Below are 69,879 nucleotides of genomic sequence, written 5' to 3' on the forward strand. Positions count from 1 at the left end.
ATGAGAGGGTATGCCGGGATTTTTGGGGAACTGGGGGCACAAAGCTTACGGAGAAGCATTTTAAAACAAGCAATTAGGAGGAGGGTGACCAGGCACAGTACCACACCTGCGAGGAGGAGACGCACAAGGCCACCCCCCAGTCCTTCCAGGTCGGGCAACCAACTTCAAAGGGAATCGAAACCTGTGGGTTCCCTTTCCTGGGCCTTTCACTGCTCAAAAGCCTGTTCGGCTGACAGGACGTGCTTATTAATGTCCTGTGAGTTTTCCGGGACATAAGTACAACATTCACTTCCAATAAGGGCACACACCCGGCCCTGGGAGGCTAAAACATAATCTAAGGCCTGTCTGTTTTGCAGGGACAGCAACCGGAGCTGGTAAAGTTCTGAGTTAAGGTTTTTTTTTATGGCCAAGGTTTCATTGGCGAACTTGGTGAGAAACACAGAGAGCTTACGATAAAATTGGGTTAGCCGTCCCACCCCATAGGATGGGAGGAGGATCATACTCAACCTGTCTCCTTTTGTAATGGGCTCTGGGGTGGCATACAAAGAGCTACGCTGTCTGGGGCGGCCAGGGGGCAGTTTAGGGAGGACACGAAGGGGAGGGGCAAGATATCCTAGAGAGGGGGGAGGGATAGCTCAGTGGTTTGAGCACTGGGCTGCTAAACCCAGGGTTGTGAGCTCAATCCTTGAGGGGGCCACTTGGGGATCTGGGGCAAAATCAGTACTTGGTCCTGCTAGTGAAGGCAGGGGGCTGGACTCCATGACCTTTCAAGGTCCCTTCCAGTTCTAGGAGATGGGATATCTCCATTAATTTATTATTTTATAGCAGCTTCCATACCACCGATGCAGTAGCCACTTATAGGCAGAGATTCCGCAAATGTAAAAGGAGTGGCCATTTCCTACCAAGCCATTATAACCGCTGCGCCACCTGTTTGTTTTTTTGTCATTAAACGTTGCGAACCGGGCAGTAGAGTTGGATCTGCCATTAACATAGACAGGGATGGAGGCGCTACTGTCAGGGGATAAATAATACTGACAGGTGCTATTCCCAGCGGACGAGGTGTGATTGCTGGACTTGAACTGTCTATAGCACACCAACCCGGGGGCCACTGACCGCAGCCTAATATGGGAAGGGATCTGCGTTGAGTTGGCCTGCGGCTTCCAGGGCTCGTCCCTCAATGCATACTGGGATTCAATGGTACAGTTTTGCGACAAGCGGGTACCCAAGGTATTTCTTCCCCTACCGAACCATCCCCAACAGATATCTGACCAATTTTGGGAAACTGCTCTCCAGGGTAACCCTGCTGCGTGGTGTGGGACTTGGGAGCATACCCAGCAGTTAGAGAGCTTAAACTCTTGGGCAAAGCAAACCTTCAAGGACACATATGTGTTTGTTTCCAAGTTAGTAGGGATTCCTTTCCATCCGCATGTGGTCGGGGGGAAACGGGAGGTAATGAAAGGAGTGTCCCTATGGCAAAGAGCACCACTGTGGCAGACCCTGGACCTGGACTCATGCTGGGCAGGTGACCCTAAGGCCTAACAATTACAATTCCCCAAATACCCACAAAATAACAATTACCAATAGCAGGCAGACTAAAAGCAAAAGGGACCAGGCCACCAGGTTAGGCCGGCCCTGTGAAAATAAACACAGCCAACGCTCAGAGTTCTCGCGGGGAGGGTGCAGCGGCTGTCCAAAGAGGCTACAGGGCATTCCCCACAGACCTTATTGTCTTTTGAATAACAGTTTAAGTCCCAGCTCGTCGCTGGCAGTCTTTTCTGCAGGCTGGACGGTCCACCGTTCGGGAGCGGGCCCTGCTTTTAGATGAGAGTGATGGATCCAGTTTTTGTGTCCTTCGACCTTTGCTGCTGTGTGGGAGACCAGCAGGATGGTGTGGGGTCCCTTCCACTTCTCTTGGAGAGGCTCGTCCTTCCAGGTCCGAACGAGTACGAAGTCACCTGGCTGCAAGGAGTGGATCGGGGCATCCAGCGGGAGAGGCTGCAAATCTTTGGTATACCTGTGGCGAGAACAAAGAACAGCAGACAGAGAGCACATATACTGAGATAAGAAACCCCAGCTTACCTCCCACTCCCCTGCCAGAACCGGTGTACCATTCATAGGCCATGCCCTTCCAAACATAATCTCGAAGGGACTGAGCCCTAACCTGCCCTTTGGGAGAGCGCGAATGCGGAGCAAAACAAGCGGTAGAGCATCAGGCCACTTAAGGGAAGCCTCTTGGCAGACCTTTGAGAGGTGCCGCTTAAGTGTCTGATTTGTGCATTCCACTACCCCACTGGCCTGCGGTCGCCATGGAGTGTGGAGCTTCCAGGGGATTTGCAGGGCATCCGATATCTTTTGGACTACTTGAGATGTGAAGTGTGTGAAGAGTGGCTGGTGGCCCTGACACTCCTAGTCGAGAGTTGTTTTTTTGGCAGACTAGACATTCAGCCTGCACCTGGGAGGCCAGGGGTCTAAGTCCAGAGGTTAGAAAATATTTATTCATAAGCTGGGTAAGAGCCTCTCTTCCTGCGTGGGTGGACTGATGTAGTTTCTGTAGTACTGGCCGTATTAGATTCCTTGGTAGGAGGATTTTTCCTTCCGTGGAGTGGAGCCATCCCTCCTTTTCCTGGAGCCTAAGTGTGTCGGCCAGGTTCCTCTCTTCGTGAGAGTACTGAGGGGTCGGAGCTCCCCCACTGATGGGATGAGGGCATGCATATGGGCATCTTCAGCTTCCTGCGGTTCCAGGGTAGCAGCTCGCTTGGCCTCTCTGTCCACCCTGGCATTACCCTTAGCCACATCTTGATCTTCCCTTTGATGAGCCTTGCAGTGCACCACTGCTACCGCTGAGGGGAGCTGTACCGCTTCTAAAAGCCGGAGAATTTGAGGCCCATGTTTAACCGGAGAGCCTTGGGCTGTCAACATTCCTCTTTGCTTCCACAGACCGGCATGAGCGTGTAGTACTCCAAAGGCATATCTGGAATCAGTAAAAATGTTAACTCTTTTTCCTCTTGACAGTTCAAGTGCATGGGTTAAGGCTACCAATTCAGCCAGTTGGGCTGATTTCCCAGCAGGTAAACCCTCTGCTTCCACGGTTTCGTGGAGAGATACAATAGCATAGCCCGCCCTCCTTTGCCCGTTTACAACTGTGCTACTGCCGTCTGAATACCACTCAGAATCTGCAGTTGGGAGGGGTTGATCTTTTAAGTCTGGGCGGCTGGAGTATTGGACATCTATGATCTCCAAACAGTCGTGTTCCTGCTCCTCTGTCTCCGGTAACAGGGTGGCTGGGTTAAGGGAGGGACAGGTCTGTTGGGTAACTTCAGGATTTTCTACAAGTTTTGCCTGATACCGAGCAACCCGAGCCTGTGTAAGCCAGAGACCGCCCTTAGTATCCAGCAGGGCTTGAACCATATGGGGAATATACACTTGCACAATTCCCCCCAGTGTCAATTTCTCAGCTTCCCCAAGCACTAGGGCAGTTGCTGCGACTGCCCTCAAGCATGCCGGCCACCCCTTGGCAACTTGATCCAGTTGTTTAGAGAAATATGCCACGGGACGTTTCCAGGTGCCTAATACCTGAGTAAGCACTCCCAGGGCCACCCCTTTCCTCTCATGCACATACAGTTGAAATGGCTTAGTGGGGTCCGGCAGACCCAGGGCTGGGACTTCCATCAGTTTCCTTTTTAAGATTTTAAATGCCCTGTCCGCTTCTGGGGACCAGTGAAAGGGGTCATGATCTGCTCGCTTAACACATTCATACAAGGGTTTAGCCCACAGTCCCTACTCTGGGATCCATATTCTGCAAAAACCTGCCATGCCCAGAAATGCTCGGAGTCGTTTACGGTTGCTAGGGATAGGAATTTGACAGATAGCCTCCTTTCTTTTGTTTGAAAGCTGACGTTCCCCCTGCCTTAGGTGAAATCCCAGATACCAAACTTCTGAAAGCGCAATTTGAGCTTTGCTTTGAGCTACCCTGTATCCTCGGAGTCCAACAAAGTTCAGGAGACTCACAGTAGCTCTGAGACAGGGGATTAGAACCACAGCAGCAATTAGCAAGTCATTTACATATTGCAGGAGGAGGACCCTGTCCTCGTTGTTCCACTCCTCCAAGTCTCTAGCCAGGGCCTGGCCGAACAGAGTGGGGGAATTTTTAAATCCCTGGGCCAGCACTGTCCAGCAAAGCTGCTTTTGAACCCTTCTGTTGTCCTCCCACTCGAAGGAGAAAATCTCCTGAGATTGGGGGTCGACCGGAATCGTGAAGAAAGCATCCTTCAAATATAGGACAGAAAAATGGGTGTACTGCCCCCTATAGAGGCCAACAGCGTATACGGGTTTGGAACAAGGGGGTGCAGAGTCTTAACCCGCTCATTAACCGCCCTCAGGTCCTGGACCAGCCGGTATGTGCCATTGGGCTTTCGTACAGGCAAGATGGGAGTGTTCCAGGCTGACTGGCATTCTCGAAGGACCCCGCACTTTAGGAACTGGTCTATAGTCTCCTGCAGTCCCTCTCTGGCTTCCCTCTTGATCGGATACTGTTTGATTCGCACTGGGCTTTTTCCTGGGAGAAGCTGAATATGAACAGGGGGTTGACGGGCTGCCTTTCCTGGGACCCCTGATGCCCAGACAAGGGAATACACCTGGTCCTCCCACTCACTCCATTCTGGGGCTTGCATGGCTGAGGGTTCAATTGCAAGTGTCATTATCCAGGCATTCTCTGGGGGTAAGGTGAGGGTTATTTCATCTTGGGTGAAATGCAGGGTGGCACCTAAGCGACAAAGCAGGTCCCGTCCCAGTAGAGGCGTTGGACAATCGGGGAGGTAAACCAGTCTGTGAGATAGAGTTCTGTTTCCCAAAGCACATTCTGCTGGGGCATACACTGGGCACTTGGTTCCTTTCCCTGTGGCACCCACCACAGTGAGGGACACTGCCACAGGCAGCTGAAGGGGTTGGTTTATGGCGGTTTGTGCAGCTCCAGAGTCTATTAAAAAGTCTATGTCCGAATCTCCCACCCGCATGTTGACTCGGGGTTCCGGGGGCAGGACAGTCCGTCTCCCCTGACACCCCTATTCTTGGTCCTCCGCTGCCATCATAGGGGTACCTTCCCTTTCGGGGCAATCATTTTTCCAATGTCCCTCCTTTCGGCATCTGGCACACTGGTTGTGACCCAGACGCCTTTCCTGTGAGCCAGGGCGCCCACGTCCACGTCCTCATTCCCCAGCCCCTTCCACCTTCCTGGAATCTTCCCCTGCCACCAGCCTGTACTGCTGCAACCATCATTTTCCCTTGCCTCTTTTCCTTTTCTCCCTCCCTAAGGCTGTAAGCCCTGTTTGCAGTTTCCAGAATCTGTGCCATGGTCACGCCTATTAAATCCTCCTTTTTCTGTAGTTTCCTTTTAATATCAGGGGCCGCACGGCTGGTAAAGATACCCTTTATGATTGCCTCAGTTTCCCGTTCAGCGGGGTCTGCAGTAGTAGTTTGCCTGATGGTATCCCGAATACGCTGCAGAAAAGCAACCGGACTCTCTTGTGGTTCTTGTACTAGCTCATAAGGCTTAGCCCAATTGTTATGTCGGACAGCCGAGTTTCAGAGGCCATGTAAAAGCAGCTCCTTGTAGGAGGTGAGACGGGTTTGGCCCACAGGGTCATTAGGGTTCCACCCGGGATCTGCTAGGGGGACCATGTCCGCGGGCACCGGGACATGATTTGGATTCAGATCATGTCTCCGCTGTGTCTCCTCCCTTGCTTTAGACACAACCTGATTACGCTCCACCTTAGACAGCAGGGTCCGCATAAGGACATTACAATCATCCCAGTCAGGTTTACAGCTAGCCAGGCACCCTTCAAAGACCGAGATAAACTTGCTTGGGTTCATAGAGAATTCCCCTGCCTGTGCCTTAAAGGCTGCTAGGTCCACCGGGTTAAAAGGCACGTGCACATAGACCTGCATAGTAGTGGCCGGGCGTTTTTGTGATCCTGGGCGGGCCACCACGGTCTCAGTAACTAATGGATAGAATCCCACCGAGGGGCAATCTCTGGAGCCCGAGGCACCCTGTCTTTATATGGTGGGGGTGTTGGAGCCGAAGGGGACACCGACTCTGCCATCACAACCGGGGGAGGGTTCTGGGGACTAACAGTAGTTACTACCGAACCTGTCGGAGTCAAATTACACTTTTGCAAAAGATCTGACCTATCTTTTAACAACATAAACAACTGTACATACATATGTTCATTCCATTTACCCGTACGCTGACAAAACAGAAGCAATTGAAGGATCGTATTATAATTAAGTGATCCCTCCGGTGGCCACCTTTCCTGGTCCTCTAGCTGATATTGAGGCCAGTCTACTGTACAGAATCTTTTCAGTTTACTTTTAATCAACGGATCTGATCCAAACACTTTCCAGTTCACCAGAATGCATTCTAAGGGCGTACACCTTGCCCTGCCTGCAGTACTTTGTCCCTGCCCCATATTCTAGGGAGACTCTGCGCGTCCCCAGGTCTAAACAGGTAAAGTCCCCACTGGACTGTTCCTACCTTATCCACAGGACCGGTTCCCACCGTCGCCCGCAGCTGCTTCTCCACTGCTCGAGCGCATTGCACCGTTGTGCCCTCCGGGGTCGACCAAACCACGTCTCCGCCGAGGCCCCCGGTAAAGTCACCGGTGCGCGCTGGGCGTCGGGCGTCGCCGTAATCCGTCGACCTCCGAGAGGGGTCCGGGCAAGGCTAAATTTCAGCCTCGAGCCCATGTTGGGTGCCAAGACTGTTGCCGGCACAGAGTGCCTGAGGACAGCAACAGCGGGGTTCGTTGCCCGGTGTGCTTCGCGCCAATAAACACACCAGGGGGAGAAGCAAACAAAGTTTATTTGAGATCTCAAAGCGGGTGCTAGGAGACTGACATGTCTCAGATAAAGCACACCAACAGAAACAGTTTTTTTTCTTTTATACATTTTGCAGTTAAGCCTCACCCTCCCATCCCCCTCTAGCCCTCCCTTCCCCCCCCCCCCGCATTCCTCCGTTTACCCATCCCATCCCTGGTAATAGTTACTAAGCAAATAGCAACTATTTAAGCAGTTAGATTAATAACATTTAAGCAGTTAGATTATTTTGGCAGCTATAAGTTTAGCTTGTTAGTAACACTTCTTGAATTCAAGTATCAGAGGGGTAGCCGTGTTAGTCTGAATCTGTAAAAAGCAACAGAGGGTCCTGTGGCACCTTTGAGACTAACAGAAGTATTGGGAGCATAAGCTTTCGTGGGTAAGAACCTCACTTCGATAGATGCAAGACTTGCATCTGAAGAAGTGAGGTTCTTACCCACGAAAGTTTATGCTCCCAATACTTCTGTTAGTCTCAAAGGTGCCACAGGACCCTCTGTTACTTCTTGAATTATTATCTTGTATTATTATTATCTTGAATTATTATCTTGTCCCTTTTCTTTGATTCATTATCTCCCCTTTCAGCCAGAGGTATGCAGGCCTCATTATTACCGCTTGGTACCGGTAAGGGGGGTTACCACTGATAGCTGGCTGCTTACGCATTCCAATTGCACCTGGCTTTTGACGTCTAAACTTTTTAGAGTTACCTAGGGTGATGCCCAGTGACGTCAACAGGTGGGTCCCTTTAAGATGTTCAGGTTGTGTATTTCCAGGGTGAGAACTGGGGCTGACAGGGCCAGCAGGCCGGTGAGGAGCAGGAGACGAGGGCACCGGGCAGCTGCAAAAGGGAAGAGCTGGTGAGAAGCTGGGAACACAAATCCGCCCTTCAGGAGCCGCGACTCCCAGTTCCCTCTGCCAGGACAGTGCCCCCTGGAGCAGCCAGCTAAGAGCACACTCCGCGGCTCCGCGCTCACAGCAGCCCAGAGGGGAGGAGAGCTGGGGAGCCAGGCGGGGTGATTGGGAATGTGGGGGCAAGGTGGTGACCGGGGTAAGGGGAATTATGGGAGAGAAGAGCATTGGGGGAGGAGTGTCTGGAGGACTGGACCAGGGTTGTGGGGGAAGCTGTGGTTCTGGGGAGCCCCGTGCATGGTTGCTTGAAGCTGCAGCCTCTGTTCCCTGGCACAGCCCTATGGGAAGCCCTAGTTGCCTTGCTGTGGAGACAGTCACTGTTGCCCAGCCGAGATTCCCAGCTCAGGCCAGTCCCACAGTCAGGCTCCCCCGTCCATCCCCCTACATACAGACATCCTCCCCCCAGATTTCCAGAGCCCTGCTTAGCCCTGCCTGCCCCCACCCCTGCTCCACCCGTGGCCTGTCTCCCAGGGCCCAGCCCACGCCCCGTGCTGCCCAGCCAGCGTCCCTGGCTCACTGTGGCTCTGCAGGGCGCAGTGGGATCAGATAATGCTGCTGAAGAGGGAAGATGAACATGCCCCTTTTCTGTTGTCAGCTTGCGTGTAACCTCACGGCCTGGGAATGGGACTGGCATCAGTGCCAGGTGCGGCTCAGGAACAAAGAACAGGGATTTCACTGGCCAGACCACTGTCTAACGTCCCAGGACCCCATCCCCGCGTGTGCTCTGAGGGGAGTGTGAGAAGCTGCCCGTGGCGACAGGCAGGGGCCGGCCGGGAGCCCTGTATTGGGAGGGAACTGGGAGATTTCAAACCAGAGCATTTTCAAATGTTTCCTATGAAAGGATTGATCGGCACAAGCTGAATGATGGTGTCACACGGAGCAGCTCCACGGTGATGCCGAGGGAGGGGGCACTGATCCCCTCAGAGAACTGGGCCCTGCTGACGGATGTAGAGATGAAGAGCCAGGCCCTGTGCCAGGTGGCATGGGAGCACCAGGGGCCTCTTTCCTCCCCTCCCCCTGGCTGTGCAGGAGCGGGGCAGGGTTCCAGGACTCAGCCCAGGTGATCTGTGTGTCGTGCCGGTTCCGCTGGAGAACCATCCAGCCCTCGCTGGTGCTGTTCAGCTCTCAGTAGACCTCATATTGATGGAGTCCTGTGGGCTGGATGACGAAGACGCCACTGACCCTGTTCCAGGTTATCTCGCTGCAGTCCTTGGGCCAGGCTGTGGGCAAAACGAAACAAGTTGTCAAGAACAAAACCTCATGGAACAAAACCCCGCTCAGAGTTACAATCACAGTGGAGTTTCCATAAAATCTTTCCTTGGCCTCCTTCCCAACTCCTCCACCGAGGAATAGCAGCTGCATCTTGGCCAGATCAGGCTGCGCTGAGGAGTCCTGGAGGTGAGCTCTGGTCTGTAGCCTCGCCCAGACTGATGTCCCCATAGCTGTGCCGGAGGGAATTCTCACCGCTGGCACTCTGCTCCCAGATCTCTGCAGTGTGTGTGTGTGTCACCCCCTGTGAGGGGTGACAACGCAAGCGGGACACACTTACCACTTACCCTGGGCTACCCGCATGTCACTGGCTCTGCTGCGCCGGAGGCTCCCTTTCCCCTGATCTGTGTGGGGAGGAGAGAGCCGAGTGACGTGAGGGCTTTACAGAGGATATTCCCAGCTCCACAGCTGGGCGTATTCTCAGCACATTCGCCTCCCTGTCCCTCCGCTGGCCCAGCTGTAGGCCTCAGTTATCCGCTGGGCACTGGGGCACCTCTCCCTGCTGGATTGCTCCAAACTCTGACACCCGCGGGGAGGCAGGAATTCACCCAGAATCCCTCCAGAGCAGAGACCCACCCTGGTACCCTCCTCAGCCTGGCCACAGCCCCGCATCACTGCCAAGAACCATCAGCATGAGGGGGCCGGGCACCAATCCCAGAGGCCTGATAGGCTCTGCCTGCATCGGGCACCAACAGGCTCCTTCCCTCTGGGCCAGGGCCCGTTCGCACATGCGCAGGGCGGCTCCCTGGGCCCAGCTCCCAGCCCTGAGCTCAGGCTCCCCTGGGCCCTGCTGTGTCCTGCAGGGACAGCACATGTCTCTCCGACAGCCCCTTCTCAAAGGGTGGGAGAAGGGCTGGCAGCAGGCAGGAGAGGCAGGATTTCCTGCCAGCTCTCCAGCCAGCCAGGGCTCTGAGGGACGGGGCGGGAGGCCAGCTTCTCCTGTGTGCCCATCCCCAGCCAATCAGGGCTATGGAGGCAGGGCCAGACCTCAAAGCACTGCTCCTGATCCATCCAGTGCGGGTGTCATGACTTCGACTAACCCAGACTCCCCTTAGCTGCTCTACCTGGCTCCTGGCCGCTCCCCTCCAGTCTGGCCCAAATGCAGCCACGAACCTCACCGCCCGCTCCCGTGGCTCTGCCCACACCACCCAGAGGCCGATTAAGGCTTATTGGGGTGCTGGGTACAAAGAACATTTGGTCTCCCCAGCTCCCCTCACCATGGGGTCCTGCCCCTTGGTCCTCCTCTTCCCCCCAAGGCTCCACTCCCAGGCCTGGCTTGAAGCTGGCCTGTGGTAAGAGCTGCCCAGGGACCCGAAGTCACAGTGGGGAGGCCCGGACTCTCCACCTACCCTGGGCGGCATTCCCTGGGGGTGGGGATACAGACTCTGGCTGCTCTCGGGCTCCCTGGCCCCCCACCCTGGGATGGTGGAGGGTCCAGGGCTCCCCACAACTGGCCCCGGCTCCCTGGGTGCCTCTTACCACAGCCAGGCTCCAGCTTCCAGCCTGGCAGGAGACAGAGCCACAGGGGACGAGGACAAGCGGGGCCACAGTTCTGGAGCCAGTGGCACCCTCACTTCTGCACAGGTTCCGGCGCTCCTGCAGGGGCCCCCAAATTGGCTGGCGCCCCTGGGCACGGGCCCTGTGGGCCTGTGCATTAATCTCCCATTGGTTCTGCCACCCTTTACTCATACGGATAACAGCACTTCAGCACTCCTGCACTCAACACTATCGTGAACTGTACCACAGCACCCAAAACGGATCCCTTTGGCAAAACAGCTCCATCGGCTCATTACCTAGGCACAGTAGCGTGTCTGTGCAAATACGGCCTGTTCCTGAACTCTTCCCCCCAGCTCACGGCTAGATGTTAGGGGAGAGCTCATTCACCCCCTGCTTACGTTGCCTAGGGTTACCATATTTCAGCAATCAAAAAAGAGGACGGGAGGAGCCCTGCCCCCGTCCTGTCCTAGCCCCGCCCCTGCTCCTTCCACTCCCTCCCACTTCCTGCCCCCTCAGAACCCCCAACCCTCCCCCCCACTCCTTATCTCCTGGGACCCCTGCCCCTAACTGCCCCCAGGACTCCACCCCCTTCCTAAGCCTCCCTGCCTCTTGTCCCCTGACTGCCCCCTCCTGAGACCTTCCTCACATCCTAACTGGCTCCCTAGGACCCTACCCCCTACCTGTGCCCTGACTGCCCCAACCCTTATCCACACCCCCACCCACTGACAGCCCCCCCCCAGAACTCCTGACCCATCCAAACCCCTCTGCTCCCTGTCCGCTGACTGCCCCCTCCTGGGACCCCTGCTCCTAACTGCCCTCCAGAACCCCCATCCCCTACCTAAGCCTCCCTGTTCCTTATCCCCTGTCACGGAGTATTGGGGGACTCAGGGCCCTGCACCCCCGGCTTCCTGCGATTCACCATGACTCTCAGCCAGCCAGTAAAGCAGAAGGTTTATTTGGATGACAGGAATACAGTCCAAGACAGGTCTTGCAGGCACAGACAACAGGGCCCCCCTCAGTTAGGTCCAGCTTGGGGTCCCAGGGCATCCCAGCCCACCCCCCTTTGGGGGGTCAGAGCCATCTCTGCCTCCCAGCCATCTCTCCAGCCTCCTTCCAGCCTGCTTCCAGCACTCTGCTTTCAGCCCCCCTCCCACAGCCTTTGTTCAGTTTCCCGGGCTAAGGAGTCGCCTCGCCTTCAACCCCTTCCTGGGTTCTCATGTTACACACTCAGGTATGCGCCCTCGGGCAGATCCCATCCTGCAATGCAGACTATCCCAGCACACTCCCCTGTCAGCATTCACAGACCACAGTGAGAACAGGCCCAGTTCGTCACATCTCTCCCCCCTTCGAGACCGAACTGAGCGGGGTCACTTTAGCCAGTGACCTGGGGAAGTTCGAACCTACCCCCGTTCCCATGGATGCCCCCGCATCCCTCCCATTCCTTGGTGAGAATTACACCAGGCCCCTCCAGTTTCACGCTCCCCCTTAGGTTGGGGGTGCTTGATGGCACTCGCCGTTCGCATGTGGGAAGGTTTATGCGGCCTGCGCCCTTTTCCCACCCCAATACCTCTGGGGCTCCAACTGGGCTGTGGTCTTCTCCCAGCGCTCCAGTCTGGAGGTCTGTGCTTTGGGCTCTCTTGGTTTAGAGCCGCCCTTTTTACCTTGGCCACCCTCCGAAAAGGCTCCTCTATGCTGGGCAAGGGTCCTAAAGCTGTTTTCCCCTTGTCCCAGGCCTTCCTCCCCCTCTGACAGGGGTCACAGGATCCGCAGTACTGTCGGACAGTAACAAAGACCCCAGGCCAGTAAAAGCTCCGTAGCAGCCTCTGCTGGGTACGCCAGGTTCCCTGGTGCCCTGAGAGGGGAATGTCATGGGCCCGGCACAGCAGCTGGCGGCGATACTTCTGGGGTACCACCAGCTGCCTCCTGATCCCCCCTGACTCCATTTTCCCTGGGGGAGCCCATTCTCGGTACAGGAACCCCTTCTCCCACAGGAACCTTTTCCGGCCACCTCGTCCCATGGTCTGTACCGCATTGAGGTCGGCCAGGTCCCTTATCTTCCGCAAGGAGGGATCTCTCTGTAACTCGGCCTGGAACTCAGCAGCTGGGACGGGGATGGCCACCTGCTCTTTCTCGCCCGCTGGGTCCGAAGCTGCAGCCTCCCTGAGCCGCGTCCCTGGGCGTTCCCTCCCCACCAGGTTAGGGTCCTGCGCCTCAGGCAAGGCACCCCCCCCAAGGCCAGGGCGCAGTGCCCCTCGCCGGCTCTGACCGCGGGTCACAACTAAGGCGGTCTGGGGGCTGCTGGGCCAGTCCTCTAGGTCCCCCCCCATCAACACCTCAGTGGGCAAATGGTGGTGCACTCCCACGTCCTTGGGGCCCTCCTTGGCCCCCCATTTCAGGTGTACCCTCGCTACGGGAACCTTGAATGGGGTCCCGCCCACCCCGGTCAGGGTCAGGCAGGAAGGTGTTGGGCACCACCCGATCTGGGGCCACCACCTCGGGCCGGGCCAGTGTCACCTCTGCGCCCGTGTCCCAGTAACCATAAACTTCCTTCCCATCCACCTCCAGGGGAACAAGGCACTCGCTCCGCAGGGACAGCCCCGCGCCAACCCTGTAAACGGAGAACTTTGAATCCGGAGCATCTGGCCCCCCAGAGAAACTGGCCTGGGGCTCTCCTCCCTCCTTAGCACGTGGTACTCTGCCAGCCCCCCTTCCCTGGGAATGCTGCCTCTCGCCGGGCTGGGTCTCTACCCAGTCAACCCTCTGTGGGTTCGGCCTGCTCAGTCTGTCCCTGAGCCTGGGGCACTGGGCCCGTATGTGGCCCTTTTGGCCACAGTGGTAGCAGCCCATGTCCCATGGGTCCCCTTGAGTGGGTCGGATGGTCCTGATGCCGGATGTTCCCCTCTGATGGGGTTTTTCTGTATTTTCCCACGGGGAGGTCCCATGGTGACTCTCTCTCTGCGTTGTGGTGGGATTGCTCCTTTGGGACTCCTCCCTTTTATCTCCTGACCGGCTCTTTACGAACTCATCGGCCAGCCGGCCTGCCTGTCGCGGGTTCTCTGGCTTTCTGTCCACCAACCACAGCCTCAGGTCAGATGGGCACCGCTCATACAGTTGCTCCAGTACCAGCAGTTTGACCAGGTCCTCCTTCGTCTGGGCCCCATCAGCCCACTTGCTGGCGTATCTTTCCATGCTGACGGCTAGTTGCAGATATGAGATCTCAGGGGTTTTATCTTGACTCCGGAACCTTTCCCGGTACATCTCAGGAGTCAGCCCAAACTCACGTAGCAGGGCCTTTTTGAATAGTTCGTAGTCCCCTTTCTCTGCCTCTCCCAGTTGGCGGTACAATGCCACGGCTTTGGGGTCCAGTAAGGGGGTAAGGACCCGGAGTCTGTCCGCGGGATCAACCCGGTGCAGCTCGCAGGCCGTCTCAGAGGCCTCCAGGAAGTCATCCATGTCCTCACCCTCCTTGTATGGGGCCAGGATGCACTTATCAAAGCTCCGTGCAGTCCTGGGTCCCCCCTCACTCACCGCAGCCGGGGGTTCGCTGCCCCTCAGTCTCGCCAGTTCCAGTTCATGCTGACGCTGTCTCTCATTCTCCTGTCTCTGTCTCTCATTCTCCTCCCGTTCATGCTGTCTCTGTCTCTCTTCACGCTGATGCTGTCTCTCATTCTCCTCCCGTTCATGCTGTCTCTGTCTCTCTTTCTCCTCCCGTTCATGCTGTCACTGTTGTTCACAATCCTCCAGCTCTCTCAGTTTTAGCTCTTTCTCCCATTCCAGCCAATTCCGCTCCACGGATACCGAATGTCGCCGGGAGGATCCTCTGCTGGCCGGCGAGCGCCGGGAGGGTCCCCTGCTGGCCGGGGGGGTCACGGCGCCTTCGGTATTTGCTGGGCTCCTCCCCCCCCTTCCCCTAGGCATAGGAAGGAGGGGTCTCGGGAAGCCCTCAGCAGCCGGCTGACCACTCCCAGCTGGGACAGACACTGGAGCCTGCGCTGCATTTGCCAGGCTGCTTCCCTGAGACACAGGGATCAGTTCATTCGCGCGATCTTCCTCCTCCAGCCGGGCAATGAGCTGTGCTTTGGTGAGCCTCCCAATGCGCAGCCGCCTCTGCTTGCACAGCTCCACCAGGTCGCTCTTAAGCCGCTTGGCATACATCTTCCTGCTGGCCACTCACCGGCCTGTGTGCTCACAGCTCCCCACAGTTCCCAGGGGGCCCCCTAGTGTGCCAGCCCTTCTCGAGGTCACCACCTCTCTGCCAGGGTCGAGCTGCAGACTCCTCCGCCCCTGGGACCACTCGCTGCGATCCCCCCGGGGGACCCTGTTACTGCAAAAGTCCTTCTCGCTGGTCACACACTCCCGGGGTAATAACCGTCTCTCTCCCACTCTTCAGCCGGCCTGGTCCCCGTCAATCCCCCTTCGTTTTACTGCTCCCCAGTCACTTACTGCAGGAAGCGCCGTCCACGGGGTGCAGTAGATCCCACCGCTGCCACCAGTTGTCACGGAGTATTGGGGAACTCAGGGCCCTGCACCCCCGGCTTCCTGCGATTCACCATGACTCTCAGCCAGCCAGTAAAGCAGAAGGTTTATTTGGATGACAGGAATACAGTCCAAGACAGGTCTTGCAGGCACAGACAACAGGGCCCCCCTCAGTTAGGTCCAGCTTGGGGTCCCAGGGCATGCCAGCCCACCCCCCTTTGGGGGGTCAGAGCCATCTCTGCCTCCCAGCCATCTCTCCAGCCTCCTTCCAGCCTGCTTCCAGCACTCTGCTTTCAGCCCCACTCCCACAGCCTTTGTTCAGTTTCCCGGGCTAAGGAGTCGCCTCGCCTTCAACCCCTTCCTGGGTTCTCATGTTACACACTCAGGTATGCGCCCTCGGGCGCCCTCGGGCAGATCCCATCCTGCAATGCAGACTATCCCAGCACACTCCCCTGTCAGCATTCACAGACCACAGTGAGAACAGGCCCAGTTCGTCACATCCCCTAACTGCCCCTTCCTAAGACTCCCCCAAACTGCCCCCCAGGACCCTACCCCCTACCTGTACTCTGACTGCCCAAAACCTTATCCACCCCCCCCAGAAACCCTCCCGAACTCCCAACCCCCCCCCCGCTCCTTGTCCCCTGACTGCCCCCTCCTGGGACCCCTGCTCCTAACTGCCCCCCAGGACTCCACCCCCTACCTAAGCCTCCCTGCCTCTTGTCCCCTGACTGCCCCCTCCTGAGACCCTCCCCCCATCCTAACTGGCCCCCTAGGACCACACCCCCTACCTGTACCCTGACTGCCCCAACCCTTATCCACACCCCCACCCCCAGACAGACCCCTGGGACTCCCACGCCCCATCCAACCACTCCCCAACCCCTGACAGCCCCCCCCCAGAACTCCCAACCCATCTAAACCCCTCTGCTCCCTGTCCGCTGACTGCTCCGATCCCTCTCCCCACCCCTGCCCCATAGGCAGCCCCGCCCCCAGAACCCCCAAACACCCCCCCACTCCTTGTTCACTGACTGCCCCCTCCTGGGACCCCTGCTCCTAACTGCCCTCCAGAACCCCACCCCCTACCTAAGACTCCCTGTTCCTTGTCCCCTAACTGCCCCCTCCTGAGACCCCCCCACCTGTACTCTGACTGCCCAAAACCTTACACCCCCAACCCCCAGACAGCCCCCCCCTGAACTCCTGACCCATCCAACCCTCCCCCTGCTCCCTGTCTCTTGACTACCCCCCCCCCAGAACCTCCCTGCCGCTTCTCTGGCCCCCGGCCCCCTTACTGTGCTGCAGAGCAGCGCGCTCGGCAGCGGGGGAGGGGAGCAGGCTCGGAGCTCCAGACTGCTGGAGGCCGAGGCGAACGGCCGGCCGGTGATCTGCGAATGCAGCGGGGGGGAGGGAGGGAGAGAGAGGAGGGGAGTGGTCTCAAGTTGCAGGGGAGAGGAGGGGGAAGTGGAGGAAGGGCTTTGGCTGCCAGAGCCCGTGCGAGTGGCACCATCCGGCCGGCTGCCCTGTAAGCTGCGCACGCTCTGCATGGGGGGGGAAATCCGGACATTTACAAATTCCCCCCGGACGCTATTTTTAACTCAAAAAAGCCGGACATGTCGGGGGGAATCCGGACGAATGGTAACCCTTACGTTGCCGACAAGGGGCTTTAATAACACCTAAAGACTGTTAAGCCAGGGATTTCCCCTTCCAAAAAGACCCTTTACGCCAAAAGAAGGAAAAGTGACCTGGAGCGGGGCAGTAACCCTGCTCCGAGGAGAAGAGGTTAAAGGCAGTTGAGGTCGGCTGCTTGAAGAGGCAGCCACAGCTTTGGCCCTGCTAGAAGGGCTAAGGGAGGAGCTGGCTCAGTCTCACTCCAGCTGGGAGTGGGAAGGGCCTGGCTGCCGGGGAGCACAGGGGACCTGAAGCAGAGCAGGGCTGGGGATGGGCAAGAGGAGCTGGGGGGCTCCAGCTTGGCAATTCCCCAGGCTGAGGCTTGGTAAGGCCCAGGGTGGTACTGGGGCTGCAGAGGTGCCGCCTGGGCATAGGCAGAAGCAGCTGATCCAACCCCCTTGCCAGCGATGAGTGGCCATGACAGATGCAGTCTGCCCCAGAGAAAGGGGGCTCGATGACGACTGGCAGGAGCCACTGAGGCAAGGTGGGCATGGGGGAGGGGGTTCCCCTGGGAAGGGAGACCCAGAGTGTGGGGGCACTGCTTTGGGACAGCACCCCAAGGTAAGGGGCACTGGGGTCTGTGAGGGACATGGGGGCTGGAAGCAGGAGAGACACTGGCCAGCAGGAGGCGCTCCTAGTGCTGGAATTGAGCTAATTCCTGGATGACCAGCAGGAGGCGCCGCGCCAGTGAGTCAGCGATCTGCTACGTGGCCAAATAAACTAGTTCCTTTGAAGCAGTAAAACAAGAGTTCTGTGATTAAACCCCTTAGAAAGGCACAGCGGGGCGGGAGCCTGGAGGGACGAGGGGAGGGTAGTGCACGGAAGGAGGGGTCGTGTGGGCATCAATGCAGAACGTCTAGTTAACGGCCCCTAAATGCACTTTCTGCACAGAACTACTGCAGCTTCCCAAGCCCCAAACTGCACAAAGTCTGGAAACGGACAATTCAGGGATTCAGCCAGTTCCCCCCGGTCACATCACCGGGGTCACTCCACAGGCTTAGCCTGGCTGCTCTGCCCCCGGGCCAGGCTGCCCTTTGGTCTGTGAACAGCCCTGGAAACGGGGTGGGATGCACGGCTGGACAAGGGACGTTTTTAGGAAGCTCTGCAGTGCAGGTTGCAGAGCAATGGGAGTTGAGGCAAGGAAACTAGTTGGACGTGTTGTCAGTTTCAGGGGATAAAGTTGAGTGGCCAGTTTCAGACTGCTGGAGTGGAAGGTCCTAGACCAGTGGGGCGGTGCTGGGTTCCTTTCATTGTCCGTCTCCAGACTTCCTGACGTTCAGTGTCCAAAGGCCTCATTGTTTTGTCCAGAAAATGTAGTCATTGCTTTGGACGGTAGAGGGCCCCACTGACACACGTTCAGCATTAACTCTTCTTACGGGTTGTGGGGAGGGATTGCTGAACAGTTTGCATTCCCTTCTCTAGAGAGCAAACAAAGCAATTCCCAGCCCGGAGCAGAGCAGATCCATTCTCCTGTGTCTCTCTTGTGCTGTGTGTACACGAGCAAACGGCCTGTTCCTCTCTCATGCTGCCCCCTCTCCTGCCGTATTTGCCATTGCAACAAAGTTGACTTTTTCCCACAGAAAATTTTGCTTTCCCCGAAACCACATAGGAATATTGGCTGTATACTTGCTTGATTTTAACTAGCCTAGTAGAGCATTTGGTCAGCTTCCTGAGAAAAGTGCAAATTAGGTGCCCAATCAAAAACCACTTCAGCCAACAATGAACTTGAAGATGCCAATCCACATCAGAGCCTTCCCAGGATTGTGGCTTGGCTGGTAAAAACTGACTCATGCACGGACATGTCACTTGCCCATGTGACTCCAGAACTCCATCTTGGAGCTGGACTTTGCATAGGAGAGAGGAGGGGGTCTCCACCCGCAAGAGAAAGTTTATTTAACCCCCTGGGAGACCCCTCCATTTTGTCTTCAGCTGGCTAAAGGGATAGCCTCTCCACCCCCAAGACTACCTGAAAGAGACTGGAACAAAGGACAGTGACTACAGGGGGTGTGAGTGATTGCTGGAGCCAGACTAGAAGGAGACTAGTCTGTAAAAAGGAGCATTCTGGAACTGGGGAGGTTTTTATCTGTACCCAGTTGTATTACTGTATTAGGCTCAGATATGCGTGTTTTATTTTATTTTACTTGGTAATTCACTATGTTCTGTCTGTTACTACTTGGAACCACTTCAATCCTACTTTCTGTATTTAATAAAATCACTTTTTCCTTATTAATTAACCCAGAGTATGTATTGATACCTGGGGCAGGCGGCAAACAGCTGTGCATATCTCTCTATCAGTGTTATAGAGGGCAAACAATTTCTGAGTTTACCCTGTATAAGCAGGGGTGTGGAGAGGGGTCGAGACAGGCAGGGACAGGGAGCGGGGTGGTTAGATGGGTCAGGGGTTCTGGGGGAGCTGTCAGGGGGGCAGGGGTGTGGAGTGGGGTCAAGGAGGCAGGGAGCAGATAGGGTTGGATGGGTCAGGAGTTCTGGGGGTCCTGTCAGGGAGCAAGGAGCAGTTGGATAGGGCATGGGAGTCCCGGGGGTCTATCTGGGGTAGGGGTATGAATATGGGGTGGGGGTGTGGATAAGGGTCAGGGCAGTCAGGGGACAGGTACGGTCCTAGGGGGGCAGTTAGGGTGGGGGTTCTCAGGAGGGGACAGTCAGGGGACAAGAAGCAGGGAGGCTAGATGGCGGTGGGATCCTAGGGGGCAGTTGGTGGCAGGGGTCCCAGGATGGCGCAGTCAGGGGACAAGGAGTGGGGGGGTTGGGTGTTCTGAGCGGGGGTCGCTGCCTTTTGGAGCGCCGGGCAAGGAGGATGGGGAGGGCCTGGCTCCCGGCTCGGCCGGAGATTGGCTGAGGTGAACAGGCTCGAGCTGCGTGCCCCAGCCGCAGCCGCCCCAGCTCCACTCCCTGCAGAAGGGTGACAAGACACCCTACCATGCCACCCTTCCTTCTGCGCTGCTGCTGACGGCAGCACTGCCTTCAGAGCTGGGTGCCCGGCCAGCAGCCGCCGCTCTCCGACTGCCCAGGCCTCCCCACACACATGGGTCCCACGGGCATGGACAGCCCCCTGACCACGGAGCCTTCCTGGACCATTGCACCCTGGGCGGTTGCCCACCCCCAAATCCAGCCCTGCTCATTGACTTTCAATGGGCTCTGTGCTCCTAAGTAACTTGTGACCTTTGGAAAATCCCTCCCCCCATTTTTGCTTGTTGCTATGTGACTGTCTGACTGCGGCCAGCAAGCAACGGCCCTTACAGGAGACAGCCCCTGGATCTGTGACCTCTTCACCGAAGCACATGGCCAGGCAAAGCTGGGGGCAGAGCCCTGATTCTCAGGCTGAGGAGCGATTCCCCCTGCTGTGGGAGTGGAATACACCCCGTGTCTGCCCCACAGGCTCTCTCTGGGTATTGCATCGACAGCAGGTAGCCCATAGTCTCCTCTCCCAGCATCTCAGTCTCTCCTCCCCCAAACGTGAGAAAGGACTGGTGGCCCAAGGAGTTACTCTTGGTGCAGTTGGCAGCAACGGACCCATCCCAACAACCCTACACTAGGGCCTGATCCAACGCCCACTGAAGTCAATGGAAGATTGTCTGTTATCAACTGGCTTTGGACTAGGACCTACTTGCACACGTGGACAGTAATTCAAGGTACTGATTAAAGGGCCCCTCAGGCCACTGCTGCAGCTACCCAGATATCATCAGATGTGCAGGCCTGGCTTTCAAATCCTGCTAGGCCATTGCCGAAAATTCCCTCACAGCAACCTGCAGACCCCTACGACTGTGGGGCAAGGAACCCAGCCAGGTCTGCCAGCCCAACTCCCAAAAGGCAGGACGGCTGAGAATACTGGGAATGGATCTACGCAGTACGGTGCCCACGAGAGCACAGCAGAGAGTAAGTGGCAGGGAACAGAAAGTTACCAACTGGGGCCACCACATTTAAAATGCCTTTTTAATGTGAAGCTTTAATCCCTGCTAATGAGCAGTGTTTATAAAAACCCTTCTGTGTTTCTGGATTTCCCCACCCCTGTGACCTCTGGAACTGCCCATGAGTCTGAGAGCAAAAGACACTGAAAAGTCACTACAGATCTGAGGCATTTACTCTCCCCGGAGCTTCTACATCTGGATACTGCAGGTTTTGCAAATGATTCTTCTGATTACGAATATCACTAAGTCAAGTCAACGCAAAGCACAAGTGCCCAGCAGAGATTAGCTCGGAAAGTGCACGGAAGAAAAGAAAAGAGAAAGTTGCCCCATTTTGGATAAACATGATACTTCCCCCTCCGAGTTGGGTGTGAGGTTTGGCCATGACACACGCTGACCCTTTTCCCTCCCTTCGTGGAGCAGGGGTTGGCCTCACTGCAGACAGGAGGGTGGGGAAGGGGTGACTAACAGTAGGACGCTGGTTTGATGAGGATGGCGGAGGCTTGGCAGTTCCCACTACAGAAACTACCCCAAGTGATGCTCCCTTTGACGTTCAGTCGAACAGAATGACAAGCCGAGTACCACCAGCCCCCCTCATAGCTAGACGCACAGTTCCCACCATAAGTGTCCTGATCCAGGTCTTTAGCAGAGAACTTCATGTTGTCATGCACGGTGCTAGGATTGTTTGGGGCCATGGCGTCCCCTGCAGTCCCAGTGTAAGAGCCCAGCCTCAGCCTGCAGCCTTTGGACTCGTCTTCCAGACCGAAGAGGTTGTAGTCTGCGTATTTCATGGTGCCGGATGAATCGTGGATGACAAACCTGACCTGGTAGACCTTCTGCTTGGCGATCCGATAGATGTACTCCGTCCCCAGCCAGTAGTCATCCTGCACGTTGCCAAAGCCGTACTTGTAGGTGCTCCAGGACTCAGCCCAGGTGATCTGTGTGTCGTGCCGGTTCTGCTGGAGGACCGTCCAGCCCTCGCTGGTGCTGTTCAAGTCACAGTAAACGACAATCTGGTGGAATCCTGTGGGCTGGATGACAAAGACCCTGTTCCAGGTTATCTCGCTGAGTCCTTGGGCCAGACTGTGCACAAGAGAGAGATCGCTTTCACTAAACCCCGTGGAACAGAACCCTGCTCAGCTCTTCCCACCCTGGGTCAGTGAGAAAGGGCCCCTCCGGTGTGCCACAGACAGCAGTGTCTGCACTGACACCCCGCATGCTTTGCCAGCCCATTGTCAAAGAGGCTTCAACAATGGATGCAGACACTGAGCCCGAACCTGCTGGCACAGCCCTGGCGTTAGGTTCTGTCACCCACTCCTGGGCAGTTTATTCTCTAACTAGCTACTTTGCACGTGCACACGTAGGTTTCCCAGAAGACAAACAGGCCCCTGTTCATACTCTGCAGGGGTTTTCGGGGAGGTGTTTAACACGGCAGACACGATGCGTGGGACACTGCGAGCTAACAGCACCGTGTGTCCTGTGGGGTGACTGTATCTTACAGCAGCGGGTTCTGCACCCCCTCAGCTCTCAGCAAACTCCTGTGCCAAGGGCTCTCCAACAGGGCGTGTGTGCTGAGGCCACCGACACCAGCTGCCAGGGAAAGGAGGAGTCTGTGGAGTCAAAGGATCTTGCCACTCATCCCAAATTTTGGCTGCAAACTCCCCACACGTGCAGTAGTGAGGGACACGGCCCAGTGGGTCACAGCCCTGGGTCCTGGATCCCACACAGTCTATCAGTGGTGCCACTTTCCCTGCAGAAAGATCATGACCCAAAGCTTCTCCTCTGCAGGACACGTTACAGCCTGTGTGTATCAAGCCCTTTCCCCCACACCCTCCCACCCTCTGCCATCAGAGTTCCTGCTCCCAGGGGCCTGTATAATCCCTGGGGATTCCCCTCTGGCCCGGTCAGACAATGCATCCCAATGCCTTGTTGTGCCCTGCAGGGAGAAGCTGTGTGAATAACTCTTGTTGTTCTTCATATCAGAGGAGTAGCCGTGTTAGTCTGAATCCGTAAAAAGCAACAGAGGGTCCTGTGGCACCTTTAAGACTAACAGAAGTATTGGAGCATAAGCTTTCGTGGGTGAATCTTGCGTCTGATGAAGTGGGCATTCCCCCAGAAAGCTCATGCTCCAATACTTCTGTTAGTCTTAAAGGTGCCACAGGACTCTCTGTTGCTTCTTGTTGTTCTTGCATCTCATTTCTGCAGGGCGTGGATAGGTGAAGCGTGGGATACTCTTACCGTGGGCCTCTGATCTGTAGGGACAGGAATTGGGAGATCCGCGTGACATGAGGGGTTGTCAGAGACTGTCTCCCAAGCACCAGAGAGTGTTAGCAGTGCATTCGCCTCCCCTTCTCCATGTCCCTGAAACCCTCATCCAGGACAAACCGTTCTTCTGCCCACACTTCTGCAAACCCCCTCACCGCTCTACCTGGTTTCTGTCTGCTCCCCTCCAGTCTGGCCCAAATGCAGCCACCAAACTCACCGCCCGCTCCCGTGGCTCTGCCCACACCACCTTGTGCCTTCCAGTCCCTTCCCTGGCTCCGCAGCTTCTCCTGCAGCAGCTTCCAGCCCCCGCGCCTCCTCTCGAGCTCTGCACAGCCCTGCCCTGCCTAGCTCGAGCTCTGTGTTAATTCTGCACCAGTCGCCCTGCTGCCCGAGCACCCCCATCTCATCCCGTCTGCCCCTGCCTGGCTCGGGCCCACGCTGCACCAGTTCACTCCTCCACGCCCCTTCTGCTGCCCAAGGCAACCAGCACCTCCTGGCTTTGTCCCGTGCTGCTCCCTGCACTGCAATGGGCCAGCCCCTGTGCCCCCCCGAACCTCCCTCCCCTCCCTCAAACCGCCAAAGAGCTCAGCGTGGTTTGAATAGAGAGCTACGGTTGGATTGTAATTTCTCCCAGTGGCTTCAGGCCTCCATAATCCCCAGGCAGCCAGTGAGTGACGTTCTGGGGCCCCAGGGCTGGCGGGGACCCCTAGGGCCAGGGGGGAGGGCTATAGAAGCAGACACATGGCACACCTGCCTTCAGGTGCTTTGGGTGGATGTTCCGGATTGCATGGGTGGGTCCCTTTAAGATGTTCAGGTTGTGTATTTCCAGGGTGAGAACTGGGGCTGACAGGGCCAGCAGGCCGGTGAGGAGCAGGAGACGAGGGCACCAGGCAGCTGCAAAAGGGAAGAGCCGGTGAGAAGCTGGGAACACAAACCCGCCCTTCAGGAGCCGAGACTCCCAGTTCCCTGTGCCCGGGAATGGCACAACCGAGAGCTGGGACTGCTGGACCCTCCCGCCTCGCCCAGCACAGCCTGGCCCTGCCGCCCTCGCCCGTCAGCCTGGCTGGGCAGCCGGCCACCGGCCAGGCATGCACGGGGCAGAGAGGAAACGCTAGGAACCGGCCCCGTTGGGACAGAGACTCCCAGGAGGGGGGCAGGTGCTGAGGAGTTTGGGATTTGCCCTGGAGAAATGTTCCCGCCCCACAGAGACACCCCTGTGCCATGGAAATAACCGGGCAGGGGAAGGCGGGAGAGCAGGTGAGAGAAAGGGAAAATGGAGATTGGGGCTGGGGGGGGGGCACTGAGAGCCCTGGGGAGGCCTGAAGGGTGGGTAATGAGAGCCCCAGGGACAGGGGGGTGGAGGGGATGGCCACAGAGCCGCAGGGAGGGGAACCCTGAGGTGTGGGGGCTGGGTGGGTACTGGGAGTTCCTCCTGAAGGGACGGGGGTTGGCCAAGGTCACTCAGCCCCGGGGTGTGGGAGGGGGACAGGCTGAGGGCACTCAGAGCCCCAGGAATCATAGAATCATAGAATATCAGAGTTGGAAGGGACCTCAAGAGGTATCTAGTTCAAAACCCCTGCTCAAAGCAGGACCAATTCCCAACTAAATTATCCCAGCCAGGGCTTTGTCAAGCCGGGCCTTAAAAACCTCCGACGAAGGAGACTCCACCACCTCCCTAGGTAACGCATTCCAGTGTTTCACCACCCTCCTAGTGAAATAGCTTTTCCTGATATCCAACCTGGACCTTCCACACTGCAACTTGAGACCATTGCTCCTTGTTCTGTCATCTGCCACCCCTGAGAACAGCCGAGCTCCATCCTCTTTGGAACCCCACTTCAGGTAGTTGAAGGCTGCTATCAAATCCCCCCTCATTCTTCTCTTCTGCAGACTAAACAATCCCAGTTCCCTCAGGGTACATCTACACTACAGGGGGGAGTCGATTTAAGATACGCAAATTCAGCTACGTGAATAGCGTAGCTGAATTCGACGTATCACAGCCGACTTACCCCGCTGTGAGGACAGCGGCAAAATCGACTTCTGCGGCTTTCTGTCGACGGCGCTTACTCCCACCTCCGCTGGTGGAGTAAGAGCGCCGATTCGGGGATCGATTGTCGCGTCCCTATGGGACGCGATAAATCAATCCCCGCGAGGTCGATTTCTACCCGCCGATTCAGGTGGGTAGTGTAGACCTAGCCTCAGCCTCTCCTCATAAGTCATGTGCTCCAGACCCCTAATCATTTTTGTTGCCCTCCACTGGACTCTTTCCAATTTTTCCACATCCTTCTTGTAGTGTGGGGCCCAAATCTGGACACAGTATTCCAGATGAGGCCTCACGAATGTCAAATAAAGGGGAACGATCACGTTCCTCGATCTGCTGGCAATGCCCCTACTTATACAGCCCAAAATGCCGTTAGCCTTCTTGGCAACAAGAGCACACTGTTGACTCATATCCAGCTTCTCGTCCACTGTGACCCCTAGGTCCTTTTCTGCAGAACTGCTACCTAGCCATTCGGTCCCTAGTCTGTAGCAGTGCATGGGATTCTTCCGTCCTAAGTGCAGGACTCTGCACTTGTCCTTGTTAAACCTCATCAGGTTTTTTTCGGCCCAATCCTCTAATTTGTCTAGGCCCCTCTGTATCCGATCCCTACCCTCTAGTGTATCTACCACGCCTCCTAGTTTAGTGTCAAGGTGGAGGGGGGGCTGGTCAGGGGTACTCAGAGCCCTGGGGGGGGGCTGTCCTGTCCAGGGGGGGCACTCACAGCCCCAGGAGGTGGGTGGGGGAGGGGCACACAGGATTTCAGGAATTCCCTGGCAGTGAAGAGCTGCTGGCGGCAGGGAGGAGCCAGCCGTGACAATCCCCACTTGGGATCCCTGGCTGGGCTAGTGGCTATGGGGGCCCGTGGCCAAGCTGCAGCGGAAGGTGACCTGAAGGAAATGCCTCGGCCTCGGCCTCCGGCTAGGAAGGGCCTGGGCCAGACAATGACCCACCGCGCAGTGTCCCAGCTCCCCGCCCCACACCTGCGGGGCACGGCCCCTCCTCTGTAGGGAAGTTGGCATGTACCTTAGTGCTGCTTCCTCCATCCCCAAAGGCCTCTCCCAGCCAGTCTCTGGCAACCCCCACCGTTCAGTACGCACATTACCCTGCTGTGACATACCGGGGGGGGGGAACCCCTCGGGGATGGAGGGGCTGTCACACAGCTGGGCAATTTAACCCGGCTGGGCAGGGGTGACTGTCTCCCTGGAGCTGGGGTCTCAGCCCAGGTGTCTCTCTGCCTTTCCCCCCAGTCGCCCCCGGGTGAGGTGGGTGCGCCCCACGTTGCGTTCCAGCCCCACATTCACACCCACAAGTGCTGGTGGGTTCCAATCCCAGCTGAACACGCCCACCCGGCCCTAGTGCAGAGCAGAAGGGCCCAGCGCTGCCCCACAGACCCTCTGGCTCTCCGAGCCCGCTCTTACCCATCACCACAGCACGTCTGGCTCAGGCTGAACGCTGCTGCTCTGTGCAGAGGGGCTGGCACTTCTCGCTCCTGCCGTACGAGGGGCAGGTGCTGCTACCGACTGCTCCCCCTAGCCCCCGCCCTGCTCCGCTCTGGGGATGCTGCCCTGCTGTGGAGCTCTCAGGTGTCTTGAACTGGAATTTGTTTGGAGAGAAACTGCTAAGAAGCCTTATCAGCCCCGAGCAGAGAGTACCTGGGAGCCTGCCTGGGTTGAGCGGGTCTGGTACAGCCTCCCCCAGATAAGGCTCTTCCCTGGACCTGCCACCCATTGGAATCTGGAACGATTCCCTCCGAGGTAACACCCGGGGCAGCCAGGGCAGGGCAGGGCACGGCCTGCTCCCCTGGAGCGTTAGGGCTTTCAGGAGTCAGAGGTGCCAGCGGAGCAGGTTGTACGTTAAAGCAGCGAAGGCAGTTGGGGGGAGAGTAATTGGGTGCTTTGCCATTGCACTTGATCAGCTCAATTTGAAAATTCTTTCAAAGGAAATCCAGATGTATACATCTGACTGGGGTACATGTACGCACATACACACGCACACTCACATGTGCACACACTCATGTGCACATACACGTACACACGTACATACACATATGTACACATACATATATATACACATGTACACATACACGCACACACGCTGTCCCTGGAGCGCCCCAGGATGCGACTGACGGGGTGGCTGGCTATTATGGAGGCACAAAGGGGTTGGGAGAAAATAATCAAGAAGAACTTTTGCTGAAAATGCAAACCTAAGCTGGAAATCTGTGCAGGGCTGGGCTCAGCGAAAATGATCTTTTGAGCTGCTCTTATTAACCGTGGTCCTGTACTTCCTGGTTTGCGTCGGACCCAGGCAGGAGACTGGGCTGCTCTCAGCTGTAGAAGCCATTGGAATGAGCCAGGTCGGAATGAGCCAGGCCCTCAGAGCCTTCTGCCACCAATCACCCCAGCAGTCACTGATCCACACCAAACCACGTCCTTCCAGTCAGGCAGTTTCATATGCACACGTCAAACCCTTGGTTTGCCACTCAGACACCACGGTGATGGGCACAGTAAGGACCGAGAGACGCTAAACAGGCAGACAGACAAGGAAATAGTGGCCCTGCCTACAGGTGTGTGTGTGGTGCAAACGGATGAACACCAGTTGCTGGCTGAAGGCACAACCTTAATTCCCGCATCTCCTGTCTGTCAGCTATTGTTCGCTTGGCAGCATGAGCTCCGATTTCTAACGCAGTGTTTTGCTCTGGCCTATTGTGGTTCTCATGTCCGGGGGCGCCTTGGCCCCTGGTATCAGGAGCGGTGCTAAGGACGCTGCTTTTCAAAGGTCCTTAAGCAGGGTTGTCAACTTTCTACTTGCACAAAACCAAACGCCCTTGACCCAACCCCTTTCATGCCCTTCCCCAAGGCCCCACCCCCACTCACTCCAGCCCAGCCCACCTCCCTCAGTCGCTCGCTCTCACACCCTCACTCACTTTCACGGGGCTGGAGCTGGGGGTTGGAGTGCAGAGAGGAGTGAGCGCTCCGGTGGGGATGCAAGCTCTGGGATTGGGCTGGAGATTAGGGGTTTGGGATGCCAGAGGGGGATCCGGGCAGGGGCAGAGGGTTGGGGAGCGGACTCTGGGAGGGAGTTTGGGTGCGGGAGGGGGCTCAGGGCTAGGGTAGGGGATTGGGGTGCGGGTGGGGGTGTGGGGTCTGGGAGGGATTAGGGTGCAGGAGGGGGTTCCGACCTGGGGCAGGGGGTTGGGGTGCCGGGTGTGAGGTCTGGGAGGGAATTTGGGTGTGGGAGGGGGTTCCGACCTGGGACAGGGTTTCTCGGTGTGAGCTCCGGCCAGGCGACACTTACCTCAGCCAGCTCCTGGTCAATGGCACACCGATGCTAATGCAGGCTCCTGACCCCTGGTCTCCCTCCGCTGGCAGGCTCTGAGCAAGACCTGCCCAGAGAACATGGATGACAAGCTCTCGATCCTGCTGACAGCACCCCCCAGCACAGACAAACTCCAGCACATCTTGGAGGTGAGCAGAATGGGGAGGGGCAGCAGGGTTTTACCTTAGCCCTGGGGACTCCTAGAAAGAAGAGACTGGAAAATCCATGTTTCTATTGGATCCTTCCGAGTATGCATTCGTCATATAAACTCACTGGGTGACCTTGGGGTAACTCACTTCCCCCTTACGGCATCAGTCTTCTCCACTATCAAATCTACACTGGGGAAGAAGGACAGAAGCTCCGACAATCACCTTCACCTCTGGGTGTCTGGTCCTGAGAGCCAAAACCAACTGGACTATCTGCCCCATCTCCTAAACTGCCCTGTCTTTCCCTCCTAGGGCCTGGTCCTTAGTGTTCAGCCTGGCCCCTTCCCAGGTTGTCCCTGACCTTTAAAGGACTCTCCAAGCCCCTCCCATGCCTGCTTCCCTTGGGGTTTCTCTCCTGGCTCAGCACAGGCTGCCCTTCTATCTCTCAGCAGGCCTGAGTCCTAGTCACAGGCTGCGTCTTGTCACGTGACCCCCACACTTATTCCCTTCCCCTAGGGAGCTGAATCACCTGGGCCAGGTGCAGTTGAGCTCCAACCCCTTTCCTGGCCATCTCACCCTGGGACAGGTTGAAACTGGAAACCTGTGGGTAACAGTAACTGGTTGCTCGCAAAGGGGCTGAAGACACAATGGAAGAGGAAATCCTTTGGCCTGGATTGAAATTCTTCCGACTGAAAGTGAATGAGAGAAAATAGGTCCAGAGTTCTCTTCCTAGCAGCAGAAAATGTAGCGATTGATAGAGGTTCAGGTCAGAATGGACCATTATGTTCATCTAGTCCCCCCTCCTGTATAACTCAGGGCCTAGAATGTGACCAAGTGGTTCCTTCAGCCAACCATAGCATGGGACTGAGCCAGAGCACGTCTTTTGGAACGACATCCACATGCGGGAGAGCCAGCTGGCTACCAGAAAATCTCTCTTCTGCAGTGACGTGGGGTTAAGGGACATGGCGGAAAAGACATGGAGGCTGTGACTAAACTTAGAGCAGCAAGGCCAGGAAAACCAGGGTTAGGTCCCAGGCCTGGCTATCAGATCTGCTGTTTTCTATTCCTGGCTTTGGGACCATGAGCGAGTCTCTGCACCACTGGGTGCCTCGGTTTCCCCAGCTATCAAATGGAGCTAATCAAGGTTTTGTTTGTTCTCCCCATTTTACAGGGTGGGAAACCGAGACACAGTTGGGACCTGTCTACACTACAGGTCTGTCGTGCGTTTGTAATCTGCTGACCCCCACATGTTGTTCAGAGCCTATGGACAACACAGCTCCCAAAGGTACGTTTGTTCTGTGCTTATCCCCTATGTACCAGCAGGGCTGGACCGCATTTCTCACTGTGATGTGGGGAGCAGGTCCTGGGTACTAAGGGTCTGAAGAAGCTCTCAAGGACTAATTTTTTAAAATAATTGTTATCAATGAATTGGGAGAAAACATACAATCACTGCGGATAAGATTGGGGGGTGACAAAATACAGGCAGAGTGGTAATTCCCAATGGGGAGAGGGCAGTGATAAAGAGCGATCTGGCTCATTCGGCCAGCTGGACCCATTCAAAGAAAACAAGTTTGAGCAGAGCCCAATGCAAGGTCCTATGCGTGGCAACAAGGCACGCCGGCCACACCTCCAGAATGAGGACGTGTATCCAGGAAAGCAGTGACTCTGAAAAGGATTTAGGGGCCAGAGTGGAGAAGCCACTCAACATGAGCTCCCAGTGTGATGCTGTGCTGAACAGGGCTAAAGCCATCATTAGACGTAGGAGCAGAGCCGTGAGTAGGATAGGGAGGTGACACAGCAGCAGTGAGACTGCTATTGGAATACTGCCTCCAGTGTTGGTGTCCTCCTTTGAAAAAGATGGTCCTAGAAATTGGAGCTGGGGCAGCAAAGAGCCACCAATTGTTCTGAGGGCTGGAGAAAAATGCCTTCTAGTGAGCTATTGAAAGAGCTCAACCTGTTTAGCTTATCAAAAGAAGATTGAAGGGGACTTCATTGAAGTGTTGAAGTGCCTTAATGGAGAGAAAATATTGAGTATTAAAGGGCTCTCTAGTCTAGCAGAGAAAGGCAGAGCAAGACCCAATGGCTGGAAGGTGAAAAGAGACAAATTCCTATGACAAATAAGGCACAAATATTCAACAGTGAGGATGATTGAATACCGGAAGAAGCTACCAAGGAAAGTGGTGGATTCTCCATCTCTTGATGTCATTAATAAAGACTAGATGCCTTTCTGGAATGTGTTTGCCCCAAAAGTAGCTATGGTGGTAGACAGGAGGCCTGTGATATGCAGGGGGTCAGATTAGATGCTCTAACTGTCTCTTCTGGCCATAAAGTCTACTCATTTCTGAGAAACCGAGTGTAGCATTGGGAGCAGCTTGTGATGTTTTACTGTCTAGCCGGCTTGCTTCCTAGAATGAACACTCATTGAGCGGGGTGATCCACAGGGAGTAGCTCAAACCTCCAAAGTGTCTGCCCTGTGGCAGGACATTAGCACTGCAGGGGAGGGGTGGGTGTGGCAGTGACATCACAAAGGCGTTTTGCAGGACCTCAGCCTATTGGCCAAAGGTGCAGGGGAGGTGGTGACCTCACAGAGGGATGCTGACATCAGCCAGGCAGGACAGGGGCGCAGGGCCAGGGAAACCTCAGAGACCCCTGTGGCTTTGCTTCAGCAAGTCTCCTTCTCAAGATCTCCCTTTGAGGTCTGAGAGAGTATTTGGGTTCATGTATGTGAGCACCAGGAGGAACCTCTTTTGAGTTTTCTCCTTTCTTTTTCCTGATTTCACTAGAAAACTGACGTCCCTGTTTAGAAGGTAAGAGCCTCCGAGAGGTTTGGAACCTGTTCAGTCTGCTGCATCTGGCGCCAGCTGAATTTTAGGCATGGAAAACACTAGCTTAAGGTGGCCAAATTTTATTCCCCACCTGGGATTTTGTCCCTTAGAATCTCTGGGGACATTAAGGTTTGTCCTTTTTCTTTTACCTTTTCCTCCATCCCTCCCTCCTTTCTTTTCATCTCTTACTTCTTTTGTCCTTTCCCTGTTCCCCTCCCACCACCAGGAGGGGTGTGTGTGTGTCGTGGGGGGTGCTCTACAACTCCCATTGTGGGAGGTCCACTGAAAAATGTGGGGCTGAAATAGTGCTCAGACAGTTATCCCCAGCAGTGACCTGGGCCATCCTTTGGGCTCTCTGGTCAGAACCCTCATCCTGCCGCCCCTCGGTCTCTACCCTGATTGGCTGAGCAGGGGGTTATTGACAGGGAGGAGACTCAGGTCCCTGTTGTTTTCTTTTAAGACCAAGTAAATAGTCATAACCAGTCATATGTTCGACAAATTTTGCTGCTTCTCTGCAGTTCATTATTTTCTCTACCATTTCAGTTCTCCTAAAATACCTGCTGAATAATTACTATGAACTCTTGCTGGTCTGGAACTCACTTGACAGCACTTTATTCAGGTCATTCAGTGTCTGAAATTCAAGATCCGATGGTTAGTTTGAAAATCAGGGCTCTTGGGTCCTATTCCCAACTCTGCCACGGACTGGCTGTGTGACCTAAGACAAGTCAATTCTCCTTTCTCAGCCTCAGCTTCTCCCTCTTTCAAGTAGGGATAACAATCCGCCCCTACCTACCTCCCGGCAGGTGGAGGATGGGGATCTATTGGAGAGTGTCACTAGGAGCAGTGCATAAGATGAGGTGTCCTATCATGTTTACTCAGATCAGATTAGGACATAATAGAATGGCTGAAATAGTCTATTTTATTTGTATTTTATTATGTTGCAATTGTTAAGAGCAGCAACTACTTAGCTCAGACTGAAACATCTTATCTAATTTTTGAGATCTAAGTGTCTCCTCTTTGTGTAGCTCAAACCTCCAAAGTGTCTGCCCTGTGGCAAGACATTAACACTGCAGGGGAGGAGTGGGTGTGGCAGTGACATCACAAAGGCCTTTTGCAGGACCTCAGGCTATTGGTCAAAGGTGCTGGGGAGGTGGTGACCTCACAGAGGGATGCTGACATCAGCCAGGCAGGACGGGGCGCAGGGCCAGGGAAACCTCAGAGTCCCCTGTAGCTTTGCTTCAGCAAGTCTCCTTCTCGAGGTCTCTCTTTGAGGACTGAGAGAGTATTTAGGTTCACGTACATGAGCGCCAGGAGGAACCTCTTTTGAGTTTTCTCTTTTCTTTTTCCTGATTTTACTAGAAAACTGACGTCCCTGTTTAGAAGGTAAGAGCCTCCGAGAGGTTTGGAACCTGTTCAGTCTGATGCATCTGGCGCCAGCTGAATTCTAGGCATGGAAAACACTAGCTTAAGGTGGTCGAATTTTATTCCCCACCTGGGATTTTGTCCCTTAGAATCACTGGGGACATTAGGGTTTGTCCTTTTTGTTTTACCTTTTCCTCTATCCCTCCCTCCTTTCTCTTCATCTCTTACGACTTCTGTCCTTTCCTCTGTTCCCCTCCCACCACCAGGAGGACTCTGTGTGTGTGTCGTGAGGGGTGCTCTGCAGTGGGAACAGGGACAATTCTCCAACTTTGGGCAGTCGAGAGCCTGGGTGAGATAAGGGGTGTTAAAGCCCTTTGTGAAGGAGAAAGGGGAGTTTCACGGTGTTGAGCACCAAGGAATTGTAAACTTTGCTAAAACATCTAGTCTGCAGAAACCAGAAATGGTCGGGGCCACATTGTAACCATTGTCTTTTTTAAAGCCCATTGAGGGATGTGAGTCCCACCTTTTTAGGTATCTGGGGTGCTGGGAGAAGAGAAGAGGTGCCTGTCTCCATTTTATGGCCTCAACAAACTAAGTGCTGTGCCCCAGTTCTCGTCAGAGATCCCTGAAAAAGAACGTCTTCCCATCCATTAACATACCTGGAAAGATACTGGAACTCCTTATTAAACAATCAGTTTGTCAGCACCTACAGGACAATTTGGTTCTTAGGACTAGTGAGCATGGACTTGTCAAGAACAAATCATTCCAAACCAATCCTAGCTCCTTCTTTGGCAGGGTTACGGGCCTAGTGGAGGTGGGTAAACAGCAGATGTGATCCATCTTGGTGTTAATAAGGACATTCTCACAAACAAACTAGGGAGATGTGGTGTAGATGCAATTAGTATAATATGTGTGCACAGATGGTTGCAAGCCCGTACTCCAACAGCCCAGAACCAAACACTCCTCCTCCTGGGCAGTGCGCTCCGACCTCTAATGGTCAGATGCTGCTTAGCACTGTCAGAGCAGCTTTTGCTGGGGGATTCTCCCAGCACTTTCCAATAGTGGGAAAGTATGAAATCCCCATTTGACTGCTGGGGACAGAGCCTAGAGCGGGGAGCAACTTACCCAAAGTCCCACAGGTCAATAGGAAACCAGCAATGGAACCCAGGAGTCCTGACTCCCAGTTCCCTGCTCCAATCACTCCAGCAGAGCACACTCCCTCTCAAAGCAGGGGGACCGGACATGAGGGCCTGGTTGTAATTGCCAGCTGTGGGAGGGAGTGTGCAACAGTGGTTAGTGAAGGGGCCTGGAAATAAGGACTGCTGGGTCCCATCCCTGGCTCTGACACTTGGTGTGACCCTGAGCCAGTAGCTTCCCCGCCCCAGGCCTGGTTCTCATCAGTGGGGTTGGGGTCGCAGCCCCTACAGCCCAGGGGGGTTGGGAGGCTCCAGGAAGGTGTGTAAAGTGCCGGGATGTCAGGATCCCGGAGGCGCTGTCACCCCCGCACTAGGCCAGTGTTCTGCACCCCCGGCTGCTGGCCGAGTTTCTCTGTCCCTTGGCAATAAGACAGACTCTTGTTTTCACAGCCAGTCGATCGCCCAGTGCTATCACATTGCCTGCTGGCTGGGTAGGGTAACTCCTCAGGTCACCACCACCCTCTCCAGCCTGCCTTGGCTTTGGGGAGTGAGGAGAAGGGCGAGGGATGACACTGAACATCCTCCATCCATCGCTCCGTCAGCAGAGCAAGTGAGTGGCATTAGGGTTCCCCGTTGGCGTCCCCTGTCTGTCTGGGGAGAGGCAGAAAGAGGGGGAAAGAATCTCTCCCAAAGGAGATTGGATTTGCAAACCGCCCCCAGGAGCCCCTCACTCTCAGACCGGGGAGGGGCTTCTCCAGAGCCGTCTCCAGTGTGTTTGGAAAGGTCCCAGCAATGGGGCTCCCAGCCCTTCCCTTGTGGGAGACCGTTCCCCAGGCTGAGCGTCTCTGAGCTGAGCCAGACCCTGTGAGCTGCTGAGCATGGAAATCAATGGGAAAGGCGGGGGCCCTGGCCTTGCTCTGCCTCGGGACTTTGACGTGGGGAATGGTTTCCCAGGAGAAGTCCGGACTCCTGGGTTCTGTTCCTTCTCTAGCCTGGCGGGGATTGTGGCCTGGGACGGCAGGAGGGAGCTGCTTGTCCAAAGTGACTGAACCCAGTGATGGAAAAGGAGGAGACTCCCTGGGCATTGCAGCCCCAGGGGTGACGAGGGGGAACGCTGGGAGCAGATCATGCAATGAACTCCTGCCAGTGCGTGTAGATTGCATGACATGCACCCCTGTGCGGGGAGGAGGAGCTGCTCTGGCTGGGGCAGGGATGGGGAGGGACCAAACAGGCTGGTTAGTGAGAGGCTGCCTTGACCCCAGACTCACGCCCGCTCCCCGCTCAGTTCCAGGATGGCCAGGCTCCTGAGGAAGTTCAGGAAGAAGGCTCTGCAGGTGGCCCCAGAGCCTGAGGGAAGCAGCTGCCATCTTCCCCCGGAGCAGAGCGGCTCCTCCGTCCCCGCCCTGGCGGGGAAGGAGCTCCCGGCCAGGCCAGGAGGTGGAAGTGCCCAGCCTTCTGGCGGAGAAAACCCGCTCCCAGGGCAGGCGCCGAGGTGGGAGAGGCCAGGCCGAAACGGAGCTGGGCCAGGATGCGGCTGGGCAGGCAGGACCCGGCGCAGGAGGGGAGCCGGACTGGGTGACTCTGGGGCTTGTTGTGTGGGAAGCACCGGCCCCAGGAGCCCAACCCTGATTCCCAGCAGGAGGCATCGCCCTGCCCGGTCAGTGAGGACCTTCCAGCCTCCCCAGGGCAGGAGGTGGAGGATCCCTGTCCCACCACCAGCAGCTCGACCCGCTCCCCATGGGACAGCAGCAGTGCCTGGGACTCGGGCAGCAGTGAGGCCGATGGGCGCCGCAGCTTTGTTCCAGGTGAGGAGTCAGGCTGGGCTCAGGGAGAGGTGAGGGCGGGGCCGTGAACACCCTGGGCCCAGGCCCTCGATCAGTGCAATGGGGGCGGGTCCCCAGCCCAGAGGTCAGGCCTGAGTCACATGAACCCCACTGACACTAGATGCTGCCACTTTGGTCCTTGGTGCTCCAGTTGGGGGTAGGCACCTCTCAGGGAGTCCAGGACAGTCTGGGGGGGTCTCTTTGCTATGGGCTCCTGAAGGAGTTGGGGGCTGAAGGCATCACTGAGAAGGGGGAGTGTGGGGGAGTGTGGGGCCCGATCTGCCCTGGGTCTCGGTGGTGGCCCGATCTGCCTCACTGTGCCCCTGTCCTTCCCCCGAGTGGCAGCAGGCGTCACCCTGTCCCCTTCTCTCCCTGGTGCAGGGACAGCCAGGGACTCAGGGGACGAGGAGGAGGAATGGGTGGACGTGGCCACAGAGGAGGCTGCTCTCAATAACAGCCGAGAGCAGCTCCAAGGCGGAGAAAAGGTACAAACGTACCCCAGCTGTGCTGGAACCGAGACTGTCCTGCCCTTCCCAGCACCTGACCCCCTGTAGAGGGTCTTTTCCCTGATGATCCACCAGCCCTAATGGGGACCTTTCTCCTCCATGATCTGGGACCCCAGAGGTGGGGGTGTCTGTCACACACCAGCCGGGTCTCCTCCCCCCACAGGCACTGTCCCAGTTCCTGACCCTGCTTGTGGTGGAGTGGTGGGTGATTTGGACAATGGGCGGGTCCCCACTATCCCCCATTCAGGCCTGAGTCCTGCAGCTGCTGTGGGGGCAGGGAGGTCCCTGGCTAACTGGCTCTCTCTCCCCTAACCCCACTCCTGGTGGGTGCAGGAGGAGGCCCAGCAGCTCGTGTTCCTGCACGCCATCCACCCCGCGTCTCGCTGCACAGCAGAGAGGGCAGGACACACTGGAGCCGCACTGCTGCAAGGCGGCTGTGGCGGAGAGGATTGTGGTGAGCGAGACACGGTGCCCAGCAGCTGGAGGGAGGACAGAGACATGGGAGGGGCAGCGGTCTCCCCAGGCCAATGGATGGGGGATTGCTGGTGCTGGAGGGGCAGCAGAGGGCAGGGATTGCTGGGGCTGAAGACTGGGGAGAAGAGACGGGAGAAATTCAGAGAGTGGTCACTATTGGGCAGGAATCGGAGGAGCGAGGGGTAGGTGGGGGGATCCTGCTGGCTGTGTGGGGCCCTGGCTGTGTAATCTCCTCACTGGGAAGTGTATTCACCCTGGGCACGGAGAAGGACACCACCCAAGTGCAGGTAGATCAGCTAAAGTCATGAATAGAAGAGCCAGCTGTAATCCTGCCATGAATCCTGGCTAATTGCCTGCAGTGGGATGTGAATGAGAGAGGCCAGGATATGTGTTTGGGGGTCTCACCAGTGCTTCCCAGAGACCCCACTTCCCATCCTGTGGCAGGTGTAGCCCCAGTTTCCCTAACTCTGACCCATGGCTCTCCCTTGCTTTCAGGATCTGCCTAGGGTCTTGCCAGACCTCCTGGACGCCATGCTGGGGAACCTGCTGGCAGAGTCCCCAGACACCGACAGGCTCCAGTACATCTTGGAGGTGAGCCCGATGAGAGAGGTGGGGACAATTTTACCTTCACTCTTAGATCCATTTTCCAGTCTGTCCTCCTAGCCGGGCCCCAAGTGGGCATCCTTGGTCAGGGCAGTCAGTGCAATGCCTCCTTTCCCCACAGCACATTAACTACTGGATCGTGTCCACGGTGCCGCGAGAGAGAGCCAGGGCCGTTAAGAGCAGCACGGCCCTGCTCAGATTCACCATCACCCTCCCTGAGTTTGACGTAAGTGACCTCTGACCCCAGCTTCCTGACTCCAGGCGTAGGTGATCTGGCTCCGACGGGCTGTAGGATCTGCTGCTGCAGGGGCTGTGGGTTAGGAGTGTTCCTCTTGGGGAGGCAGAGTCAGAGCAGAGAGTGAGCCTGGCTTGAGTCAAGTTCTTCTTGTCCTAGTTAAGTGGTGACTCTGGGCTTTTAAGGGGACTGTGCTCCAGGTTCATGCCTCCCTGTCATCCTGGAGCAGCTGGGGAAGCAAGTCCTCATGGAGGGCCCTGCCCACAGCCCTGTGCTCCAGGCTTCCTTGGGGGCAGAGGAAATTAAGGGTCTGGCTCTAGCTCCTATCCTCTAGCATCTCCTGCAGAGGGGCTGAGGGGAAGGAGAGTCCTGGCCCGGCGGGGGACTGGGAGCTGACAGGAAAATGCTGATGGAGTCCCCTCTCCCTCTCCCGTCCATTAGAACTCAGCGGAATTCCCCAGGATGGGTCACCACATGGCACAGCTAGCTCTGTCCGTCAGTGATCCAGCCAAGGACATCAGCCGGCAGGCCAGGGAGGGGGTTTACCGGCTCTACCAGCTGCTGCTGCACCAGAGGGGTAAGGAACCCAGCTGGGAAATGGCACCCGCTAGAAGAGTGAGACTGGGACCCCAGCCAATTTCTCTCAGACTGACCCCGGCTGGAGGATGAGTCTCTCTATCTCTTTCTGTGTTCCACACCACGCCCTGCAATTCTGTTGGCCCGGGCACGCAGCGAGGACTCTGCCCACTGTGCAGCCACCAATGGGATTGGAAGGACACAAGCCCTGCAACCAGAAGGACAAACGTGTGTGTGTGTCTCTCCCTCTCACCTACTCCCTCCTGGGGGAAACCCAGCAGCTGATGGGGGACAAGGTGAGCAGCTGCATTAGACTCAGGAGATTGGGGCGGGGCCCAGGCCTCATTCCCATCCTGTGGCCATTCGCTGGCCTGGCACAAGGAGCCTGGTGGGGAATGAAAGGGAGAGCAGGTGCTCCTGGGAAGGGAGATGAATTCACCTCCATGAGCAGGAGCGAGCCAGCTTGTCCCCGGAGCAGCTCCACCCAGCTCTTTAGCCAGGCTAATTAATGACAAGCTTTGCCTCATCCCAGACTTATGTTCTTAGGACAGGGTGCTATCGCTCTTGGGAAGGGCAGGAGAGTCCCCCAAGTGCCCTCTGCGAGACTCTCCTGTCCCACAGGGCCGCACCCAATTCCTAGTGGTCTGGTGTCTGTGTCACCCTAGCCACCACCCACAGTTGCTCCCATCACTGGCAGCCTGGGAGGCCAAGGACTGACGGGTGATGGCGTCTGACCAGGCAGGGCTGAGGCACATGGGCAGGGGACACTTGTCCTACTGCTGGCAAGGCTGGACCCATTCTGGAGAGAACAGGAGGATTCAGTCAGCAGTAGGGTTACCATGTCTAATAAATAAAAGAAGAGGACCCTCCACGGGCCCTGGCCCCGCCCATTTCCCCACACCTAGCCCCGCCCCAACTCCGCTCCTTCCCCGCCCTAACTCCGCCCCCTCCTCCCTCCCACTCCCAGCCATGGGGAGAGGGCTGCCCCAGCACTACCGGCTTCACGGTTTGCCGGGCAGCCCCCAGACCCTGCGCCCCCGGCCGGCGCTTCCCCAGCTCGGGGTCCGGAGGCAGGGGGGGCTGCCCGAAGCCGGTAGCGCTGGCTCGGGCAGCTCGGCTCTTAAAGTCTGAGAGGGGAGGAGCAGAGCACAGCAGCCGCGGGAGGGGAAGTGCCCAGCCGGCATTTTCTCGGACATGTTTGGCTTTTCGGGAATTTCCCCCGGACGGGGGTTTGATTGCCGAAAAGCAGGACATATCCGGGAAAAAAGGACGTATGGTAACCCTTGTCAGCAGGGGCTGCCGATCCGTCCCATTCACCAGGGCTGCCATCCTGCGGCTTCAGCATTAGTGGCTGGGGTGACTTCGGGAAAGGTCTCAACCTCCTGCTGCCAGAATCCCTCCTGCCCCCCCCGCTACAGTCCCCTCCCTACCCAACCTGGGTGGGGCTGGAGGAGAGGGGTCTGAGAACTTGAGCTGTGGATTGGAGGTGGAACAGCTGTCAGGGGCACTGAGGGGGAGGTGGCAGGAGCTCCCCGTACAAGGAGGGGGGTTGCCACTGGAGGTCACTAGGAAGGACAACAAGACTCCTTCCTGGGGGTCAGGAGGGGGAATCCATCCCTCAGAGGTGGGCAGGGGCTGGGTGGAAATGCTGCTGGTTCCAGGGGCCGTTAATCCCCCCTGATTCCTCGGAGGCGTCTGAGTCTCAGACAGGTTCTCGTTCCCTTGCAGCAGGAGGACGTCACGGCCAATGTGATGTGCCAGCTCCGTATCATGCGGCACTTGCGCCAGGTGCCCGAGGCGCTGCAGGGCCTGTGCCTCTGAGGCCACCAGCAACTCCCGCTCTCTGCTGCAGGTACTGCTCTGGCTCTCTGTAAATGGGGAGCTAGTGGAAGGGGAAATGGAGCCCCCTGGCACTCACAGAAACCCTCTCCCCTCTCTGTGGAGCAGGGTCCTTTCCTCTGCCCCCAAATTCCTTCATCTGGGACAGGAGCTCTTTCCCTCACACCCATTCCCCTCCCCCCTTTCCTTGATTTACCCCCATCCCATTCCCCCTGCGCCCAGGCAGAGCTCTGCCTGCCCCATATGGTGCAGAAAGGCCTGTGATATGCAGGGGGTCAGATTAGATGCTCTAACTGTCTCTTCTGCCCATAAAGTCTACTCATTTCTGAGAAACCGAGTGTAGCATTGGGAGCAGCCTCTGCTGTTTTACTGTCTAGCCGGCTTGCTTCCTAGAATGAACACTCATTGAGCGGGGTGATCCACAGGGAGTAGCTCAAACCTCCAAAGGGTCTGGCCTGCGGCAGGACATTAGCACTTCAGGGAACGGGTGGGTGTGACAGTGACATCACAAAGGCCTTTTGCTGGACCTCAGCCTATTGGTCAAAGGTGCTGGGGAGGTGGTGACCTCACAGAGAGATGCTGACATCAGCCAGGCAGGACAGGGGCTCAGGGCCAGGGAAACCTCTGAGTCCCCTGTAGCTTTCCTTCAGCAAGTCTCCTTCTCGAGGTCTCTCTTTGAGGACTGAGAGAGTATTAGGGGTCACGTACGTGAGCGCCAGGAGGAACCTCTTTTGAGTTTTCTCCTTTCTTTTTCCTGATTTCACTAGAAAACTGATGTCCCTGTTTAGAAGGTAAGATACTCCGAGAGGTTTGGAACCTGTTCAGTCTGATCCATCTGTTCCACAAGTCCTTCACTCCAATCCACTTCCCTAACTAATTTCCTTAATTTTTTAAAGTTAGCCCTTTTGACAAAAAAAAAACCCTAGTCACAGATCTATTTTTGTTTACCCTTCCATTTAGTTTAAACTGAATTAGCTCATGATCGCTCAAACCAAGGCTGTCCCCTACAACCATTTCTTCTAAGAGATCCTCACTACTGACCAAAACCAAATCTACAATGGCATCCCCTCTTGTTGGTTCAGCAGCTACTTGGTGAAGGAATCCATCAGCTATCACATCTAGGAAAATCTGAGCCCTATTATATTACTAGCACTTGTCCTCCAGTCTATATCTGGGAAGTTAAAGTCTCCCATGATCACAGAATTCCCATTAGTATTTACTTCATTAAAAACATTGAAGAGGTCTCTATCCCTATCCAAATCAGACTCCTGTTCTAACAGACAGCAACCCCCACCCCTCCCCCCGAAAGGCAGAGATAGAGCCCAGGAATCGAGATGGTGGGGAAATTTCATTGAAACCGTTTCTGACCGAAAATCCTATTCAAACTAAACCAGTTTGTTTCTTGAAATCATAACAAGTGGCAATGAAAATTCTTTGTCACAACGTGTTAAATTGTCTCGTCGCACTCAAAGAGGAGACACTTAGATCTCAAAAATTAGGTAAGATGCTTCAGTCTGAGCTAAAGTAGTTGCTGCTCTTAACAATTGCAAAATAATACAATACAAATAAAATAAACTATTTCAGCCATTCTACTATGTCCTAATCTGATCTGAGTAAACATGATAGGACACCTCATCTTATGCACTGCTCCTAGTGACACTCTCCAATAGACCCAGCAGTCCTTATTTCCAGGCCCCTTCACTAACCACTGCTGCACACTCCCTCCCACAGCTGGCAATTACAACCAGGCCCTCATGTCCGGTCCCCCTGCTTTGAGAGGGAGTGTGCTCCGCTGGAGTGATTGGAGCAGGGAACTGGGAGTCAGGACTCCTGGCTTCCATTGCTGGTTTCCTATTGACCTGTGGGACTTTGGGTAAGTTGCTCCCCGCTCTAGGCTCTGTCCCCAGCAGTCAAATGGGGATTTCATACTTTCCCACTATTGGAAAGTGCTGGGAGAATCCCGCAGCAAAAGCTGCTCTGACAGTGCTAAGCAGCATCTGACCATTAGAGGTCGGAGCGCACTGCCCAGGAGGAGGAGTGTTTGGCTCTGGGCTTTCACTTCAGCCCAGTCTATAGAGAGGGGCCCAGCCATGGAGTTTGGAATTCCAATCCTGTGCTCCAAAGTGCTTGGTGTCATCTGCAAATTTTAAAAGAATACTCTCCACTCCATTTTCCAAATCCTTAATGAAAATGTTGAATAGTACCAGACCCAGGACTGATCCCTGCCAGACCCACTAGGTACACCCTCTCCGTTGGACAGTCAGACATGGAGAAGGACCTTTGGAGTATCAACCATCTGTGCACACATATTCATTCTAGGAAGCAAGCCGGCTAGACAGTAAAACAGCAGAGGCTGCTCCCAATGCTACACTCGGTTTCTCAGAAATGAGTAGACTTTATGGGCAGCAGAGACCGTTAGAGCATGTAATCTGACCCCTGCATATCACAGGTCTCCTGTCTACCACAATAGCTACTTTTGGGGCAAACACATTCTGGAAAGGTATCTAGTCTTTATTAAATGACATCAAGAAATGGAGAATCCACCACTTTCCATGGTAGCTTCTTCCTGTGGTCAATCATCCTCGCTGTTGAATATTTGTGCCTTATTTGTCATAGGAATTTGTCTTTTTTCACCTTCCAGCCATTGGGTCTTGTTCTGCCTTCCTCTGCTCGATTAAAGAGCCCTTTAATACCCAATATTTTCTCTCCATTAAGGCATTTCAACACTTCAGTGAAGTCACCTTTCAATCTTCTTTTGATAAGCTAAACAGGTTGAGCTCTTTCAATAGCTCACTAGAAGGCATTTTTCTCCAGCCCTCAGAACATTTGGTGGCTCTTTGCTGCCCCAGCTTCAATTTCTAGGACCATCTTTTTCAAAGGAGGACACCAACACTGGAGGCAGTATTCCAATAGCAGTCTCACTGCTGCTGTGTCACCTCCCTATCCTACTCACGGCTCTGCTCCTTCGTCTAATGATGGCTTTAGCCCTGTTCACCACAGCATCACACTGGGAGCTCATGTTGAGTGGCTTCTCCACTACGGCCCCTAAATCCTTTTCAGAGTCACTGCTTTCCTGGATCCACGGCCCCATTCTGGAGGTGTGGCCGGCGTGCCTTGTTGCCACGCATAGGACCTTGCATTGGGCTCTGCTCAAACTTGTTTTCTTTGAATGGGTCCAGCTGGCCGAATGAGCCAGATCGCTGTGTATCACTGCCCTCTCGTCATCAGGAATTACCACTCTGCCTGTATTTTGTCACCCCCCAATCTTATCCGCAGTGATTGTATGTTTTTTCCCAATTCATTGATAACAATTATTTTAAAAAATTAGTCCTTGAGAGCTTCTTCAGACCCTTAGTACCCAGGACCTGCTCCCCACAGCACAGTGAGAAAGGCCGTCCAGCCCTGCTTGTACATATGGGATAAACACCGAACAAACACACTTTAGGAGCTGTGTTGTCCATAGGCTCTGAACAACATGTCGGGGTCAGCAGATTACAAATGCACGACAGACCTGTAGTGTAGACAGGTCCCAACTGTGTCTCGGTTTCCCACCCTGCTCTAAGTTTAGTCACAGCTTCCGCCATATCCCTTAACCCCACGTCACTGCAGAAGAGAGATTTTCTGGTAGCCAGCTGGCTCTCCTGCATGTGGATGTCGTTCCAAAAGACGTGCTCTGGCTCAGTCCCGTGCTATGGTTGGCTGAAGGAACCACTTGGTCACATTCTAGGCCCTGAGTTATACAGGAGGGGCGACTAGATGCACATAATGGTCCTTTCTGACCTGAACCTCTATCAATCGCTACATTTTCTGCTGCTAGGAAGAGAACTCTGGACCTATTTTCTCTCATTCACTTTCAGTCGGAATAATTTCAATCCAGGCCAAAGGATTTCCTCTTCCATTGTGTCTTCAGCACCTTTGCGAGCAACCAGTTACTGTTACCCATAGTTTTCCAGTTTCAACCTGTCCCAGGGTGAGATGGCCAGGAAAGGGGTTGGAGCTCAACTGCACCTGGCCCAGGTGATGCAGCTCCCTAGGGTGAAGGGAATAAGTGTGGGGGTCACGTGACAAGACGCAGCCTGTGACTAGGACCCAGGCCTGCTGAGAGATAGAAGGGCAGCCTGTGCTCAGCCAGGAGAGAGACCCCAAGGGAAGCAGGCATGGGAGGGGCTTGGAGAGTCCTTTAAAGGTCAGGGACAAGCTGGGAAGGGGCCAGGCTGAGCACTAAGGACAAGGCGCTAGGAGGGAAAGACAGGGCAGTTTAGGAGATGGGGCAGATAGTCCAGTTGGTTTTGGCTCCCAGGACCAGACACCCAGAGGTGAAGGTGATTGTCGGGGCTTCTGTCCTTCTTCCCCAGTGTAGATTTGATAGTGGAGAAGACTGATGCCGTAAGGGGCAAGTGAGTTACCCCAAGGTCACCCAGTGAGTTTAGATCACAAATGCATTTCTCGGAAGAATCCAATAGAAACATGGATTTTCCAGTCTCTTCTTTCTAGGAGTACCCAGGGCTAAGGTGAAACCCCTGCTGCCCCTCCCCATTCTGCTCACCTCCAAGATGTGCTGGAGTTTGTCTGTGCTGGGGGGTGCTGTCAGCAGGATCGAGAGCTCGTCATCCATGTTCTCTGGGCAGGCCTTGCTCAGAGCCTGCCAGCGGAGGGAGACCAGGGGTCAGGATTATGGAACCTGGGGTGACACCTGCCAGGATGACAGCAGGCTCTGTAGTCCTTGCCCAGAGCAGCTCTCTGCAGAGGGCCTGGTGCACAGCAGTGTAGGGAACAGCCAAGCTGATAGGGATGGGAGCTGGGCTTCCTGGCAGAGTCCAGCACCCAAAGCCCAGCGTCTGCAAGGAAGGGATTCCCCACAGAGGGGCAACATCATCTCCCACACACAGGGAGTCTCCCCGTGACACTTGATTCATCCTATGGCCTGTTCCCATCTCTGCCCACCACACTCCCAACTCAGCAGCTCCAGCTACCGAAGGGAGCACGAACCAGAGGCCTTCCTGCTCCTGGGACAGAGGAGTAGGTTGATGATCTACCTGGATGTGAGCGTTGGCCTTCCCCATGTCCAGGGGCTAGACTCCATTCAGGGCAGCGCACAGGAACTGCGATTCCTATTCTGGATCTAGTGGCAGCTTCAGTTTGCTGGCAGGAGACTGTACATGAGACCTTGCAGTTGCGGGGGTGACAGAGGCACTAACATGTGCATGGGAGTTTGAGCAACAGGGCAGAGGCCTGTGTGGGACAAAGAGGGCAGGGATTTGGGAAGCAAGAGCAGAGGATCAAACCCTTTCTTAATGTGGGTCAGGATGATCCCCATTTCAAAGATGGAGAAAGTGAGGCACCAGGTGGGAGAGTGACCTGGCCAGGATCACGTTACCGCTCAGAGGCAGGACTGCAAAGAACCCATTCCCTGATCTCCTCACTGGACGCTGCTGCCCCTCCTGTATGACCCCTCCAGCCATCCTCGCCCACAGGCCATCCCCACCACTCTCCAATACCAGGCTGTTTCCACAATGGAAGCAGGCTTGTAACAGAGGTCACTCACCGATAGGTGCCCCTTCCTTCAAGGCCTGGGGTCACAGATTTCTTGGGCTAGCACGCCCGCCAGCAGGTTTTTGGCTGGGAACTCAGCCCTTCGGCCAGGCGACCATCTTTTAGTCCACTCCTTCCTGGGTCGCGCTCATCCCAAACTAAAAGTAAAAAAATGTTTTTAACTGAAACAAGATCCTCTGTCCCTTGGGGGCTTTTCCTCAGCCTGACTTTGGCTCGGCCTGCCCTTGCTGGCCTTGGTAGCCCTTTCTATGGCCCTGTACATCCCCTTCCTTAGAGACCGTGGGAGAACCAGTCCTACCCTGGATTCTAGGTTCTGCCCCAAGGCCCTGTACCGAACAGCTAGGCCTGCTCCTGTACCTTTGTTGCGGTTTCCCCTGGTTTCCCCTCAGCTGGAGCTCACTCTGTAATCCATTTGGCCTAGCTCCAGGCTTTATAGCCCACCGGCCAAGCCCCCCGTAATATACCCTCCTCCTTAGAACCTGGCCCACGCGGGGGCAAGTTCTATTCTTCTCCAAGCTTCATCCCTCCTCATCTCATCGCTGTCACCGGCTGCGCGCTTGTACAGCCTGTGCCCAGTGTCTGCAGCTCCACTGCCAGCTCGCTCGGGGCAAACCTTCTCTTCTGCAGTATCCCGACGCTCTTCCTGCAGCCACTCAGTCTCATGAACAGCTGCTTGCAGAGCCTCTTCTGAAGCCTTTAGCGTCTTCTGTTGCCTTTTTGCTACTGCCGCTGCATCTGCCAAAACCTTTTCGGTCAGGGTCTGAGAACCCACCATGGACTGCTCCACTCTTGTGTTTGTCCCTCCTCCAGTCTGCTTCATCTCTGGGCCAATCATTTCGTCCTTCATCTCCCTGCAGCACCCGACAGGGTGTGTTGGTGGAGGGTCTGCAAGGTCCATGGCCACACCAGCCACCTCCACCTTGCCTGCCTCATGGGGGTTTGTGTCAGAGGACACCTTCTCCTTTCTTGCTAACTTCTTAGGGCCCTGGCCCCTCGTTCAGCCACTCAGCAATTTCCTAAGCAGGCCGTGTCTTTTGATATGGCCTGCTTCTCTGCCCCCAAAACAAAGAACTCTTGCTCCTATCTTGGCATTAGGCCACGCTTGTACACTTTCTCATGCCCTTCTCCCTGGGCTAACCTTCTCAGCACAGCCCAGGCATGCTCTCCTTCTCTGCTCTTTTTGTCCATGGGCATAGCAGACCCTGGGTTGATTTCCCTTTGCAGGATCTCTCACAGGTATTGCTGCTGCTGCGTCTGTAGCTCCACCTGCACTTCCTTCTGTGTCTGTTGGTTTTCTAGGAGCTGCTGAAGAAACCCCTAGATCTCCTTAGCCAGTCCCTGGAACTGAAGTGGGAAATCCAGCGACCAGCTTGGTCCCTTGATACACCTGCTGGGGGGAGGGATAGCTCAGTGGTTTGAGCATTGGCCTGCTAAACCCGGGGTTGTGAGCTCAATCCTTGAGGGGGCCACTTAGGGATCGGGGCAAAAAAGGGTCTGTGGATTGGTCCTGCTTTTAGCAGGGCATTGGACTAGATGACCTCCGGAGGTCCCTTCCAACCCTGATATTCTATGATTCCTTCAGCAACCAAGACTTCCCTCACGGATCACAGGGGGAACTCAATCCTGCCAACTATGCCAATTATAAATTAATCTACTCATCGTTAGGTGCCCCCCGGCGGCCAGGCATGGCATCACAGCCCTCTCGCTGGGCTAGCGTCCCCCATCCATGGTCGCTCCAGCACCACGGCAGTTTCTCTGCCTGGTAACTCCGGCCAGGTCAACACCTTTAGTCCACCCTTCTGGGGCCCAGCTTGGCTCACACTAAAAGTCCAAAGAGGTCTTTCCACAGACAGAAGTCCTTCTGTCATCGCTGGGGCACTTGCTCAGCCTGTAGCCCCCTTGCTGGGCTTGGGAACCCTCTCCAGGTGCATGTACGCCGCCTCCTCTGGGGCCGGTAGGGGAACCCAGTCCCACCCTGACATTGATAGCAGCCCAGGGTCTTGGACCCAACAGCTAGGTCTGCACCTTTCTCTTTGCTGCACTTTTCCAACCTCTCTTTTCAAGTTCCCCTCCAGGCTTTCCTTGCTGCTCTGAACTTCCTACCTTGTTCTCAATCCTGTTGCTGCCCCAGTTGGGCTGTATCACCACTGAAGTCTGGCTCTTTCCGGGGGCGGATATGGTGCCTCTCAGTTCGGGCTCATTCTGTAATCAGCTTGGCTAAGCCCCAGGCTGTGCAGCCCAGGGGAAAGCACCCTGTTACAGGCCTGCTCTGCCCACTCCTCCTGTTACTGGGCTGGGGTCCTTGCTCCCCGTTTCACACCTGGATTCCAGAGGGGCTGAGTATGCACAGGCTCCTCTGCCTGGAACTGGAGTTTGCTCGTTCTGGGGACTCTGACATTCAGGCCCTTCATCATCAGAGGCTGACAGGTGTGGTGAGGGAGCTGGAGAAACCCCACTGCTGAGCGGAAGGGGGTCAAAGAGTTGGGATTCTGGGAGCTGATGGCTTCGTTTGCCCTGCTGCGGGAAGTGGGGCTGGAGACCGGAGATGCCATGTGAACGAGACTACCTGATGCTCTCTTTATGCCCGAAGGGCCGGAGCCTCCTACTGGAAACGCTCTCAGGAGTCCAGGTTCCAGGACGTCTCTGGGAAGCCTCTTCTTAGGAACAAAACCAGGGTGGCACGATGATGGAGGCGTCGCTCTCCCAGAGCTGGGAGCCAGGGACAGGGGAAGCTCCCAGCCAGGCTGTGCATCGAGGATCCCATTTCTCCCCCAAGAGACCCACATGCCCCAAGGAGTACGTGGCTCTTACCTCCATGAGAGAGCAGGGTCTCCCATCTAAGCCTCTCTGACCCCCAGCATTGCTTGCTTTGATGGGATGAGGTGACCTGTCCCCACTGCTCCCTGACGGGGCTCAGCTGCAGGCTGTGCCCGTCTGGGAGGCTGTGCCAGATCCCAGGGCCTGGCAGACAGCTGGGAATGAGGCTCCGATTCATTTCACACCCAGAGACCCCATAGAAGGGCCAAGGGGAGAATAAAGGGCAGGAGGTGAAGCTAGCCCTGAGTCTCTGTCCCACCCCCACCTCCTCAAAAGTGGAGCTTTCCGAGCTTCAGTGGGGCTAGGGGTGGGGCCCTGACACAACGGCCTTTCTGCACCATATGGGGCAGGCAGAGCTCTGCCTAGGCGCAGGGGGAATGGGATGGGGGTAGATCAAGGAAAGGGGGGAGGGGAATGGGTGTGAGGGAAAGAGCTCCTGTCCCAGATGAAGGAATTTGGGGGCAGAGGAAAGGACCCTGCTCCACAGAGAGGGGAGAGGGTTTCTGTGAGTGCCAGGGGGCTCCATTTCCCCTTCCACTAGCTCCCCATTTACAGAGAGCCAGAGCAGTACCTGCAGCAGGGAGCGGGAGTTGCTGGTGGCCTCAGAGGCACAGGCCCTGCAGCGCCTCGGGCACCTGGCGCAAGTGCCGCATGATACGGAGCTGGCGCATCACATTGGCCGTGACGTCCTCCTGCTGCAAGGAAACGAGAACCTGTCTGAGACTCAGACGCCTCCGAGGAATCAGGGGGGATTAACGGCCCCTGGAACCAGCAGCATTTCCACCCAGCCCCTGCCCACCTCTGAGGGATGGATTCCCCCTCCTGACCCCCAGGATAGAGTCTTGTTGTCCTTCCTAGTGACCTCCAGTGGCAACCCCCCTCCTTGTACGGGGAGCTCCTGCCACCTCCCCCTCAGTGCCCCTGACAGCTGTTCCACCTCCAATCCACAGCTCAAGTTCTCAGACCCCTCTCCTCCAGCCCCACCCAGGTTGGGTAGGGAGGGGACTGTAGCGGGGGGGGCAGGAGGGATTCTGGCAGCAGTGAAGTGGGATGTGGGGAGGTTGAGACCTTTCCCCAAGTCATCCCAGCCACTAATGCTGAAGCCGCAGGATGGCAGCCCTGGTGAATGGGAAGGATCGGCAGCCCCGGCTGACTGAATCCTCCTGTTCTCTCCAGCAGGGCCGGCTTTAGGAAGGGCGGGGCCCAATTCGAACATTTTTGGCGGGGCCCCGGCAGGGATGACTTACAAAAAAAAATGTAAAAAAAAGCCTTTAATTTCTTCCATGTATTATTTACTTTCCATAACTATATAAATAATAAAATTATATATTATGTACATTGCATCATATATGCTGTTGATCGGTTATTAATGAGCTCCGTTTCACGTGTGTGGGTCCCCGCCACTCTCTGGGGGTGTGCTAGGGTGACCAGATGTCCTGATTTTATAGGGACAGTCCCGATTTTTGGGTCTTTTTCTTATAGGATCCTATTATCCCCCACCCACTGTGCCGATTTTTCACACTTGCTGTCTGGTCACGCTAGTGGTGTGCATATGTGTGGGTCCCAGCTGCTCCCTGCCCCCCTCATTGAAGCAGGTGTGCAGGGTTACAGCCCTGGGAACTGCAGGGCATCAGTGGACATGGGGCTGGCTGGAGGCAGGGCAGGGTCTCACTGGAGGTAGGGTCTGGCTGCAGGCAGGGCAAGGGGTGCGGGGCTGGCTGGAGACAGGGGTGTGTGGGGCTGGCTGGCTTTGGGCAGGGCCACATGGGGGTGCGGCAGGGGTTGCCTGGAGACAGGGCAGAGGGTGCGGCAGAGGCTGGCTGTGGGCAGGGGATGCAGGGCTGGCTGCATGCAGGGCAGGGGGGTGGGCAGAACAGAGGGGGGCGGGGCTGGAGGTAGGGCAGGGGTGCAGCAGGGGCTGGCTGCGGACAGGGGGTGCAGGGCTGGCTGGAGACGGGGCTGGCTGCGGGCAGGGCAGGGGGTGCGGGGCTGGTGCGGGGTGCAGCAGAGGCAGCTGGAGCCCCGGCCCTTTAAATAGCCCCCGACTCCCCCACTATCCCAGGGCTCTGGAGGCTATTTAAAGGGCCCAGGGCTCCCCTGCTTCTACTGCCCCGGCCCTTTAAATAGCCGCGGGAGCCCTGGGGAAGCAGCGGGGCTCCAGTGGCTATTTAAAGGGCTGGGGTGGTAGAGGCAGCGGGAGCCCCGGACTTTTTAAATAGCCCCCAGAGCCCGGGACCCCTACCCCAGGGCTCCAGCAGTGGGGGTCTGGTAGCAATTTAAAGGGCCTGGGGCTCCGGCCCCTGCTGGGAGCCCTAGGTCCTTTAAATTGCCCCCTGGGGAAGCCGGGCCACCCTGGTACAGCGCACCGGCTCTTGCCGGTACACCGTACCGGGGCTTGGGTACGGGGCCCGATTCAGGGGAATTGGTTGAATTGGCCTAAAGCCGGCCCTGGTGGGGGTATGGCCACAGAGCCGCAGGGAGGGGAACCCTGAGGTGTGGGGGCTGGGTGGGTACTGGGAGTTCCTCCTGAAGGGACGGGGGTTGGCCAAGGTCACTCAGCCCCGGGGTGTGGGAGGGGGACTGGCTGAGGGCACTCAGAGTCCCAGGAGGTGGGTGGGGGCTGAGGGGAGGGACTGGCCAGGGGCACTCAGAGCTTAGGGGGGGGGCTGTCCGGGGGGGGGCACTCACAGCCCCAGGACGTGGGTGGGGGAGGGGCACACAGGATTTCAGGAATTCCCTGGCAGTGAAGAGCTGCTGGCGGCAGGGAGGAGCCAGCCGTGACAATCCCCACTTGGGATCCCTGGCTGGGCTAGTGGCTATGGGGCCCCTTGGCCAAGCTGCAGTGGAAGGTGACCTGAAGGAACTGGAATTTGTTTGGAGAGAAACTGCTAAGGAGCCTTATCAGCCCCGAGTAGTGAGTACCTGGGAGCCTGCCTGGGTCGGGCGGGTCTGGTACAGCCTCCCCCCAGATAAGGCTCTTCCCTGGACCTGCCACCCATTGGAATCTGGAACGATTCCCTCCGAGGTAACACCCGGGGCAACCAGGGCAGGGAAGGGCACGGCCTGCTCCCCTGGAGCGTTAGGGCTTTCAGGAGTCAGAGGTGTCAGCAGAGCAGGTTGTTATTGTACGTTAAAGCAGCGAAGAAAGTTGGGGGGGCAGAGGAATTGGGTGCTGTGGCCCCCCCATGCCTGGGGCCTATTTGAAAGGCAGCTGTCACACTGTCCCCTTTATCGGGAGTGCCCACTACACCCATCTCATGTAATCCTCGGCACGAGAAGGGGGAGCATGTTCCCAGCTGAACGGCGTTCGTCCAGGACTTACCGACCCCTATTCCAGGATCGGGGAGTGAGCTGGGAGAGAGGTCACCATGTAGCCTGCAATTATCAGTGGCTTCTGGATTCCCCTGGGAAAGGATTAACCAGGGACTTAGTTTAGTCCACACTTGGCTTTCTCGGCAGTGCTGGACTCTGGTGGCGGGGGGGGGGGGGTCCAGCTCGCACCCTTTCACCTGGCAGGGAAAGTGCCCTAAAGGTTAGGATGTTCTCACAGGCTGTTGTAGTTACTGGGACCTTGGCAGGGAGGATTGGTGGCTTGTGGGGCATCGGATACCTCCCCTCCTCCTAGAGCTGTGCAGTAACCAGAACATTACTCCTACGAGGAGAGGGTTTCGGGGACCCTGGGATCTTGGGAGCCAGGGCTTCTCTCGGCAGCCTGAAAGCCCAGGCCCCCCATCAGCCTGTCAAGCAGGTGGGCAGGCGGGTGAGCTGGCAGGGAGCCAAGCAGCTTTCCGTGCGAAACCTGCCTGCTTTCTGTCGGAAGGTTTGTCCAAATCGACGTGTTCCCACGAAACGTTTGGATTTTGACAAGCTGGCAATTTCTGATGGAAAAACAGTTCCACTGGCAAATTCTGACTAGCGCCTCTCCTGACCGCAGAGCTCCCTGCATGTTTGCTGAGGGTGGAATCAGAATGGACTTGACACAGGTGGTTGTGCCCTGGGATGCCATCTCAGGTCAGCTCCCCCAGTGCTCCGGCGCTCACATTCTCCTAGTGGTGACGTCTGACCCTGGGGAGATGAAAGGCCTCTGCAGGTTATTTCCTGCAGTGTGAGCTTTGGCTGCAGGCTTCTGTCCCCAGCCATGGCACGAAGGAATCTGTCTAGCCAGGCTGGGCGTCCTCCCTCATCTGTGGTCAGAGGTCACACGGGCCCTTCCAGTGACCAGGTGGCAGCATCTGGCCCTGGGAAAACAGACATCTGCCGTGTGCTCACCCCAGAGATTTCTTTCTTTCTGCAAACTGAAGAGACCTCTCTCCTGTAGCCTCAGCAGAGGCTGCGAGGAGGCCAGCAGGCCCTGTGGCCCCCCGCAGACTGGGGGAGGCCCTGACCAGTAGCTCTAAAGGCCAGAAGACCCCACAGGACAGGTGGGGAACGGGAATGTGACGTTATGTTGCTGTTCCATGGTTCCTTTCTCCTCAGCTGAAGAAGAAACTGAGCCCTGAAGTAAGGCACCAGACGGGCTTGTCCGTGCGGTGACCCAGTATTCACCAGAGGGGGGAGAAGGAACAGTGAGGCTGGTGGGTTCCTTGTTCTAAAAAGAAAACAAATCAGAGCATGTTTTTACATCCAGCTTTTGACTCCCCGGCCAATGGGTGTGATCATCCCAGGTAGAAAAGTCAGCCTGTAATGCCCGGCTCCTGCTGGCTGCTCCGATGGAGACTCCACTTCCCCTCTCCTCCCCGTAAGGCAGGGGAACTGCCAGCCACTGCCTGGTACTGTCTGCCCCCAGCAGCAACACTCCTCTGCCTCCCGCCGCCCTCTCCTCTGCTGAGGTCCCCCGTGCCCTGCCCTGGCACCCTCTCTGCTATGGGGTCAGACACGCGGGGAGAGCAGGGCAGGTCTGTGCCCTCAGCCCCGGGGCTCTCGCACATAGCTCTGCCCGCAGGCCCAGCCCTGAACATCACGGCGTCAGAGGAGCTTCTCCCACTATCACGGCAGCTCCTCCTGTTGGTGCCCAAAGCCCGGGACTCGCACTCAGCCCCTGAAAGCAGGGCCGGCTCCAGGCACCAGCCGACCAAGCACGTGGTTGGGGCGGCATCTGGTAAGGGGCGGCCAATCTTGGGGTGGGGGGGTTTTTTTGGAGGGGGGGAGTTTGGTCGCTGGGGGTGGGGTGGGTTGTTTTTGTTTCATCGGATGGGCGCATGGGGGACACTGGGGGGTGGGATTCGGCAGCAGTGCTCCGGGGGGGGGGTGTAGCGGCACGGCAGGGCGCTCCGCGGGGGCGCTGTTTGGCAGCGCGGCTCGGTGGTGGGGTGTTTGGTGGCGCGGCGCTCGGCGGGAGATGTGTGTGGCGGTGGGAGGGTTTAGTAGCACGGCGCGGCGCTCCATGGTGGGGGGTGTTCGGCGGCGCTCGGTTGGGGGGTTTGACGACACGGCATTTGGCGGCGCTCTGCGGGGGGGGGTGTTCGGCTACGCGGTGCTCCGCAGGAGGCTCTGGGGGTCGGTGGCGCTCCGCGGGGGGGGGTGTTTGGCGGCGCTCTGCGGGGCGGTGTTTGGATATGCGGCGCTCCGCGGGGGGTGGGGGATTCGGCGGTGTGGCGTTCCGCGGGGGTGGGGTGTGTTTGGCAGCACTCCGCGGGGGTGGGGTGTGTTCAGCAGTGCTCTGCGGGGGGCTGGGGGGTTCGGCGGTGTGGCATTCCGCGGGGGTGGGGTGTGTTTGGCAGCGCACCGTGGGGGTGGGGGGGTTCGGCGGCGCTTCGTGGGAGGGGGTTGTGTTCGGCGGCGCTCCGCGGGGGGGCGGGAGGGGGGGTTCGGCTACGCAGCGCTCCGCTGGGGTGGGGTGGCGTCGCAGTGCTGAGGGCGTGTGTTATGGCGGCGCTATGGAGGGCGGCACTCTTTTTTTTTGCTTGGGGCGGCAAAAAAATTAGAGCCAGCCCTGCCTGAGAGTTGGGAACGTTGCAGCACAGCACAGCCCCGGCTGCTGGGAGAGGAAGGCCACCCCACCTCCCTGGCTGGGAGAGCTGCCATGATCCCCCCATCTGCCAGCCCCAGCACTGTCCTGTGCGCACAAACCCTAGCCTCTCCCCTGCCCCCCACATCTCCCTGAGCCTCCCTCCTGCCTCCCTTAGCCTCCTTCCTGTCCCCATCCCCCTGTACCCCCCTCAGCCTCCCTCGGCTCCCCACACCCCGGCCCCCTTAACCTTCCCCCACATTCTTCTGCCCCCTACCCCCACATGCCCCTGCACCTCCCTCAGCCGCTCTTATATCCCACATGATCACCTCCAACCCCCTCAGCCTCCCCTCTGCCCCATCCCCATGCCCCCCTCAGCCTTCCCCCTGCCCCCCATACTCCCTGGCCCCCTCAGCCTTCTCCCTGCCCCCCACACTCCCTGCCCCCCTCAGCCTTCTCCCTGCCCCCCACACCCACTACCCCTGTCAGCGTTCCCCCTACACACTCTGTCTCCCTCATGCCCATATCCCTCTGTCCCACTCAGCCTGCCCCCTATCCCTGCCCCCACATCCCCCTGCAACCCACTCAGCCTTCCCCCCACATCCCCTCACAGTCCCCATGCGCTGTCCAGGCCCTGAACCATGGCCTCAGCCAGTCTGCCTGTGGGCTCGGCTTCAGCCTCCTGGAGCCCAGCGGGAGGTGGCAGCCAGTGTCAGGAGGGCAGCCTGCCTGCCACATGCAGACAGAGCGTGGGGATGGGGCGGCCCTCGCGCAGGCCTCAGCCCCGCTGGCAGCAGTGGGAGATGGCGCCATTTTGATGAAGGGACAATTGGCGCCTTTGGCCACGTTTCCATGGGACAGGTGAGAAGCCCCCACAATCCCGAGTCACAATCAGAGCGTGAGGGAGGCCGCGCTGCTGCCCCTGTTGTGCATGGGGTCGGCCCAGCACACCCAGCTGATGGGGGTGATCCTGTAACGGAGTGTGGGGGGACTCAGGGTCCTGCACCCCCGGCTTCCTGCGATTCACCATGACTCTCAGCCAGCCAGTAAAGCAGAGGGTTTATTTAGACGACAGGGACACAGTTCAAGACAGGGCCCGCAGGCACAGAAAACAGGACCCCCTCAGTTAGGTCCATCTTGGGGTCCTCGGACACCCCAGCCCCCTTGGGAGGTCAGAGCCCCGTCTGCCTCCCAGCCATTCCACCAGCCAGCTCCTGAAACTCTCCCTTCAGCGACCCCTCCCACAGCCTTTGTTCAGTTTCCCGGGCCAAGGTGTCACCTGGCCTCTAACCCCTTCCTGGGTTCTCATGTTACATGCTCAGGTATTCTCCGGTCAGTCTCCCATCCCCCAATGCAGACTATCCCAGCCACACTCCCCTGTCAGCATTCAAAGACCACAGTAAGAACAGTCCCAGTTCGTCACAGATGCGTAGCCAGAATCAGCCAGAATCCACTGGAAGCTGCTTTACCAGTTTGTTGGGGCAGCCCGACTTATGGGGCCGGCTGCAGCTGGCATTCGGGGTGAGAGGAGGCAGGCGGGGGAGAGGAGGCAGCATGAATTGCATGTGGGAGATTCATTCGTTGTTTGTGTGACAGCACAAACTCCCCCTCATCCCAAAACCTGGTCCCCAAATGAGCAGACTGGAGCACATCACACTAAGCAAACTGGTGCCACGTGCAACAAAATAAACAGGTCCCATCTCGTGTCCTTTGTTGCACATTTCGATGGCGCGTGCCAGGTGCTGGCAGGTTGCAGGGTCGAGAAGCGTGCATGCGGGTGAACCGCCTGGGTGCTCTTTTCCAGAACTATACGGACGTGGAGCTGTTCCCTCTAATGCACCAGTTCCTGCCCCCTGTATCCCAGCCAGAGAGCTGGGACACAGAGAGCAGCTGCCTTGACAGTCGCTGAATGAATCCAGTTTGATCCTCTTCCCTGTGGGACAGATGCAGCAGCAGCGCAGTCTCGCTCCAGCCCATCCCACTCAGGTATCTCCTCACCCGGCCGTGACCTGTGGGGACAATGGCGGGGGGAGGGGGGGTTCAGTCTCTGTAACCCCACGTGCTAAGCAGGGGTTAGTGATACCAAATGGAACTGAAAGTCCGAGGGGGGTGGGGAGAGGGGTTCCCACCGGGTGTGTGGGTTTGGTGAAAGGCGCCTACAAAACGTTGGGTCTGCCCAGTGCTTAAAGACAGAGCTGACTGGACTCAGCTGGAAGTCCTGGTTTCTTCTCAGTGATCCCTAGAGCTGAAAACACTGTGAAGCCGGTTTGCCTGGGCACCATAGAGCCGGTGCTGTGGTGAAAGACAGTACAGGGGGGAGCAGCAGCGAGGTTCCCCCTAGCCAGGGAAGTCACTAAGAGCTGGACTCACTCCGGGCTGGAGGCCCCTCACAGCATGGCATCGCAGCTCCAGGCAGAGACGGCAGCATGGAGCAGCAGTGGTGCAGAGCAGAGGCAGAGGCATCCCTGGCCCACCCCTTCTCTCCCTGGGGCAGGAGGCGAACCCCCCCCCCCCCCGAATACCCCCTGAACTCTCAAACTCTGCTGAGCTGGGCCCATGAACCGGGTGAGGGGATAGCAGAGGGAAAATGGGAGGGGTGTGCCAAAGGGACATTTGTCCATTGGACTCTCTCACCCCAAGCTGGGAAACTGAGGCAAGGGGCTGCTGCCCAATGGATTGTAGGGCGGGCGTTTCACTCAAAGTTCACATACTGCTGAGTCGCTCTTGTGGTGGTTTCCCCAGTTCATGCTGCGTTTCTTTCTCCTCTAAATAAAAGTTCTCGTGTGTTAGACACAGACTCAGCGCTCGCGACGGGGGAACAGCTGCCTGTTAGGGGCGTGCTGGTCAGTTTCCCAGATTTCTGGGAGGGGCGCTCCAGCTGGTTCTGCTTTGCAATGCTAAGAGGAACCCCGAGATCCTGATTCTCGTCCTTGTCACTGCCAATACCACCTGGCACAAGCATTACACCCCCATCACGTTATGCACAACCCCCGTTCCTGCCATCTCCTCTGGCTTGATCCTCTCCATTTAGTGCGTCCTTCGTCTGGAAGGCCGATGATACGGTAATGCCGCAGAGTTCCACTGATAAATTAAATCCCTGGCTCACACCTGCCTGGCTTCAGAAACGTTGGCGTTCTCAGCGAGGAGGGAGGGAGCCCAAGAAATCTGGTATCTGCGGTAAATAAAGGATGGGCAGACGTTCCGGAGGGGGCTCCCTCCCTGCCCACAGGCCAGGCTTGAGGCCAACGGTTGAAAAAGCAAGATAAGCTGGGTGTGGAGTGGCGCTTTCCCCATAAAGGCATGGAGCCCCGGCTCTGGTTTCTGATGTGGAAGTGGGGGACGCTTCAGGTTGCTAACTCGCCCGCTCAGCTGCAGCGTCGGGATGGGTGAGTTTTATTGAAATGCCCAGTATTTCACAGCCTGGAGATGTGGGCACCAGAGCCCCAGGCGGTGTGGGCACGTGGGGGAGGTGCAGTGGCAGGGCATGCTATGTGGCCCCTGTGGGACACCATGTGCCCTGAGTGCCCGGGCACAGGAAGGAACGTGCCCAGACAGACGCAGTAACAACCGCATAGAGAGGGGCAGCCTGCACTCCTCTCAGTGCCGTCCCTCAGCCCGGGCAGGTGCACAAGGGGGAGGGGAGCCCTGGTGCATCGTCTGCTTTCCCGACCCTGCCTGGCCGAGGCACAAGGGCCGGGGGCGCATTGAGGTACATGCTGCTTTTCCTTTGAAATGGAGCAGCATTTCCCCCAGCAAGTGCATGCTGCAGCATGAGCCTGGCTAGCTAGGAGTCTGGCAGTGTCTCCTGGTGGGTAAAGAGTGCCCCCGGGGCCAGGGGGTACCAGGAGCCTGGCGGGGATCCCCTGCCCAGCGCTCTGCTGGACCCTAGGCAGGAATCCTCCCGCCCTGCCCCAGGTACCTTTAGGCATTGGGGCCAAAGTACTTTAGAACACAAAAGGACTAGCATAAACCATGTTTTAAAAATGGGGAAACTGAGGTATGGTGCAGTGTAATGAGTTTTCCAAGGTCACAGGTCGAACTCAGGCCTTCTGTGTCTTAGACTATTACAGTGTGTGAACGGCTGCTAGCTGGCAGCGTCCCCGCTCCTCTGGGGCGTCAGGAGAAGGGGAGGCGTGTTTTCAAGGATGAGTGACTCCAGATTGTTATTTCACTTCAGTTCCAAACATGGTAGTTCTGGCTTGTCAGACTCACTGAAATCCTTCTCCTTTAAAGCTTTAACCCTTTGCCTGCCATGGGGTTACGCCTCTCTCCTCTCTCTCACAAGGATACCTGAGATTGCTGGCAGCGTGTCACAGTTACTTGGGCTGTGACATGGTCTGAAGAATTTGGGGTCCAGGCAGCTCCAAAAAGAAGGTGTTTCCAATGAAATCTGTCTGGGGATCATGTCTGGGCAAAGTGTTTCCATTGCAACAGTGTGTTTCAGTGTGTCGTTTACACGGTGTTCTCTCTCTCTCTCTCCAATTCATTTGCACGTTTGTATCACGGTCACTTTTGGGGTTAGTTGTGGACTTTCTAACTTTGCAACACCACATGAATACAATGATGGCTGACAGAAAGCACGGTGCCAGACTCCAGTGTGGCTTTAGCCTGTTCTGGTTTGACACACACACACACATCCTGCCCAACCCAACCCTACCCTGCCTCACCCCACAAAAAGCTGCCATTTTGCAACTGTCATGGGCCGGCAGCAGCTGTAATCAAACTTGGGACCTCTGGAGCTTCACACGTGAGCCTCTGCTGTAGGGTTCTAAACCTATTTACCATTGGGGGCTGTATAGGCTGTGCTCTGCGTTATGTGGGCTATAGCTACACAAGATGTAATACCAGGGCCGGGATAGATATACCTGGGCGGGTGGGCGGGGGGTGAATGAGCCGGTTTCTGGCCAAGAGTCTGGATTGCTCTGGGCTGCTGATCCCGGCAAGGTCATTGTGAATCCCTGCTCTGAGTGCTGAAGGTGGCCTGGGAAAAGCATGTGTGGGGAGGGGGAGGGGTGTCTATGTTAATCCCGGCTGAAATAAATGGCCATGCCCTTGCTAGGGCAGCGCTTACAGTGCACCCCTCAGGGACCCGGCTCCATTTTGAACTCTTTTTGGCCAGGACTGTGGCCCCTGGCGACTCTGCCCACTTTAAGCCTGGCCTGAGCTGGGCCCACAGAACAGCTGCAGTGTCAGCAGCTTGTCCCCCTCTGGGCTGCTGGGCTGCAGTGCAGGGGGCAGCATGCCTGGCGTGGGGCACACAGCAGCTCTGTGCCCTGGGCCCCTCTCACCTGGAGCTCATCTGAGGGGGGGCAGAGCCCTGCCGGAGGCTGCCCAGCTGCTGTCTCTGTGTGGGTGAGCGGGCACTGCCCTCCGGCTGGTGGTAGTGACTGTGGACGGGGGGAGCTGGGTTGCTCCGAGCAGCACTCCCCTTGCAGCGGTGCAGCGCGGGGAGAGAGGCAGCAACTCCTTGCCCACCACAGGGAACGCTCCAGCCGGCCCTGACCCGCCCAGGACCCGGGAGCCAGGCCATCGGAGCCGCAATCTTTGAATGGTTTTTACCCTGCAGCTGGATCCCAGCTGTGTGCTAATCGGGCTGGCTGTAGAGACGGAGACAGTGGCCGGGCCGGGGGAGAGGTGAATGGTGGGCTTCACCCCGTCTCCAGAGACTTGGGCCCCCCCCATGCTGAGCCCCTTTGAACATCCAGCCATGTCCTGCGGTGCCTACCTGGGCGCTGAGCTCTTCTGAAAATCTGGCCCAGTAGTTGAGCCCTCTGAAAACTCTGGCCCCTCTGGCTTGGGTAACAAATGAAGTAGCAGCCCATTGGTTCTCAGACAACCAATCAGAAAGTATGTTTTCTCTGTCTGCACTGAGCTTATAAAAGGCTGCAGGCTCAGACAGGGTCAGCATACCACTGTGGTGATTTGAAGAGGTGGCTTAGCCAAGCCACACTTTGTCAGGCCAGTCATAATCAGGCCAGACCAGGAAGAAATCAAAGAAGGCAAAATAAGAGAGAAAACCAAGTGAGCAGAACCAGGAACAGAAGGAAAGAGAGTCAGGCAAGCCAAGCAAAGAAAGACACAGGCAAGTGGAGCCAAGCAAGGAAACATCCACTGAAGCCAAGCAAGTCAAGAAAAAAGCTAGGCAGGCCAATTCCTGAGTAAAGACTCAGGTAAACCAAGCAGAGAAAACAAAAGAAAGCCAAGAAAGTCAAGCCAAGTGTTGCTGGAACACTAGAAGTCTGCAACATGTCTGAGACTGAGTCTGAGTCTGAGCACTCTGGTGAGACCTCAACTGCAAAAGACCCTAAGGCCAAAATCACCCATTCTTCCCGGGCTGGGCTGCAGTTCTCTGTCAGTCGCATAGACAGATTGCTCCGCAAACGACAATTTGCAGACCGTATTGGAGCTGGAGCCCCAGTATATATGGCCGCGGTGCTTCAATAAGTGACTCACGAGATTGTGGATATTGCTTGGGAAGTCGCTGCACGCAGCAAGAAGCGTCGGATTTCCCCACGGCACTTGCAGCTGGCCATTCACAGCGACTCAGAGCTCAAGAAACTGCTGGGAGGTGTCAGCATCTCTCAGGGCGGAGTCCTGCCCTTAAATCAGCCTGTGGTTTTACCTTCCAAGAAGAGGAATGGCAGGAGAGCCATCAAGAGAAGGATTGCCCCTGCTCCTGTCCCTGTTAAGTGAGAACAGAGCAAAGGGGAGACTGCCACCCCAGATTTGGGAGAAATGACATTCCCTTGATTGCAAGGCTCTTTTCAAATGCATCAGTCTGGTCTAATAAAAGCAGTTAAAATGCCTGGTCTTCTTTTGTGAATTAATTTCCTCTTTTACTATCCTACAATTTTAAGGGACCATTCAGTTGGTCAGGTAGCTGCATTGATAATATGGTATAAAAGCCTAGAAAGATAGAACTCAATCATTTCATTAAGAAATTTACATCAGAAATTGTCTAAATGGTGTCAAGTATCAGAGGGGTAGCTGTCTTAGTCTGGATATGTAAAAAGCGACAAAGAGTCCTGTGGCACCTTATAGACCAACAGACGTATTGGAGCATAAATGTCTAAATCGTGTAGATTCTGGGAGGTGATTTCTGTGTTTTTTTCAGGCATTTCCCCAATAGATTGAAGATTAGGAACATTTTTCCCATAAAAAGAAGAACAGGAGTACTTGTGGCACCTTAGAGACTAACAAATTTATTAGAGCATAAGCTTTCGTGGACTACAGCCCACTTCTTCGGATGCATATCCGAAGAAGTGGGCTGTAGTCCACGAAAGCTTATGCTCTAATAAATTTGTTAGTCTCTAAGGTGCCACAAGTACTCCTGTTCTTCTTTTTGCGGATACAGACTAACACGGCTGTTACTCTGAAATTTTTCCCATAGTGAAGTTGATGTGTATTGCATGTTTTGTGAAAACAGAACAAACTCATGACAGAAAAATTTAATCCATTACACATGAAGGATAAAGCCTATGGGCCTGGTTTTTCTTTTTGTTTTGTTCTTTTTGTTTTGTTTTGTTATTTTTTAGTTACCCCATTATAAATCCATTGACTCGTTTAGAATAATATCAGATTTATACAGTATAAGTGATACTAGAATCAGCCTTTCTGAAATTATTCAATACCTGGAGGGGTTCACATAAACTTTGATCACCTTTTTAAAGGGAAAACATTACCCACTTGCCAGCACACAGGTATACAGGGAAACTTACAAGTAAAAGAGAGCCATCTGCAGACGATTGTCCTGGTTAATGGGAGTCATCAAGATTCCAAACCACCATTAATGGCTCACACTTTGCATAATTACAATAGGTCCTCAGAGTTATATTTCCTATTTCTAGTTTCAGATACATGAGTGGTACATTTATACAAATAGGATGACCACACTCAGTAGATTTCCTGCTGCTGAGGGTGCTGAGGGTGACCTGGGATATCTCGCTGCTGAGGGTGACCTGGGAAGCAAGAGAGGGTCTTCTACTGCAATGCAGCTTCCGCACTGGCCTATATGCAGCTTGCCTGTGTACAGCAATGGTCCCCCCCGCCCCTCGCGGCACAGTGGCGTGGACACCTTAGCCTGGCTGGGACAAGGACCACAGTGGCTCTCCCGATAAACCTGCACAAGCGCATTGTACACGTTCTGGATGAGACATTCGAGGAGATTACCGAGGCCGATTACCGCAATGTGATAAACCACATCAATGCACTATTCCGCATCTAGGCATGCATGCCTAGCCCTCCTCTCCCAAAGAGCCTGCACTGAAAAAATTCCTTCCTGAAAAAAAAAAAAAAAAAGCACTTACCGGGAACGTGCTCTTCTGTTTGTCCTCCACCAAGTACCGGCCGCTGCGACTGGCTACCTTCCTCCTGGCTCTAGAAGAGCTCCTGGCTACATGGCTCCAGGGATTCCGGGGTGTCTCCATCCGGCCCACCATCACTCCCGTTTTCCTCCTCTTCCTCCTTCCCCCCATACCGGCTCTGAAGTGTCCATGGTGGTGCTCAGAGTGGAGGTGGGGTTAACCCCAAGTATCGCATCCAGCTCTTTGTAGAATAGGCAGGTCACGGGGGGCAGCACCCGAGCAGCCGTTTGCGTCGCAGGCTTTCCGGTAGGCACTCCACAGCTCCTTCACTTTAATCCTGCACTGCAGGGCATTCCGGTCATGGCCCCTTTCCATCATGTCCTTTGATACCTCCCCGAAGGTATTGTAATTCCTACAGCTGGAGCGCAGCTGGGACTGGACAGCTTCCTCCCCCTCAAACACTGATGAGGTCCAGCAACTCGCCATTGCTCCATGCTGGGGCTCGCTTGGCGCATGGAGGCATGGTCACCTGGAAAGATTCGCTGATAGCACTCCACGCCACGCCGGGCAGAGCAAACAGGAAGGGGATTTTTAAAATCCCCGGGGAATGTAAAGGGTGGGTCACATGGTTGGTTACCTGAGGCCAGGGCAGTAAAGTTTGAACTGATGACCAGAGTGGCTAGAACAGGCATTGTGGGATACTGCCGAATACTTCTGGAGGCCATTCACAGCGCATTGGGCGGCCAACTGGTGCCGCAGCGGCAGCGCAATATTCGCTATTCCTCTCAGGGAGGTGGCGTACATGCAGCGCTGCAACCACGGAGATACAGCGCTGCAAATGCCTTGCCAGTGTGGACGGGGAGTGAGTTACAGCGCTGGGGGCGGCTTTACAGCGCTGCAACTCGCAAGTGTAGCCAAGGCCTGTGACTCTAACACAGAGAAGCAGGGCTCTTCCAAGTATGGGAGGGGCTGAGACTAGCTCCTTTCCCGCAGAAGATAGGGTTACCATTCGTCCGGATTTACCCGGACATGTCCTCCTTTTTGTGCTAAAAATAGCGTCCGGGGGGAATTTGTAAAGCACTCACAATGTCCGGGATTTCCCCCCTCCCCCGGAGCGGCTGGGAGGGCTGCAGGAAAGTCCCGGGCTGGACTCCGGAGCAGCTGGAGAGGAGCTCCGCCCTGCATTCCAGCAAGTGTCTCAGCACAAAGTGCAGCCCTCCCCTTTTGCAACTGGGAGCGGTTACTGCCATGCAGCGTAGCAAAACGGGAGCGAGAGCACTTTGTGCTGATACAAGGGCAGCTCTCCCCTGCAACCCGGTCCGGGCCAGGGACCGGGTTTTGTTGTGCAGGGCCAGGGACCGGGTTTTGTTGTGCTGGGGAGCGCAGCCACGTGTCCGGCTCGCACAGAGCCCAACACCCTGTTCTGAGCAGCAGGGTAAGGGGGGCAGGAGAAGGGGCAGGGAGGTTCTGGAGGGGGCAGTCAAGAAACGGGGGGGGGCTTTTTGGGGGGAGTGGAGAAAGTTTTGGGCAGTCAGGGTACAGGTAGGGGGTAGGGTCCTGGTGGGCAGTTGGGGGGGGGTCTTAGGAGGGGGCAGTTAGGGGACAAGGAACAGGGAGTCTTAGGTAGGGGGTGGGGTTCTGGAGGGAAGTTAGGAGCAGGGGTCCCAGGAGGGGGCAGTCAGGGGACAAGGAGCGGGGGGTTCTGGGGGGGAGCTGTCAGGGGGCAGGAGTGGGGAGAGGGATCGGAGCAGTCAGGGGACAGGGAGCAGAGGGGTTTAGATGGGTTGGGAGTTCTGGGGGGGGCTGTCAGGGGGCAGGAGTGCGGAGAGGGATCGGAGCAGTCAGGGGACAGGGAGCAGAGGGGTTTAGATGGGTTGGGAGTTCTGGGGGGGAGCTGTCAGGGGGCAGGAGTGGGGAGAGGGATCGGAGCAGTCGGGACAGGGAGCAGAGGGGTTTAGATGGGTTGGGAGTTCGGGGGGGGGCTGTCAGGGGGTGGGGAGTGGTTGGATGGGGCGTGGGAGTCCCAGGGGTCTGTCTGGGGGTGGGGGTGTGGATAAAGGTTGGGGCAGTCAGGGGACAAGAGGCAGGGAGGCTTAGATAGTCCTGGGGGGCAGTTAGGGGCAGGGGTCCCAGGAGGGGGTAGTCAGGGGACAAGGAACGGGGGGAGGGTTGGGAGGTCAGGGGGGGCGGGAAGTGGGAGGGGCAGGGGCGGGGCTAGGGTGGGGCTTCTCCCGTCCTCTTTTTTGCTCGCTGAAATATGGTAACCCTAGCAGAAGACAACATCCCCTCAGGCACAGGGGCAGGAGAGGTGCTGTCAGTGATTAAGGAAACTGTCCCCGTTGTTAGCTGGCAGTTTGGCTGCTGAACAAGAGACAGAACCCTTCCTAGGGAGCACAGAGAAATGTGTCTTAGGAAGGGCCCCAGAGGAGGAAACTGGGGAAGGAATAGTGGGGGTACAAGAATGTCTCCTCACTAGTCACTTGGGGCAGAGTGCCCAGGACGCTAGGAGGATGGCTGGGTTAGCATCTGTACACCCAGGCACTCAGCCTGTGACCCAGGTTTTGAGAAGGAACCGTGTACCTGACCTCCTGGAGGGGAGCAGTCACACATCTCAGGGACAGAGAAATGGGTGGCAGAGGGTACCCCAATCCAGGTCCTCATTTTTCGAATGCTATTTCTGAAAAGTTTTTGGAAAGTAACTGTGTTTCTTTAAATCAAGATGCAGCTCCAATGCTTGTGATAACAGAGGAGTTGGGACCAGGAAATTGCCAGGTGGTAGTTTGCCAGAATACAAATGACCCAACTGATGGGGGGGGGTTCCCCCAGGCTGGTGAGACACAGAGAGCAGTTATGGGAAAGCTGCCGGGAAAAGGTGTATCTGATCGAAGGGTAAACACACCTAGCCCAGAGAGCACAGATCACAGCCCTCTAGGGGGCAGGGAACCCCCAAAAGGGAGCTGGATTTTCTGTATATATACGGTCCTGGGGTTGGGAAACTGCTCCCCAAAGGGCCAGTCAATGTGCAGGCTCCCCCTGGACCCTTACCTTGCCAGACCCTGCGATATCAAAATGCCAGAAATATGATTAAATGAAGAGCCCACACAGAAGGGAACACTGGAGGGAAAGAAAAGCCAGTCACTGGTTACATGGGAAAGCATTGAAGGACACCCTGGGTAATGAACAAAATAGCCTCAAACTACATTATCTGAACAGAGGGCGTGGCATCATAAAGATGATTGTAAATACCCATCTGTGATAAAAATTTTGGTATTAATGTTAAGTTCTGGGGATAAGAATTTTGACATGGATGTTAAACCTTATGCTAATGCTACTTTTCAATTAATATCTGTAAACAGGCTTAAAGCTTATCACAGCAGAGAAACCATTAAAAATCTGACTTGCTGTGTGTGAATGGGGAAACTGAGGCATGCTGTCTCATGACCTTGATGGCTGGGTGCCAAGAGAACTGTAACATAAACTGCCTTCAAGCTAGTCAGTGACTAACCCTCTTGCAGTAAACAAAGTGGGGAGGTCTGACACTCTGTACATCAGAGGAACACCCGACACCCCCATGTTCATCCTTGTAAAATGATTGTGTGGTATCCAATGCAAAGTGTGTCATGTCAGGTGTCTTTGGAAGACTCATGATGCACTGAGCATTGTTGTTACAGTGATGTTACAGGTTGTAATTTCATATATATAGTTATGAGGCTGAAAATGTGTCTTCATGGCTTAAAATCAGCCCAGGTAAAAACTCTCCAAGAGCAGAGGGGCAGTTCACACCTCATCAGGGCATGTATGGGACAAACCCAGCCCAGCCTCACAGGAACAAAGGATGCTGGCCTAGGCATGTCAGGACTGAGATTTCCACTTTGAACTTTAGGGTACAAATGTAGGGGCCTGCGTGAAAAACTTTTAAGCTTAACTACCAGCTTAGCTTTGGTTTGGCTGCCACCATTAATGGATTCCCTCCCTGGGAAGCCTTGAAAAACCCTTACCAAATCCCTGGTGAAAACAAATCCAAAACCCCTTGGATCTTAAAACAAGGAGAAATTAACCATTCCCCTCCTTCCTCCCACCAACTCCTGGTGAATCAGTTCCAACCCCCCCCTGGGATCTACAACAGGGAGAAATTAACCATCCCCCCTCCTTCCTCCCACCAACTCCTGGTGAATCAAGATCCAAAACCCCTTTGGATCTAAAACAAGGAAAAATCAATCAGGTTCTTAAAAAGAAGGTTTTTAATTAAAGAAAAAGGTAAAAATTATCTCTGTAAAATCAGTATGGAAATTAACCTTACAGGGTAATCAAACTTAAAGAGCTCAGAGGACTCCCCTCTAGTCTTAGGTTTAAAGTACAGCAAACAAAGATAAACACTTTAGTAAAAGGTACATTTACAAGTTGAGAAAAACAAAGGAAAACTAACACGCCTTGCCTGGCTATTTACTTACAAGTTTGAAATAGGAGAGGCTTGTTTAGAAAGATGTGGAGAACCTGGATTGATGTCTGGTCCCTCTCATTCCCGGAGAAGGAACACACTCCCAAACAAAGAACACAAACAAAAGCCTTCCCCCCCCAAGATTTGAAAGTATCTTGTCCCCTTATTGGTCCTTTAGGTTAGATGCCAGCCAGGTTACCTGAGCTTCTTAACCCTTTACAGGGAAAAGGATTTTGGAGTTTCTGGCCAGGAGGGATTTATAGTACTGTACACAGGACAGCTATTACCCTTCCCTTTATAGTTATGACACACCCCCCAAATCACAGATAGTGTTGGATGTTTGGTTTCACACTGGCTGTGATTTCTTCCTGGAGTTCTAGGAGAAAACAGAGTTAATAAGACACATGTACCTTTAGACATACTACTGATTATATAAAAACTAACAATATGTTTCATTTTAAAAACAATTGTTAACCAGTTAACTTTGGGAAACTTTTCCAGGAGAGTGCATTAGCCACTTTGTTAGAAGCTTTCGAAATGTGTTGTATTTTAAAATTAAAATTTTGGAGAGCTAAACTTCACCGAAGAAGTTTTTTGTTATTTTTTTTAGCGGTATGAAGCCACTGTAGCGCAGCATGGTCTGTTTGTAGTTGGAAACGCCGTTCCCAAACATATGGGCGTAGCTTTTTCAGCGCATACACAATGGCATAGCATTTCTTTTTGCTGATTGACCAATGGCTTTCCCTCTCAGACAGTTTTTTACTGAGAAATACGACAGGATGGAATTTTTGATTTGGTTCTTCCTGCATTAAAACTGCTTCCACGCCTCGCTCGGATGCATTTGTGGTTACTTGGAACGGTTTGTTAAAGTTTGGGGCCCTTAGCACAGGGTTAGACATGAGTGTTGCCTTAAGCTGGTTAAAGGCCTTTTGACACTTATTAGTTCACTGAACTGCATTTGGCTGGTTTTTTTTGGTTAGGTTTGTCAGCGGGGCGGCGATTTGGCTGTAGTGGGGTACAAATCGCCAATAATATTTAGCCAAGCCTAAGAAGGATTGGACCTGTTTTTTAGACTTTGGAACCGGCCACTTTTGGATAGCATTCACTTTGGCCTGTATGGGATTTATAGTTTTTTGACCCACCTGGTGCCCCAGGTAAGTTACTTTGTTTTGGCCTATTTGACACTTTTTAGCCTTAACAGTTAGTCCTGCCTGCTGGATGCGCTCGAAAACTTTTTTCAGGTGCTTCATGTGCTTTACCCATGAATTAGAAAAAATGGCCACATTATCGAGGTAGGCAACTGCAGATTTTCCCAATTCCGCTAGGAGACCATCTACAAGTTTTTGGAAGGTGGCGGGTGCATTTTGCAACCCGAAAGGGAGTACATTGAATTTATACACCCCTGCCTGGGTGACGAAGGCTGACCTTTTTTTAGCGGGTTTATTTAGTGGTACTTGCCAGTACCCCTTGGTTAAGTTTAAAGTAGAGATGAATTGGGCATGTCCCAATTTCTCCAATAGCTTATTTGTGCGTGGCATTGGATAGTTGTTAGGACGAGTTACAGCATTTAGCTTACGGTAGTCCACGCAAAAGCGTATTTTCCCATTTGGTTTGGGAACTAGAACCACTGGAGATGCCCATGCACTTTTAGAGGGGCGGATTATACCCATCTGTAGCATGTCCTGGATTTTCCTTTGTATAGCAGTTTTGGCATGAGGTGACTCCCGGTAGGGTGGGGTTCTAATAGGGTGAGCATTACCTGTGTTAATGGAGTGGTATGCCCGTTCGGTCCATCCTGGAGTGGCTGAGAAAATTGGTGCAAAGCTTGTGCACAGCTTCTTGATCTGCTGTCGCTGCAGACGTTTAAGGGTTATGGAGAGGTTTACCTTTTTCACGCCACCATCCTTTTTTTTTTTGTAGTAGACACCTTTAGGCCACTCCGCGTTATTTGTTTTCTGGGCTGTAAACTGGCAAACGTTTAATTTTTTGGAATAAAAGGGCTTAAGAGAATTAACATGGTATACCTTAGGCTTTATGTTGGAGGTGGGGGAGGCTATGAGATAGTTAACAGCTCCTAGCGCTCCTGGACCGTGAATGGTTCTTCCCACGACGCTTCCATTTTATGGGCCTGGATTGCCTTTAAGACCATGACTTGGTCTTCTACTTTGAAGGACCGTTCTCTGGAATGTTTATTATACCAGGCCTTTTGCTTTTCCTGAGCATCCTTTAGGTTTTCTTTAGCAAGGGCCAAAGAATGTCGGAGGGTGTTTTGTAGGTTGCTTACAAAGTTTAGAATGTTTGTTTCTGGAGAAGGCGTAAACCCCTCCCATTGCTGCTTCACCAACTGTAATGGCCCCTTAACCTCACGGCCATACACAAGTTTAAATGGTGAAAACCCTAAACTGGGATGTGGTACAGCCCTGTAGGCAAAAAGCAACTGCTGCAACACGAGGTCCCAATTATTGGAGTGTTTATTTACAAATTTACGTATCATGGCCCCCAAAGTTTCATTAAACCTCTCCACCAGGCCATTGGTTTCATGGTGGTAAGGGGTGGCAACCAAGTGATTCACCCCATGAGCTTCCCACAGGTTTTCCATGGTTTCTGCCAGGAAGTTAGTTTCCGAATCTGTAAGGATGTCGGAGGGCCAACCTACCCTGGCAAAAATGTCTGTTAATGCCTGGCACACACCTTTAGCCCTGGTGTTGCTTAAGGGTACTGCTTCCGGCCATCGGGTAGCAAAATCCATGAAAGTTAGTACGTACTGCTTTCCTCTGGGTGTCTTCTTTGGGAAAGGACCCAGAATATCCACAGCTACGCGCTGAAATGGGACCTCAATTATGGGTAGTGGCTGGAGAGGGGCTTTAACCTGGTCTTGGGGTTTTTCCACTCGTTGGCACACCTCACAAGACCGGACATAATTAGCAACGTCCTTGCCCATTTCCTCCCAGTGGAAGGACTTCCCCAACCGGTCTTTGGTTCTGTTCACCCCAGAATGGCCACTGGGATGATCATGGGCTAAGCTCAAGAGCTTTACCCGATACTTAGTGGGAACTACCAACTGCCTTTGAGGAT

The 69,879-nt window shown here is 55.5% G+C and overlaps 1 protein-coding gene and 1 long non-coding RNA gene across 2 annotated transcripts in view; both read right to left on the bottom strand.

The window, feature by feature from the left end:
* LOC128839416 (uncharacterized) overlaps positions 1-6,569 on the bottom strand; it is a 6,801-nt gene extending 232 nt beyond the window's left edge. Inside the window, exons 1-2 of the long non-coding RNA XR_008445412.1 lie at positions 6,530-6,569; positions 1-2,014 (exon numbers count right to left, since the gene is read on the bottom strand). The exon at positions 1-2,014 is cut by the window's left edge and continues 232 nt beyond it. This is a non-coding gene — a long non-coding RNA (uncharacterized LOC128839416). The remainder of the gene's footprint in view (positions 2,015-6,529) is intronic.
* A 14,192-nt stretch (positions 6,570-20,761) lies between these two features.
* LOC128838885 (fibrinogen-like protein 1-like protein) lies at positions 20,762-26,430 on the bottom strand. Its single transcript, XM_054031343.1, has 3 exons — positions 26,325-26,430; positions 23,623-23,762; positions 20,762-21,634 (listed from the first exon to the last, which is right to left on the bottom strand). Exons 1-3 carry the CDS (start codon positions 26,326-26,328, stop codon positions 21,068-21,070), a joined length of 711 nt encoding a protein of 236 aa, XP_053887318.1. The 5' UTR covers positions 26,329-26,430; the 3' UTR covers positions 20,762-21,067.
* Positions 26,431-69,879: the final 43,449 nt, after the last annotated feature.

Source organism: Malaclemys terrapin, chromosome 6 (genome assembly GCF_027887155.1).
Source record: "Malaclemys terrapin pileata isolate rMalTer1 chromosome 6, rMalTer1.hap1, whole genome shotgun sequence".
In the NCBI taxonomy this organism is placed as follows: domain Eukaryota; kingdom Metazoa; phylum Chordata; order Testudines; family Emydidae; genus Malaclemys; species Malaclemys terrapin.

Coding starts and splice junctions, on each gene's coding strand:
- LOC128838885 (XM_054031343.1), bottom strand. Junction 21,635..23,622: donor TCCACCCAAAGCACCTGAAG/GCAGGTGTGCCA, acceptor TTTGTCATCCAG/CCCACAGGATTCCACCAGAT.